Raw genomic sequence first — 72,089 nt, forward strand, 5'->3', positions numbered from 1 at the left:
CTTATTATGTGGTTACTCTTGTCTTACATACTCAGTACACCGTTCGTACTGACGTCCTTTCTGTGGACTCTACGTTCATGCCCGCAGGTAGACAGATAGACGGGTCTGATCCCTAGGATCTCCATCAGTAGCATCTCAGAAGTGCTCCAGTTGTTCCGGAGCTGTAGTCTTTTGGTACTACTCCTTTGTACATATAAACTTGGGCATGGCGAAATCCTGCCCCGTCTTATAGATTCATGTATTCTACTTAGAGGCTCGTAGACATATGTATGTTGTTAGATGTTCAATAGCTTCTTCAGTTCTTATTGTTGTATAATATCTTGGTAGTCTCGTTGGCTTATGCTTATGAACATGGTTGTTGATGGTTGTACTAAGCATGATATTCATGAGCTGTCTATATGGCCCACTTAGAAATGGTTATGGAATGTTAGACTAGAGGTGCTCGGTAGGCTAGTACCGGGTACCCGTTATGGCCCTCCGGCTGGGTCGTGACATTTATAAACATGCTGAGCTACTGAAAGTCTGACTGAATCTTATAAATAAGGATAGTTGATATCTGAATATTGTCTTTAGATAGAAATACTGAATAGTCTGAGAATATAAAATGTAGCCACCATAGATATCACAATATCTAAACAACGCTGACTATACTGCTAATCTAGTCTATGAAGCCTCTAACAAGAATAGCAAAACTAAGTGTATACCAGGACAAGGCCCCGGCATACCTCAATTGTTTAATACTGACTAGAAGTAAAGATAATGCCCCATATGAAGTAGGGCTCACCAACTAGCTGATACGAGCAATCCTAACGAGAAGTCATGTCGCCTTGAGTCTCTACACCTGCATTGTGAAATACAGTGCCCCCGACAAAAAGGATGTAAGTACTGTGGAATAGCACTCGCATGTAAAACTAACTGAAAGAGAGAATAGTTGTAGAGTGCTCGGGCGAAAGGGCATCCCAAATCACAAACATAAGATATATCTGAATACTGAAAGATGAATAGAAACAGAAACATAAGGATAACTAAAACTGAACATGAGGATCATACACACAATCACCCCTTACAACATATGAGGGAAGTCACTTGTTTATCTGAATTCATTACTGTGGCCTCTGGCCCAATTATAAACACATAACTTTGTGTCCTCGGTCCCAAATACATGAGTTCAACAATTCATATTCCAAACATGGGAATCATATTGTTATCACGACCCAATTCGTGAATCGTGATGGCACCTACACTGTCCCCATTGGTAGGCAAACCATTCCCAAATCATTTTAGTCATTTATAAGAATTATGCGGAAATAAACAATGATTTAGCTAACAGATTCAAATCATAAGAATAATAAGTGCGGAAGTAATAATAACCCAAAAATCTAGTCTGTACTAGTACAAAATCCACTATTACACAGATACAAGTGTGACAGGAAATACAAATCTCAAAAATCAATACTGTCTCAAGAATACAGAGTAGACAGTTAAATACAAAAGAAGAGTCTCAAGGTTGCGGATCTAGCCCAAATGCTCACCCTGGAATCTCTGTCAAGTAGACTCGGATCACTTTCGAAGACGGAAACGGGAACTAGTAAAAAAATCTGCACTCAAAGAAGGGCACAACAAGAGTAGCATAGTACAAACAACAAGTACTGGTAGGTATCATAGGCCGACAACAATTAGTTGGCATATATGAGGAAAGAAATCATCAAGTAGGCAGATAAGCAATCAAGCATAATCATGAATCACATTATCCCAATACATCAAGAACTTCCACCCGCACTTACGTCATACAGGAACTCGCCTTTCAAGTCATAAGCCTAGGTGAAGCTTCTAAACCACAAGTCTGCCAGGTCTCAAAAATCTCAAATCAATAATCACAAATCTAAGTCTTGAACCTGGGTGGAGTCACTAATCCACAATCAAGTCCAGTCTATAATCAGATCTATACCACAACAATAGTCCAAACAAACCACGCCAGATCAGAAATACGGAACCATATGATGATGTAGGATGAAATGTAATAATGTGCAATGCAATACAATGCACTGGCCAAATACCATGTACACACATGCTAAAGGCAATGTTCGCACAACTATTCCCGAGTCCTCAATATCTCAAAAGTACTTTCCCAAGATATCCAGTTACTATTACTTGCAGTATAATACACTACCACTAATATAGTCTCATCTCGAAAATATAACTCTAGCCCTCACATAATAGTGATTTCCACAATTTCTTTCTCTTAAACCACACTAGCTCATCCACTAAAGAGTGTTACGAAGATACCCAACTGTGTACCACACAAGCCACTTCCATAAACCTTAACATATCGGTTACTTGAAATTTGCTTCTCACTAGTCGCTGATCACGAAACCCCACGAATTTTCATCATATCACTTAGTCCATTTCTGTAGACCTCCTTCCTTAAGCTTACTCAACAATCATACCTTATCTGAATTATGCAAGACAACAACACCACAATCAATATAGACCCAAGTAATCCCAAAGATGTACCTCTTTCTTATCGATTCTCAATCAACTAAACCTTTTCTTTACTCTTTAATTGCCCAATTCCAATCAAATCACTGTCATCGTCAAACCATTTCTCGAACTCACTCCATAGAATACCGCAAAATCATAAGTTTCGCAAACTAGCCAAGTCAATCCTGGAGATAGTAGTATACCACACACTCTACACATTAGAGTTCCCTTAACTCACCCAACTCTAAAACTGAAAACTTTCTAAATCCAGCATATCACATACACGGTCCCACTAATACTATGACGTAAATCCGCTAAAGTGCCTTTGCTCAAATTCCCGTAACTCAAGTTCTAAAATGTCCTCTATAACTCGAATTAATTCGAACCTCATCATTGAATTACCACTGCAATGTCTTTAAATGCTACTCGCCCGCGAAGAATCACCCCTTGCCTTACTTGTCGAACTGGAACACCCTTAACAATTTGTCTAAGCACGAAGACCCGATGAACACGCCCTTTACTGAAAGACCAGGACCACAACTGCCCAATATCTTAAGTCTCCACTCGTCACAAGTAACCTTGTTTTCCGATCTAGAACCAATAACCCCTTGCTTTCCGATCTAGAACCAATAACCACTCTCCTGGAAGAACCCACAAACCACTACCATATAGTCACGTCGAAGCCCAGCTCAACTTTTCACGACTGAATACGAAATCCATTTTCATACCAAATGCAACCTTATTCTAACGAGCACGCCAGATACCAATTTTTCCCTTCCTAATAGCGGAGATTGACCTATCCAAATCCCCTTTCTTGCACCTCCGTCCCATAATGCAAAAGTACTCATACCAATATACCCTAAGAAATCTTACCTTTGCTACACATTTTCCACAAAAGTAGTCATTCATGTCCTTATCCTCAACTTCTCTTCTTTATTACACACGGTCACTATTCTTTTGCCCAAATCCGATGATCCTTACCAAACTTACACTCGTCCCTGCATATCGACATCTACTACCCTGCCTCTGATGAATCGTTGACCTGCCATTGATACACCCGTGCCACGCACACCATTATAATGCCTTGACTAAGTTGAAACCTTTCCCAAAACCAATTATATCATTGAACAAATCACTTTTGTTTAGCCATTAGTGCACTTTTGCCTCTTCCGAGCAACCAAACACTGAAAACAAAGAGGCCAGGTGACCCCTTATACCATCTCTCCCATTTCTCAAGAAAGCCCCTACAATGAACGAGGCTTAACCCCTATACCACACAACTGAAACCTCAAGTCATAGCTGGAAACTGAACTTGGATCACGCACCCACATCATAATAAACACTACTCACTTTACCGCGCCACGTCATATCGAAGCGCTCGCTTAAGAAATTAGGGACGAGTTCTCACCATCCGTGGGAGAATAAGACAAGGAAATTCAGATACCAATTGGAATCGACTAGATACCAATTTGAATGAAGTAGCACAAAAGAATGAAACAATTGGAAGTTTCCTAAATGTCCTATAGAATCTCGTAGATAAGTACGGACCTCATCGTACCGATCTGCAAAAGACTCTATGGACATGCTCTTGTACTTGTAAGGCTGGTAACCTAGGTCTCTGATACCAACTTATCACGACCTAATTCGTGAATCGTGATGGCACGTACACTCTCCCCCCAGGTAGGCGAACCATTCCCAAATCATTTTAGTCATTTATTAGAATTATGCGGAAATAAATAATGATTTAGCTAACAGATTCAAATCATAAGAATAATAAGTGCGGAAGTAATAATACCCCAAAAATCTAGTCTGGACTAGTACAAAAGCCACTATTACGTAGATACAAGTGTGACAGGAAGTAAAAATCTCAAAAATCAATAATGTCTCAAGAATACAGAGTAGACAGTTAAATACAAAGGAAGAGTCTCCGGGTTGCGGATCTAGCCCAAATGCTCACCCTGGAATCTCTGGCAAGTAGACTCGGATCACTTTCGAAGACGGAAACGGGAACTAGTAAAAAAATCTGCACTCAAAGAAGGGCACAACAAGAGTAGCATTAGTACAAACAACAAGTACTGGTAGGTATCATAGACCGACAACAATTAGTTGGCATATATGAAGAAAGAAATCAACAAGTAGGCAGATAAGCAATCAAGCATAATCATGAATCACATTATCCCAATACATAAAGAACTTCCACCCGCACATACGTCACACAGGAACTCGCCTTTCAAGTCATAAGCCTAGGTGAAGCTTCTAAACCACAAGTCTGCCAGGTCTCAAAAATGTCAAATCAATAATCACAAATCTAAGTCCTGAGCCTAGGTGGAGTCACTAATCCATAATCAAGTCCAGTCTATAATCAGATCTATACCACAATATTAGTACAAACAAACCACACTAGATCAGAAATACGGAACCATATGATGATGTAGGATGCAATGTAATGATGTGCAATGCAATGCAAGGCACTAGCCAAATACCATGTACACATATGCTAAGGCATTGATCGCACAATAGTCATGACCAATGGGTTGCCCGCGAAGTCCATGTACCCCTCGCTCCAGAATATACCTTGGATCACGAGTTCACAAATAGGCCACATCCTCACCTCCTGTCAAATATGCCTTATATATATATATATATCACAAGATAGGCCATATCCTCACCCCCAGTCAGATGTGCCTTACAAACATATATTGTATGCAAGATGAGTATTCGAAATATGGTTCAAGTCTAGAACCCAATCAGAAGCACCACTCAAATATAAGCATGATCAATCAATGAATTCAAATGCCAATGAAGTACAAGTCACAATACCATAAGCCATAACAAGACTTCGAAAAATCAGCTTAACCATGGAATGAATCATACAAACCATCTCAATCAACATAAAGAGTATATAACAACCCCTTCCTTTCAATTATGACAAATACACCTTGTGACTAGATCTTGTGTCACCAATATAGTGCATTTTCTCATTTATCATCTTCAGTATCAAGTTATAATTCAATATCAATATACAGGTGAAATGAGAATGTATGCCATGCATGATATCATCATCAACAGTAAATCATAATTAGGATTTCAACCGAGTATCATCATAAGTATATATCACGACTCATGCCTAATCTCATCATCCTTTCTTTCTCCGATGATAAATGACACAACAAGAGAGAAATGAATGCAAACACATATCACAACACAACAAATAAGGCACCAAGCCTAAACACAATAATAGGGCGACAAGCCACAATCAACAGCAACCAACCTAGTAGAGTTCCATCCCAACTCCATCGCCGAAGGCCTAGTATGCTTTCCCGTTAATATCTAACTCCCACATATGTTTCACTAATTGGAGTCTAACCGAAGGTTAAGTCGTAACCTATCTGGAATGCCGAACAAGAGCCTCGAACAATCAAACCTTTACCTTGCCTTTTTGGTGCGCCTCCAAATACTAAAAGTTTATTCATATTCGAATTCTATATTAGAAATCAAGAAGAACAACACCCATATTGCTATACTTATCGGTTAGGTCAAATCCAACTATAGAGAAAGGGGGAAAAGAGCCAACAAGGGTAGAACAGTCATTTTGAAAGTGAAATATGCAACTCACGCTCTAGATGATCAAAATGCATTATTCAATTGCTAAATTATCTCAAGATTAGGCCAAATTCAGAATTAAAGGGAAACCCATAATTTTAGGTATGAACCCTAACTTTCCAATCCTCAAATTAATCACTAACAATGAAAGATTTAAGCCTATTGACAATGAATCCATCATATTCTATGATTAAACTAGTCAATTTCACAATCAATTTCCATTTAGGAAGTCTAGAAGTCATGTCAAGAATTTATCATAAAAACTCACCTTCCCTCTTTGATTCTAATGGTTTCTAGCATGATTTAGAGATTAAGGAAGATAAATGGAAGATAATTAATGAAGTCTAATGGTTAGAAAAACTTACCACAAAAGGATTTAGTTCAAGAGCTATTCAGTTCGCCAAAGTATGCTTAGAGAGTGATGAGAGAAATGATAGGGTTTGAGGGTTTTTAACTTAACAAAAAATATAACAATATGCCCGGCACTTGTTGCAGCGGTCATATTTCCGCTACAGCGCATCCGCCACAGCGGGACTCTGTACGCTCTGGCCCATCTCAAGACCCACTCATCCGCTACGACGCTCACCTTCCGCTATCGCGAGTCTGCCGCATCGGATGGTCGTCCGTTGTGGTGACTCGCCGCGAACTCATCACACACGCTATGGCGGGTGATTCATAGCGGGACTGCGGCCACCAGACAGCAGAAAATTTTGGTTTTTCACAAGTTTCAACTCGAAATACGACTATCACCCGAGGCCTCACAGATACAAAAAATATATGCATACACACATAAAAACGTGCTATGAACTCACCCGCGGCCTCGAAATTTCCAACGGAGATCTATTTGACTAAGTCAACCCCCAATAGCCTAGAGCCAACTTTCCAACCCAATACCCAAAATGCTCCTAAGTGCCTTGGGAACGGAAGCGAACATCCCACCAAGTTACAAACGACCATCCAGACCTCTTGGAATCGACGAAATTCCAAAAAAGATCCGTTTACCCAAAAGTAAACTTTGGGTCAAACATCCTTTATGTAAAAGCTCAATTTCTCAAAAGTCACACTAAACTCGCCCAATGACCTCGGGAATCGTGCCCCCCCATCCCCGCGGGTTAAAATCGTACTAGTAGGGTTCGGGAAAGGGTTAACGGCGGCAAAAAGGGTCAAAAACACAATAACGACCGAACGGGTCGTTACAACTGTAGTTCTAACATGGATTCTGAACATTACTATCATGAGACATGAAATCATAGACTGTTCATGGAATTTAGAGTATTAACTGTTCGTAGACATTTCGTGGTTCATAACTGAAACTCAAGAATTATTATACATGAGCATACATAGATTACGTACTGAGTTCATGATGTTCGGAGTGACATGCATGTTCGAACTGCGAAGCTATATCATTTAAATTATGGAAGTTCTAAAGCTTTTCATGAAATTAGGGCATAACTTTATTTCTGACGTGACTTAGTAATAATCATGAAAGAACGTGGCGTGGGGAATAACAATGATGTTCGCACACGTAGGGAGTTAGGTTTACATACCTTATTAGCTTCAAAATCCAAAAAAAAAAGTCCAAACTTTTGATGAAGAACTCCAATTCCTTCACTTGAAACCCCTAGGTTTGTAGCATAGGATTTCGCTTAGAATTCATGCATAATTGTTAGAATAGCTTAGAAATACATGGAAAAACCTTACCTTGATGTGGGAGGATGAGGAGAGGAAATTCGTGCTAGAGTTTGAAGAAGTGAAGAATAGAATGAAAAATCAGAAAAAACACACTTAAAAAGGTTGCAGGGGACGCACGCCATGGAGGACGCGTCGCGTGCCCAGCTGCGTGTGTTGACTTGCCTATGTGTGTGGGCGCTCACAATAGGCCTCACTTAACTGGCCGTCCGCGCTCGAGATGGGGCTGGGACGCCAGTCTATTCGTGTCGCGAGCCCGAGGATGAGCACCACTAACAACTTTTCAGTAAAATGTACATAACCTTTTGTATAGAGATCTGTTTGACCTGATCCATATACGGATGGAAATAGTTCAAATGGCTACAACTTTTATTCAATAAGTTTTCCATATTCCCAACTAATAAGTGGGTTATATACTCGCTTGAAGTGAGGCCTTATGCAAACTCACTTGAAAATATGGCTCGTAGTGTAGCTTCCAACTATATTTTGTCCTAAGTCTCTTCTTATACCTTTTATAGGTTTCAAAACACTTCCAACTGTATGAGTCATAAGCAATGTCTAGCAGAACCTTGTGGATTCATATGAAAATATCTGTACTTATCTTTGAGGGGCTATGTGACATCTTAGGACATCAATAGCACGTTCGCCGAGGACACCCACACAAATTCTTGGATTTAATGAATTACTAAAGTGATAACGGTAAAAAACACACTGAACTATCACTTTTTCGCGAGTTGACACCCCAACTATCAACTATTTCCTTTTTCTACGTGAACTATCACCATCTATGTATTAAAATACACCTTAACTATCAGCTCTTTTCTTTTTCTACCTGAACGATGTTGATAGTTCATGTAAGAAAAAGGAGCTACTAATAATTAAGACGTGAAGCTCGCGAAAAAAGGATTAAAAAAAAAAAATTTAGTAAATGAAGAGAGGACCAGTCTTTGATGGAAAAAGCAGAAGAGAGGGCCAGTCGCGTAAATAAAAAATACGGTAATGTGTTTTTTCACACTTTAGTTGTTTAAAACAGATCCGGAGGTGGTGGAAGGGACCTTCCCAGTTGTGTTTCTTCCATATTTTAGATCTCTCTGCGACAACATCCATCTCAACATTTCTTCTTTCTTCCGATCGAATTGGATTGCATTGATGCTTTCAAATCGACACCGTTGATTTAAAGATCTCAAGAAAGAAGTCGAAATTCAATGGCTGGGGGTGCTGCGGGAGGTTTCATAACTCGAGCATTGGAATCAATGCTCAAAGAGTCTTCCTCTAATAAGAAGTTTTCTTCTCTCCAAACAGCTATCCAATCCTATATTGGTATGTATCCTATCTTCCCTTTGATTTCATCTCACATCATGTTTTTATTCATCTTTGATTTATTGCATTTGAATCTGGTAGTAGCTTGGGTCCTTTTCTGTTTTACTGATCTCCCTATGAGTGATTAAGGGCGTGTTTGGTACAAGGAAAATATTTTCCCAAGAACATATGTCTGTAATGTAGCAAAACACTACGGAGAAAATGAACTTGGAATTTCACTTATGGAACTTGTTTTCCCTACTTTCATCAGGGAAGTCATTTTCCTCATTTTTTATGGATCTTAATTTTCCTAGAGGAAATGTATTCCACTACAATTTGACCAACCAAACATGGAAAAATTGGAAAACATATATTTTCCTCCATACCAAACACACCGTAAATGGAAAATGGAGGACAAGTTAAGGAACTATGGCTAGCCTGCAATTGCCACTAAAAGAATACCAATTCATAAAAACTGTACACTAAGTTAATGGAGCATAATACTTAAGGGTTTATTTTACCAAGTGGGTTACAGGAATCTTGAGTTGTATATTGGGTTTTTGGTTGAATTTTTGGTTCTGGGCTTCTCGCTAACTTCGCCAAGTTGTGATACTTTTTTGTGGGAAAAGTCAGGGGTTTAATAATTTATATTTACTTGTACTTTGGGCAATTGGAGTTGTACTTTTACTCCTTAATGCAGCCTAAATACCTAGGGTCCACATGAATTGCAACGTGGGTGTAGGGATCTTGAACTGCATATTGAGTATCTTGAGAATTCGGATGTGCAATTTTGAGTTGTGGAATTTTTTATAATGTTACCAAGCTGTGAACTTTGAGCTGAGTGACGAGGTTTTTGAGTAAAAGAAGCACTATATTTTTTAGGAATTTGAATATGACTGTTGGACCCCTTTGAAATGGAATGATAACTGTACACCAATAAATTGAGTTCTCCTCTCCGTGGATATGGAATCACTACTAATAACATATAAAAACTAAGTAACATAGTTGAAAACCTATTGATAGGAAATGATAAATTAGCTGAACGTCTTTAGTTTGAATACTTTGTTAGGACTGTTCTGTAGGACTTACCTTTCACTTCGGTAGACATCCTTCTATAACATAGCACCCTGGCAACACTTTTTCATTTCAACCATCGGGTTCTAATTCTATGAGTAACATCTTCATCTATTATTCCATTCTCTCGAAACGAGCCTAGGTATCTAAATTTTTTGTACATGCTGACTAAACTTGAAACACATGTATCTAGTCTTACTTCTGCTTATCCTAAAACCCTTACTGTCTAAAGTGCTTTCCCATAGTTCAAGTTTTGGTTGACACAATTGAGGGGTTCGTCAATTAACACAACATCCTCAACAAATAGCGTACACTCGGGGGACTCTATCAGGTATTGTGTTGGTTACCTCATCCATAAGTACTTAACTAGGGTAAACAAGTAGGGGCTCAATGTCGATCCCTGGTGTAGACTTATTGTTATGGGGAACTCTTTTGTATCTCCTGCTACTGATCTCACGTTAGTGACAACTCCTTCATACATGTCCTTTATAACATTTATATATTTAATATGAGTTTCCTTCTTCTCCATTACCCACCTAAGGACCTTTATCATATGCTTTCTCTAGGTGAATGAACACCATGTGTAGATCTTTCTCCTGTTCGCAATAAATCTTCATCAATCTTCTTAGCAAGAATATAGTAGATCTACTGAGCATAAAACCAAACTGGTGTCTGCCCATATTAGTCCTGCACTTTTTGTAAAGATGACATAGAAAAGGTGCAAAAAATCTCTGTACTACATCTGAAATACAATTCCGGCTTTAGTCTAGTGGTTTATTTGGAAAGAAAGGAGTGATAGGTTGTTCGAGGACAAAAAAAGATCACAATTATTAGTGTCCAACATAGATGTATTCTTTTGCTTTGTTTTTGGTGTAGCATGGTATATGTAAATGTTGCTGACTATAATGCCTTGATTGATTTCATTAGCTCATTGCACGACTTGTAATGGTCAACTTTTGAATGTTGCTTATGCTTGCCCAACATCACCTTATTGCCGGTATTATTAAAAGTAAAAGTTACTGTTCACCAATCAAAAAAATTCTCTACTTCAAGTTGAAGTTGAAATAATGAAAAAAATTGTAAAACAAAAATTGGTTAGCAAATAATATTTCATTATTTGCAAATAGGAACTATATCCAAACGCCTACTAAATCATTTATGTCCAGTGATTTTGTATTTTCTTTTATTACATTCACTCTGAACAAACATGCTCTTGCCTTTTTCCCCCCTTTGCTTAAAGTTCCATATGCCTTGTCACTTTTTGGTATTTTTACTTTTAAATCATTGTGAATGAGTAATAGTGAAAGGCTCTATGGAAGAGATACTTTGTAGCAAGTGATGCAAGCAGTTTAGGGTAGGATCTGGTGAGATGCTTGCAGCAATAATAAGTCAAGAGTGGTGTGCAAAAAGATGTAGCAGAGGTTAATTTAATGAATACAAGAAGTTATTTTATCTTTCATAGGATTAAGTTTTAGAAGCATCTTTTCCAAAGAAAGAGTAGAAAGGAAATATAGAGGTAGATGCATAAATTAAAATGGTTTGTGGAACCTAATTCGAAGGCATGTGATTATTCAAATAATATAATAAAATAACTGCAATGCACCAAACACAAGACTGTATAGATAGGGTGGGGCAATTTCAACTTGGCATCTGTGTTTCTTCTCAGCCAACAGTAGGAATTGTACCCAGCCTAATATTTAGATGTAGAACAACAATAAAAGAAGGATATAGTTTAATCATGATGCATGTTGACTTGAACTGACTTGGATTTGAAGTGTGTTCGGAAAATTTAGGATCACATGAGTCATATGAGAAATGTGGGATATTTTTTGCGATACTAACAACATATACAAAGCAAATAGTTTATATTAGATTTGTCAGCTGATGTTACCAAAGTTCCGATCGAATTTGTCTACTGTTATAGAGGAATTGATGGTTTGGTTATGTGTCTGGATGCTGGAAGTGTTTGTTACAAATAATATATTATTTCGAGCAGCTTGTGTATTGACGTCAGGCTAAATGTCTCAAAAGCTAGTGTATTGACTCAAACAGACTCCGAAGGGAATTCTTGTGGCATGGGAATAGAGAAGGCAAAGGGTACAATTTGGTGAAATGGCAGATAGGAATGCAGGGAGGTGGGCTGGGCAGCAGAAACTTGAGATCACAGAATAACAACTTATTGATGAAATGGCTGTGGGGGTACAATAGTGAGGAAAATGCATTGTGGAAGGAGGTTATTAAATGCAAGTTTGGTGAACTCAACCCATGGTGTACTAATGTGAGCACTGGTACTTAGTGTATGGGAGTTTAGAAAACCATAAGAGCTCTATGGCCCAAGCTGGAAACAGTGTTGTCAAAGGCTTAAGCGCGCTTAAGCCCTTAAGCGAGGCTCAAAACATGTTGAGCGCTTCGCCTCGCTTTAAGTGCACTTCAGTGTCATCATCAAGGCTCTAAGACATACTTTTCCTTGCCAATGAGCCTCTCTTGAAGAGGTGACACGCGATAATTGATATTTCACTTTAGCGTAATGATTTTACATTTTCTTTGTCCATATATTTATCACTCATGCTTGTTATTATTAGTCTTGGTCTAAACATATATATATATATATATATATATATATATTTGTATTTTTGCACCATTGCGCCTTTTTCATTAAAGCCCGCGCATCATTTGCACTTTCCGCTTAAAGCCCCAGTTGACCTTAGAGCTTTTTTGCTCTTTTCTCTTTTGATAACACTGGCTGGAAAGGAACGTGAAGTTGAAAGTAGGAGATGGGAGAAAAGCAAAGTTTTGGAAAGATGTTAGGATTGAACGAACTCCGCTGATGGAGGTATATCCAGATTTGATTATCTTATGTAACAACCAAGAGGTCACTACTATAAATGAAATATAGAGTGCACGGGGATGGGACCTATCTTTTAGAAGATTTTTAAATGATTGGGAAGTTGAAAGGGTGGTTAATCCATTGAATATGATTGGTTATTTCTAGGGCACTAACACTGATCCAGATACTTTGATATGGAGGCACAATGGTGATGGGTCACTGTAAATAGGGCTTATAGTAAGGAGATTATGGCGCAGAATGGGGAGCAGCCAAAGTTTTGGATAAAAATATGGAAGTGCCCAGCCCCAACAAAGGTGAAATGCTTCACTTGGTTGGTGGCAAAGAGATCTTGTTTGACACATGGAGTTTTGAAGAGAAAGGGAGCCATTAGTATCCAGATGCTATCTGTGCAATGAAACAGATGAAACCAATAACCATCTTTTTCTTCGTTGCAAATTCACAGCACAATTCTGGTCTTTATTCCTCAACCTGACAGATTAAATGGACTATACCTGAGCATACTGCAGATCTACTGAGCTGTTGGATGAGGAGAGGAGGCAGCAAGAGCCAGAAAAAGTGGTGGAGGATGATCCCACATTGTATTTGGTGGACTAGTTGGAAAGAAAGGAATGGGAGGTGTTTTGAAGATAGATCCAATTCCATTCAGAAAGTCAAATGGAATTGTATAGTATTTTTATATTTTTGGTGTAAAGAAGTAGGACTAGAAGATATAGATCAATTTGTAGATTTCTTTAGATCCCTGTAAGTACTTCTTTTACTCTTTCTGTCTTTAGCTTATCTCTTTTTGAAGGTAGCCAGCATATCCTTAATGCTGAGGAGTACATATTTACCAGTTTCAAAAAAATAAAAAAAAACAAAAAAATCTAAATCTGTACTCCAGAGGGATGGCGTGGAATCACCCTAGGGTCTTATAAGATCATAAATAGACCATATATTAAAAATCAATATTTTTTTTGTGTCATTTGTCTACCGTATCTCTATGCTTGTCTGGATCTGATTCTGCTGCATGTTGTAGTGTTAAATTTGTTAGTAAACTTTCCTCTGCAAATTTTGGCTATGTTATTTGGACTCTCCTAAAATATCGTCGGCTGCGTGTCGGATCCTTCAAAAGTACTGTATTTTAGGAGGATCCGACATGGGTGCGGCAACACTTTTGAAGAGTCCGAGTAACTTAGAATTTCGGAGAACTGCTTCTGGATTTTGTTAGCTCCCTGCACATAGACTAGTTATTTGTGTTTACAGCTAACAGTTTTACTTCTGAGGGTCTTCGAAACAACTTCTCCACCTTCACAAGGTAGGGGTAAGGTCTGAGTACAAACTACCCTCCCCAGACCCCACTTGTGGGACTACACTGGGTTTGTTGTTGGAGCTAACAATTTCACTATGTTAGCGTAGTCTCACAATATTTTTCTCATCCAGTGTCCCTTATGGACTTCGTTAGTTCCTTGTTCTAGCATAGACAAATGTGTTTTAGCTAACAACACTTCTTTTGTACCATTGCATCTTCTTGATGCCAATAATGAAACAACTTACTGCATAAAAAAAGTATAGGTTATTGAACTGCTTCTTGTGTTGGAACCTTTTTCTGCTTCTGCGCCTTGATAAAATGAAGTGATTCTTCTGCTTTTACTGAATATTGCGATTCAATCTGCTTTCCAGACAATTCAAAAGCATCTACTCAGCAAAGCTTATCCACGGAGAGTGATGCGGCAACATCTTCAGCTGTAGATCAGAGGTAGGCACTGTCACATCGTTTGCTCTTATATACTTTATCTCCAACTTTCAACTCCAATGTTTCTTTAGTTTCATTCTATTATTAGCCCAGCTCATATGGTTTTTTTCCTTCAAATTTCATGCCATTGAAAATGACTTTAGCTTCTATCATATTCTATTGGCTAGGCTCTGAGCAATGGGTACTCTACTGTTCAGAATGCTATATGATTTTTGGTAGAAGTGGGATTACAGTCAAGTATTTCGACTTTGGTTACTGTTTCTATTCCATTAGTTGACTGGGCTGAGCCTCTAGTTCTATTATTCTTTTCTTCGTTTTCCTACTCTATATGTCTTATAAATTAATGGTTCACGGAATCACCTCTCATGCAGTTCTACCGACACTCGAGCCTCGGAAAACGAAGCAGCGCCAGTTAACTCAACTACTGCTTCACCTAGTGGTGAGGGTACGGAACAGATAAGCGGGCCAGCAAGCCAAAGTGGAACTATAGTGACCGCTTTATCTCAGGCAGGCAATACGTTAAGCGAAGCACAGGCAGAACTCGTGCTAAATCCACTAAGGCTTGCTTTTGAGACGAAGAATGGAAAAATCATGGAGCTTGCTTTAGATTGTCTTCATGTAGGCTGTTGCTGCTATCATTTAGCGTTCTTTTGGGCCTTGACACTTAAAAATTTATTTATCTTATTATCTATATTAGGCGTCTGTAGTTTCTTCCTTCTTTTGAAATTTCTTGCCATCATCCAGGTTATAAACTTGGGTAAGTGCATTGGAGCTTAAAGAGGGGGAGGAGACTGATTACTATTGAAGTACAGCTATTTAATTTCATTTATACATGCATCATGTACCTCAACTCTATTTGTTTGTTGCTATCCTCATAGTTGAGTCATTTGTACCAGTCTTTCTGGTACCTGTTTTACATAATATGCGTGAATGAGCATGAATAACTTAAGTGAATATGCCAACTGTTGCATATTGAAAAAAAGATAGCTTTGTGTTGAATGTGTAAGAACATTCTTGCTGATGCTCAGAGATTCTCATAAAGTGTGTCTAAAAATCAGTGATAACTCTCTCTTGATATCTGCAGAAACTCATTGCATACGACCATCTAGAGGGAGATCTTGGCTTAGATGGCGGGAAAAATGTGACGCTGTTTACAGACATCCTGAACAGGGTCTGCGGTTGTGTTGATAATTTGTCGCCCGATAGGTAGAAACCTCTCTTATTTTGATTTTATCTTAAGTATATTCCCTTTATATTAAGTTACGAGGAAATTGTATGCACCTGTTAGCTATGTGCCTCTTTTATTTGATATAATTTTAACTCAATATTTCTGAGTGATAAATTTTTGAGGAATTCTATGCAGTACGACTCTTCAGGTTTTGAAGGTACTTCTTACCGCTGTAGCATCCACCAAGTTTAGAGGTATGCAACTTTTGAAAGGGAGATTCCTTTCTCCTCTTTTTTGGTTACTCTTGAGTCTTGTCCCAACTTACTCGACCCTCCTTCCATCTTGAGTTCGTCCCAGATTCCTTGACTGGTTTCCTAAATGGGAAATTTGTATCTGTAGAAGTCCAATTTTATATAAACTAAGACTCCCTTTGTCCCAATTATCTTTCAATTTTGCAGTGTCCCAAGATTTTTTTACGACACCATTCACTATTGATAGTATTTCTCTTTAATTTTCATTACTTTTGATAATTTAGATTTATTTAGTGAATAAAATCTAACTTTGATGTGATGTTATTATTCAATTTTTATTTGTAAAATTTTCTCCACTATTACTTATAAAATATATATTGGTTAAATTAAGATCTTAAACTCCTTGTTGTCAAAATTCTTCATATAAAATGAGATGGAGGACTATATAGTACACTCCTTTTGTCTCCTTTTTACATCATATTACGCATCAAAAATTGGTAGGAATAGAATTTTCTGCAAGTGGCAAGCAGGAGTCCTTAGACATTTTTCTGTATGCTTTGTCCAAAATGCAGTTCACGGGGAATCATTGCTTGGAGTTATCAGGGTCTGTTACAATATTGCTCTTAACAGGTATCAGTGTAATGCTTATTTGAGCATGATTACTCTTTAATATCAAATGAAGCTAATACCTACTTGTTTGTATGTTTAGCAAAAGTCCAATAAACCAAGCAACATCAAAGGCCATGTTAACACAAATGCTTAGTATTGTATTCAGACGGATGGAAAATGATCTGGTATGTGAAGTGGACGAACCAAGTTTTTTGTTTCTTCTTTGAGACGCTAGAGGGGGAATAGTGGATTCTACTTTATAGACCCTTAATAGCTTCTTGCAATTCAGGGTTCTAGTTCACGTGGAACTGTTGCACACCAAGAAACTACTGATACTAACGGGCCAAACGTAAAGGTTGAGGAAGTGTCACATAATGAGCCAGAAGATAAAGAAATAACAGAAGGGGGCGATGCACCTAATGTTAATCAGGCTAAAGATACATCTGTTGCATCAGTTGAGGAACTTCAGAGTTTTGTTGGTGGTGGTGATATCAAGGTGTACATATTACCTGAAACTTTACTATTACTAACACGATTACGGTATTGTCAAAAGCTTATGATATGTACCTACAATGGGCTTTCCTTGGAATACAGGGTTTAGAAGCTGCTCTTGAGAAAGCTGTGCATCTTGCAGATGGTGAAAAGGTCACAAGGTATGGATTTACGGTTGAGGAAATGATTCTCGTAAATCAAACATGTTTTGTTGTGATGTTTAACTACATTTTACAAATCTCTTGACAATTTGTAACTTTAACCAGAGGAATCGAGCTTGAAAGCATGAGTCCTGGAGAGCATGATGCCTTACTTCTTTTCCGAACCCTTTGCAAGGTTTGCATGACTGTTCATTGATGTAAGGTTTAGGATGAACTTTGTACTGATAGGAGCGAGTTTGCAGATGGGCATAAAGGAAGACAATGATGAAGTTACTGTTAAGACGCGTATTTTGTCCTTGGAGCTACTTCAGGTGAGCTTTCTTTTACAGCCTGTTTGAGTTGTTGTTCCCTATGGTTTCTTAATGTATCATTTTATATTGCATTTTATTATACTCATTGTAATATGTTGTTAAAATAAAGTTCGGATAGGTTGTATTTGTTCTCATTTAGTATCGTTTTCTTGTTTGGTTTGACTATATTGTTCTGTACAATAGCTGATAAGTTTACTAAAATGCCCTTAATTACTTTAGATACAGTATTTATGAACAATTCAAAACTAAAAAGGAAAAGATGATCACTAACAAGAAAGTGGCAAGAAAGAGTACCTGTATCGTAGCAAGGAGGAGGAGTGCTGATTGAAAAGGTCGGGCATAAATATGATGAAGACAGAATATGGTAAAGGATATAGTTATAAAGTCCAGATTCCTATGGATCAAGCATGGAGATAAGAACACCCGATTTTTCCACAAAGTTGCAAACTCATATAGAAGATACAATTGCATTCATAAGCTGGAAATAGATGGAGATATCACAGAGGAGAAGAACTTGAGCAGAAATCACATTCTAGAGTTTTATGAAGATCTCTTCTCTGAAAAGGAGAATCAGAGACCTTCTTGGGAGTGTCCAGATTTGTCAAGCATCAGTGAGGAGGAGAAACAATGGTTGGAAAGGCCTTTTGAAGAAGCAGAGGTCACCAGGGTGTTGAAGATGATGGAAGGGGACAAGGCACCAGGTCCTGATGGCTTTAACATGTGTTTTTTCAAGAAATGTTGGCACATAATAAAAGAAGATGTGTTGAAAATATTTCAGATCTTCTACAATGAAGGAGAATTCATTAGAAGTTTTAATTCTACATTCATTGCTTTGATTCCAAAGAAGAAGGGGCTGATTGCATCAAAGACTTCAGACCTATTAGTCTATTGGGCAGTGTCTACAAGTTGATAACTAAAGTGTTGACTGAAAGATTGAAGTTAGTGATCAGTAAACTTGTTTCTGTAAATCAGAATGCTTTTTTGAAGGGCAGGCAGATTTCAGATGCCGCTCTTTTGGCAAATGAATGCATAGACTATTATTTGAGAAAGAAACTGCCTGGTGTGGTTTTCAAATTGGATATAGAGAAGGCCTATGACCATGTTAGTTGGCCTTGCCCGTTGAAGTTACTGGAAAAAATGAATTTTTGAGGGAAGTGGATTCAATGGATAATTCTCTGTATTTCTTCTGCCAAATTCTCAATCCTTATCAATGGAAATCCAACTGGTTATTTTAATTCTCAAAGGTGCCTAAGGCAAGGAGATCCACTATCCCCTTACCTATTTCTTCTGGTAATGGAGGTGTTGAGTCTCATGATTAAAACTTCTGTCACGAATGGCTGGATGAAAGGCTTTAAATTGGAGGGCCAGTCTGGTAATGGTGTTGAAATCTCCCATATCCTATATGCTGACGATACTTTATTAATGTGTGAGGCTAATCGGGAACAAGTACTGCATCTGAGGGTGGTTCTTCTGGCTTTCGAAGCAGTGACTGGGCTGAGAATTAATCTGATGAAGAGCTCAATTTTTTTCCCTGAATGCTGACAATAACATTAGTGGGTTGGCTGAAATTTTAAGCTGCAAGATTGAAAAATTCCCACCCAGCTATTTGGGATTACCCTTAGGTGCAAAATTTAAAGACATCTCTGTTTGGAATGGAGTTATTGAGAAATGCAAAAAAAAAAAAAAGCTGGCTCCCTAGAAGCAACAATATTTATCTTTTGGGGGTAGGTTACATTAATTAATAGTGTTCTGGATGGTATCCCAACTTACCTTATGTCCATGGTTCCTATACCAGTTAGTGTGGAGAAGAAACTAGATAGTCTTAGAAGAAAGTTCTTATGGGAAGGTAATGCAGAAAAGAGGAAATACCATTTGGTAAAGTGGAGCACTGTGATTAAACATAAGGAGGGGGTTTGGGAGTTAGAAATCTTAAAGCTCATAATCAGAGTCTTTTATGTAAGTGGCTATGGAGATTAAATGATGGGAGAGAAGCTCCATGGAAATCTTTAATTGAGGTTAAATATGGAAGAGGGGGTTTCTGGGCACCTAAATTAGTTACAACCCCTTATGGAGTAGCTATATGGGGCAGATTGTCAACCTCTGGGAGGAATTCAAGAAGTATGTTGGATTGAAGGTGGGGAATGGGAGAAGAATCAGGCTCTGGAAAGATAATTGAGAGGGCTCTGGTTTGTTGACAGAGCAATTTCCTAAATGGTATAGATTGTCTCTAAATGCTAAAGTGGTGTTAGCAGATATTTTCACTGATTCAGGTTGGAATTTTTAGTTTCAGAAGGAATCTTTTTGATTGGGAGATGCAGGGAGTAGATGACTTTATCCAAAAGATGCAATTAGTAGTGTTACTGTCGGAAAAGGATGATTATCAATATTGGAAAGCAAATAAAAATGGTTCTTTTTCAGTCAAGTCTTTCTATAAAATTCTCAATGCTGACCAGACCATGCAGGCTCATAATTCGCCCTGAAATTGATTTGGAAAACTTCTGTACCGATTAAAGTTGCTTGTTTTGGTAGGCAAGTGGCACATGGAGCATGCCTGACTCCAGAAAACTCGATGAAAAGGAGATGGTTTCTATGTAGTAGATGCTTCTTGTGTGAAAGAGTATGCGAATCTGTCGACCACATTTTTTTGCATTGTGAATTTTCTTGGCAGTTGTGGTCTATGTTTCTCACTATGTATAGCACACACTGGGTAAACCCTCGGAAGTTCCGAGAGGTGCTTGAAGGTTGGGAGTTTGTTTGCCCAGATTCAGCCTTAAAGAATATCTGGGTTTACATTCCTCTATGCATAATTTGGACGTTATGGAAGGAGAGAAATATGAGATGCTTCGAAGAAAAGAGGAGTCAATTGCAGTCAGTGAAATATAATTGTTTGCATTTCTTGTACTTTTGGAGAGAAGGGAATGTAGTGTTGGATTTGCATAATTTGCTAGACTTGCTAGACAACTTAGCTATTTAATGCAACCAAGTCCAGTGTTTTCTTGTGTACTTTTAACAGTATCACCTTGATACTGTTTCGTTTTAAAAAAAATGACTGATAAAAAAAAAAAAGTAAAGTAAAGGGGCAAAATGAATTATTAAATAATAGTAAGTGCAAAATGTGAAATAGAACTAATGTAGCAATCTAGCCACACCAAATTGGTTGGTATGTAAGATGAGTCTTTTCGTTGTTAAATAACAGTGGATTTAACAATACAATACAATACAATATGAACTCAACCCAAGCAAGCATCTAATGCTTCAAGCTTAAGGGCCCGTTTGGACAATATTTGGTCGAAGATGAGAAACGAATATTTGAATTTGAAGTTACGTTATATTTATGTATGAATTTTACTTGGAAAAAAAAGTTAAACTTTTGTAAGTGAAAACCATTATATACTAGCATCTCTCTCATGTTTTGCTGGCATAGGATTTTCTTGGGACGTTAATCCGCCCCTTTTTACGGGCACTGCGTCATCGCTGAGGCTTGCCCCACCATGTTCTCAATGATGTAGGGTTTTCCTAGGCTCGATTGGAATTGGTTTGCCCCACAATTCCATTGCCCAAGATTGCAAACAAAGTGACTCTGTGATACCATATGCAATAACCCAACTCACTGATGATATAGGTTGCTGCTTCTGGCCTAGGCTTGCACTGTTTTAAACGCGTCATTGGGTCTGAGGCATTTTTCCTTATATATGCAATATTTCTCCTCTGTTTTGCCGATGTGGTATCTGCATAGGGTGTTAGTGAGGCATATACTCAGATTTAATCACCAAATATGCTTCTTTAGCTTTTTTTTTTTAAAACTTTTCCCCATATTATTGGTAGTCATTTCTATAGCTCACTTCAGTCTCGATGATGGGCTATTATTATTTCTGAGCACATTTCACGTTGGGTTTACTAGTTTTAAGTTAACGTGCTATTTTGTATTGAAGAATTGAAAAACTGAGTTGCAAACACAGTTTTTCAATTTTTCAGAACAAGCACTACCTAAAAAACTTGTAGAAACAGCATTTGCAATCTGAAGCTCACTGGAGACAGACCAGAGATAACTAGTCAACTTACTGAGTTATGCGACTAGGAACACTAAAATCTTTAAGAAAATATTACTCCCTTTGGTTCAAAAAGAGTGTCCACTTAGCCTTTATTTTTTGGTTCAAAAAGAGTGTCCACTTACCAAATCAAGAAAGAATTAGCCTTATTTTTTCAGACTTGCCCTTATTAAGTGTTAAGTGACCAAGTCCCAATACCTATTTAATTAGGGGTAGTTTAGTCAAATTACCTATTTTTGCCTAGGAGTTAGTATTTTCTGAAGGGGCGTGCAAATGGCTAAGTGGACACTCTTTTTGAACCGGAGGGAGTATTTATCTAACACAATCGGTTGTTGGAACTTGGAATATTAATGTCGGTTCAACTTCTCTTTTTTGTTTTCTTTTTTAGCTAATATGAAACCAAAGCCAGACTGATAGATTGATTCTGCCATTCCCCATAACCAATCCAAGGCTAGTAAATCCTACCCTAAAAGAAAATCACAGAAAGTTGAAGTTGTCTGGTTCTGAAGCTGAACCAGAGCAGCAAGGAGGTGAACTTCAAACTTAACAAGTGTGAAGTGAAGGTTTGAAGTTGTAAAATGAAAGAGGCTTAACATTATTTCTGAGGTTGTTTTCTTGTTTGAAGAATGGGAGTTTTCTTTATATTATATTCCCTGCCTTTCAATTTATGTGAACCTATTTCCTTATTAGTCCGTGCCAAAAAGAATGACCCCTTTGTATATTTGGAAACAATATACCTTTATGCAATGAGCCAATGATTTATAGCCACACAAAATATATGTGACTCATTTAACACCACAAATTTAAAAGTCTTCTCTTCTTTCTTAAACTCCGTGCCCAGTCAAATGGGTTCACATAAATTGAAACGGAGGGAGTATTAGTTTGTAGTCCAAAAAAGTGAAAAAAAAAACTCATATATTCAGTTCTTTGATCTACATAGGTAACCTGGAGATGCTGGCTGACTTATCTTAAAAAATTATGCGTGAATAGAACTAGGAATTGCTGTAAATTCGTCAAGACTATTTGGTTTTTAGTTTTTGAAATCAAGTATGATTGGAAAGGCTTTCGGATTGGTTTCATTTGGTTCAGATGGTATGAGCGAGCTTCAAAATGCTTTTCTAGCCCTAAATATTTTTGCTGGATATCTTTTAAGCATTTTCTTGTATACCAGTTGGCATATTCTCTTTTTGCTTGTCTTTTTCCTCATCATCAGGATTCTTTTGAGTGTAAATCTCTGACCTCTTAGGTGCAATTGACAGGAATCCTCGTCTTCTACTAAATTATTTTGGCATAGTCTTAGCTTATGGCATTTGTAAAATGAAGTTGACGCTATACTTGATTTTATCAGCACACTGCAATCATGTAAAACCTTAGCTGTATGTTGCACTAGCATTTTCTTAATGCTGGTTTCGACCAATGAAACTTTGCTTATTTATCAAAAAACTTTTTTTTTGCATAATTGAACCACAGGGTCTTTTGGAGGGACTTAGCGACTCATTCACGAAAAACTTTCAGTTTATGGACTCCGTCAAGGCTTATCTTTCATATGTTTTACTAAGAGCATCAGTTTCACAGTCACCTACCATATTTCAGGTTATCAATTTTGCTTTCTGAAGCTATACACTCATGTGATTGATATTCTTCTGAAACTCTTGTGATGTTTAACTCGCTAATAATTGTCCACATAATTTGGCAGTATGCTACAGGAATTTTCTCGGTCCTAGCATTACGATTCAGGGAATGTCTCAAGGTACACAGTGTTTACACTTCCTATTGAGATTGAGGGATCTATTTCAAAATTTGAGAGGTTGCAAATTATAAAATTGATTTCAGGGTGAAATTGGTATCTTCTTTCCCTTAATTGTCCTACGTCCACTGGATGGCACAGACCTGAATGCAAAAACGAGTGTTCCGAGGTATGATTTTTGCTTAAATGAGAATAGTTTCTCTATATAGCTTTTGCACTTGATTTATCAACCTCACCATGCCTTTTACTTTTTCCAAGAGATAGAGTGCCACCGAACTGCACCCAGAATACTCAGTATTCTCAATCTTTATGTAGTCCTTGACTTTGATACATTTGAAGGATGCGTATATTTCATCCTACGAACTATCAGGATGATGTTGCCAAAGTTAACTGCCAATACTAAATTAAAAGAAAAAGAAAGAAAAATATTCGGGGATGTAATAGTTCAACTTACCAACTAATCTGCCATAGCAGCTTAGATGTACTAAGGTTCTTGTTCCGAAAGTAGCTTGACATTAGGGTCCGTAGGTGAGTCAATTGACATACTCAGTCATTCTGGTTTCATTAACGATATCGGGAGCATATTTCCTAGATGAGATGATCACACCTGATTTATATTGATCAAGTAAATGTATTTTCATTCATATACATGATGAAAAAGCTGTCCGTATACAAGGGTATACCAAAAAGTAAAGAACCTACAAAAAGATATGATTCTCGACTAACTCCACCCAATCTTCTATACAACAAGGAACTCTATGCATGCACCAAAAGTAAATAAGGATCATAGACTACTCCTCAACTCCTCAAGAAAAACTCGACTCTACCCCCTCAAAAGCTCTCCTATTTTTCTCTCTCCGGACAACCCACATTCAGGGGCTGACCCATGTTGACACCCCTTCGTCCGGAAATTTTACGAAATATATATTTATAATATGCGGAAACCCATATAACCTGTATAAGTGACTCACATGACATAATTAGCAACCTAGCTTGCTGGTATAGCGCCTTGCTTTTCTGCATCGAAATGCTGAGTTCAATTCCAGATGCAGAGTTATTTGATTTTTAATTTTTATTTAAGTTCCTCCCTATTTTCTCTGTTAAAAATACAGGTCGTGACTTGTGAGAGAGGATTGATCCCTCCTTACTTCGAAAAACCAAACTTACCAGCCACCTAGGATCAATTTCCATGACAATTTAGACAATAATTTGCTTAAAACCAATGTGGAACAGGTTTTACTTAAATTCTAACTTTGGGAAAAATTTATCCATTCTCTTTTGCAACTCTAGGAAGGCGTGCTATTTGCTGCTATTTTTTTGAAGTTCTTTTCTTATTTTTTAGGTCTTTTTTAATTTCTAAATAGAATTTTTTCGATGACATCCACTGTTTTTCTTTGTGAATTTAGTTCCATGAATGTGTTTGAGGTTTATTTAAATTAATATTTTAACTTAATGTGTGTGATCATGATTAAAGGTTTTCTAATTTTAAGGGATTTGGTGATCTTTCTATAAAAACTAATAGGGACAAGAAGCATAAACTCATCTTCTTGTGTTCCCGCTTGTAAAATTTACTTTACTTTTGCCAATTTCTACTCTACATTTAAGAGATCTTTCTTGGATATGAAGTTGATTAAAACGGATTTATCTAATCGAACGGATGATGGACTTTGGAGTGGTTATTTGGTGTATTATATAAAAAGAAATGTATTTGGTATGGAGTACTATTTCTTATGGTCAACCTATTTGAATAAAACATTTCAAATATGAAACCTTGTCAAAGAGAGTAATAACAATTTATGTGAGTTATATTTTATTAATACGATTTAGATATATTTTAACATGATGTTATAGTGGTTTGTTCATTTGTTCACCTCTTTAGATGTCGACACTACTTACAAAAGATCCTACGTATGCCACTGCCCACATTAACGCGAGAGGAACCACATTCCATGCCTTGAGTCTTTTCCTCCTCCTCCCGCTCTTCCACAATAAGTTTGAATGCTCGATAAAGTGCTCTTAATAAGCACTTTCTTCCCGTCTTTGGACAAATATTTTTTCTACCACCTTGCTAATCTGTTCTCAACCCTCCGTTGATGGTTATACAAGATAGGTAGTCGGGAGAGCTCCAGCCTGAGCTAGCGAGCTAATGTCATTCACCTCCCAAACGGGAATAATCTCACACTTGCTCAAATTAATTTGAAGTCCTAACACCACCTGGAACCAAGTAAGAACTTGGCCCAAAATAATCCAGTTGGGCTATCTCACAGGAGCGGGGTTTACCCTGTGGGCACTCGAAGGGTAGCGGCTGCTGGTTCCCTTGTCATCAAAAAAAATAATCCGGTTGTGTCTCATCTGTAGCACAAAAAATCAAGGTATCATCTGCAAACAACAAGCCTGAAACTGAGACTGTCCCTACACCCCTAACCGCAACATTGAAACCCTTTACCTATCCTCCCAAGACAGCCTGTCCATCATCCTGCTGAAAGCTTCCATTACTAAAATGAGCAACATTGGTGATAGAGGGTCCTCTTGTCTCAGACCCCTCGAAATCTCAAAAAAGCTATTCGGGTTGCCATTCACCAAAACAGAATATCTCACTGAAAAGATGCAAAACTTGACCCATTTTCTCCATATTTCCCAAATCCCATCTGTAAGATAATGGTGTCTAGGAATTTTTAATTCACATGATCATAGGCCTTTGCAAGATCAAGTTTGTACAACACACCTGATTTATGAACAGCCTATATGTCCAAAAAGTACGTAAGTTGTTCCTATGTCCTTATCTGGAAGTGAGTGAAGTGCCTTAGTGTCACAATTCTTTCTTGGTCATCTCCTGTGATTAACTCTCATCGACACAAATAATTTATAGAGACCAACCTTGTGTAGAGCATTGATATAAAACAGAATGTTCTGACTTACTATTGACTGATCCAAACTGCTGAACTACAGAATTGAAACGTCCAATCTAAATTAGTAGAGACTGTTTCAAATCATAATACCATCTGCATTGACATGCTAGAACATACTCTCTGAAAAGTAGATGGTTGCTCTAAATTGACCTCCTCCTTAATGTTATTTTGGAGAAAGACAATCTTGACTTCATACGAATAGAGAGGCCTAATCTGGTAGCTGCCTTCGCATGCTCCCTTGTGGATAGTTTGGGGGGAGCAGGACAGGAGCCTTTGACAGAGTGGAGAATTCTTTCACCTTCATGATCTCTGTTTTATGTATATTGGTGCTCACAGATATATCTAGCAGTGTAGATGAGCTGATCTGTGAATATGAATAAACTGAATTCTGGTTGTCTGGCAATAATTCATACATCTTTATTCGGAAATCTATTCCTTTTTTTTTTCCTCTCTATAAATTAAGCTTATAAAAATCAACAAGCTGCCAAGCATTATGTCTAATAAGAAACATCAGATGGGCTTTGTGCAATTGAGCAATTAGCCTCTTATCCCTATTTCTTTTTGGCACCCCCTTTATGCATAGATGATTGGGTTTCGTTCGTAGAAAATCATATCTTTTTGTTGGTTTTGTACTTTTTGGTATACAGTTTCAGCTCATCGAGGACATGACCTTAGATAGGAGGTTGTGGAGGACTCAGATTAGGATAGAAGGCTAGGTGGCTTATCCTTTCACCATAGTAGTTGCAGTTTTGCTAATTTGTTTATTACAATTTGATTTCTGCATTTGATTGCTGCTTATATTTGTTGGGCCGTTGCACTTTGGTTATCTTATTTATCTATAGTAGTTAATGCTCCTTTCTTTCCGGACTGTTCTACCATGACTTTCTTGCTTTTGTTATTCCTTGTTTTCATATTGTTTTCGATATGCTTGGTCCTATCTGACCTTTTGTCTTGTTTTCCTCTCTTGTTCTCCTCTCTTGAGCCGAGGGTCTTTCGGAAACAGCCGCCCTACCTTTCAAGGTGGGGGTTAGGTCTGCGTACACTCTACCCTCCCCAGTCCCCACATGGTGGGATTATACTGGGCTTGTTGTTGTAGTATACTTCTTGTATATGGACATCTCTTTAAAGACCCATGCTTAATAATTTAGTTGAACTTCCTAAAATATTTTGAGTTGAAAAGATTGCTAAGTTAACACACTAACTTACAAAATTTTTGTGGAAAAGAAACTTAAGCCCTATATCCATACATTATAAAAGGCCTATAAATGCTTAATTCCTAATAACCACTCCAACTTATCAAAAACGAATAAAACCTAACCCCCCAACTTGGAACTATATAATACAACATATGAACGTGTAAAAACCGATATAATATCCTGAAAAACTAACCTAAATATAAAAATTGAATCGGATCTCTACAACAACAACAAACCCAGTATAATCCCACAAGTGGGAAATTGAAACAGATCTCTAAATTTCTATTTCTATATAACCTGCAAGGGTGGCTCAGTTGGTTGAGCATGGGACTTCCACAATGGAGGTCTCAGGTTCGAAACCCCCTGCCTACTACAACTTTCGTAGATTCCATATTCTATGCCAATAGATTCGTGACATCCATGTACTGTGTCGTCAAATCAGCCACGTTAAGAAAGCCCAAGCTTATACGCATTGGCCCACAACAGGGGATTCACCTTTTGGGTCGAGCTCGTCGCACGGGGCTTGCCTAGTGCGGGTTATCTCTCCTTTGTGGTTTGCAGGCTATTGCACAGGAGCAGGGTTTACCCTGTGCGCACCCGAAGGGTAGCGGCTGCGGGTTCCCTTGTCATAAAAAAAAATTAATGTAAACCCTAACATAGCGTGCTTTTATGATATGTCCTTTTTGTTTTACTTATTAGAATGGAAAGTTTACCTTGGATATGATATCTGTCACAAACCAGCTTTTCTCAATTCAATGGGACTGTATTACCTTTTTGTACAAGTTTGTCTTTTGGGGTGTAATCATGATTATGAAAGTTGAAAACATGATGGCATCAACAACTAAGGATGTGGTCTAATGGTCAATGAAGTGGGAGAATAACCGTGAGGTCTCAGGTTCGAATCCCAATGGAGGCAAAAAACAATAGGCAATTTCTTTGCATCTGCCTAAGCTTTGGTGGGAAGAGTTATCCGGTACTTGCACTGGTAGGAGATAGCAGGTACCCGGTGGAATAGTCGAGATGCGTGCAAGCTTAACTGTACACCACTGTCCTAAAAGAAATGATGGAACCACACTAACATTAAATGTATTAGAGCTATCCAAGTTAAGGTCTTTTTTTTAAGAACGGAAAAATAAAAAGAAAATCTCATGCTATTATCAAACAAAGTTGCATCGATGGATTACCTTGTTCTTGTGTCAATAACCGAATTCATGCAAACTAGTACAAAAACATTACAATCATTGTCATCACTGTCTTTGCAGGATGCTAGAGAAAGTCTGCAAGAATTCCCAGATGCTTGTTGACCTTTATGTGAACTATGATTGTGATCTTCAAGCACCTAACTTGTTTGAACGAATGGTCTCTCTCTCTCGCTCTCTCTCTCTCTCTCTCTGCAAGAGGTTGGCTTTGCAATTTCTTGGTTATGTATGACCAAATGTCCTACCTCTATTTGTTCTCTCTTATAGGTGACCACATTATCCAAAATTGCACAAGGGACGCAAAATGCTGAGCCAAACTCAGTTGCCACGTCCCAGATAGCGTCAATCAAAGCATCTTCTCTTCAGGCATCTCTTTAGAATACCTTTTTCTTGAGCTTTTGTTGGAATTTTAATATTATACTTCACCCTAACACTTTCTTTTGTGCTTATCTGGCCTTTATAGTGTCTTGTAAATGTGCTAAAATCTCTTGTCGAATGGGAGAAGCGTTGGACAGAGTCAGAAAGGCTGAGCAAGAGGAATCAGTCCTCTGAAGAAGAAACTTTAAAGGGAGACCCTGATAAGATGGATGATTTACCCAGTAATTTTGAGAAATTGAAGGCCCACAAATCTACTATTGAAGCAGCTATTTCTGAAGTATGTCTTCTTGGCCCATTCTCATTGAAAATTAGGAAATTATCAGCTTTTGATGCTTCTGTTTTACTATCTATTTGGATAAAGTATCTGCCTGCTGCTGCCTTTTATATACTGGTATGTGCTTGGGCTGGATTACTAATGTTCGGTTTACTCGAAATAATGCAGTTCAATCGAAAACCCACGAAGGGAATTGAACATCTAATATCAAATGGGCTGGTTGAAAACTCACCAACTTCAGTTGCTCAATTTCTCAAAAGTTCTCCTAGCTTGGACAAGGTAAAGTATCATTTATGCCCTTATTATTCTTCTTTTGCCTCTCTAAATTGACTTGTAGAGAAATTCTAACTGTACTGGAATTTCAGGCTATGATTGGTGACTACTTGGGTCAGCATGAGGAGTTTCCTGTGGCCGTCATGCATGCTTATGTTGACTCTATGAATTTTTCTGGAATGAAATTTGATTTGGCAATTCGTGAATTTCTTAAAGGGTTCAGACTTCCTGGGGAAGCTCAGAAGATAGATCGCATAATGGAAAAGTTTGCAGAGCGGTAGGCATTCATTTAAAGTTCCCAATATCATTGAGATGTCGTCCTTCTGTCAATGCATTATGTACACATTTGCTGAGCAGTGGGAATTTGTCCCTGCTTGTGGGTTAGGGTATGCGAAAAATACATACAGATAAGATTGGTTTTAACCCTCAGGCAAATAACCATTGTGAATGTAATAATATGTTTGGAAAAGAGTGTACATTAACTTTAGAAGTGGAAATCTGCTCCTTTTCACTTAAAAGGTTACTCGAATTGCGTTTGTGCTTAATTGAACCTTTTTCTACTTGTGGGATCCCGTTTGCCATTAATAACAAAGCTTGTTTCTTATATCAAAAAAAAAAAAAACAGAGAGCTTGTTGTTACTAGAAATAGTTCATGTTGAGGTTGTCTTTTGCGGCATAAGGGCCAACGATTAGAACTATTTTTATTATATATCTTAATTTATGACATATTGAATAGCCAAAAGTCTGAGAAAACTAAGTGCCAATGATCAAAGCTATTCAATCTAGATGAGGACTAGAAATTGGTATATCCTTAGCCACTTGGTTTTCTGTAGTAGGTGTTTCTGAAACACGTGGTGGATAGGTTACTTGCATTGGTAATCCAAATCCATCATTCATAACAATATCTATTGCTCGGGCTGAGCGCTATTTCTTTTAACAGTTACTGTGCAGACAATCCTGGTCTATTCAAGAATGCAGACACAGCATATGTTCTAGCATATGCAGTTATAATGCTGAATACGGATGCTCACAACCCAATGGTCTGGCCAAAAATGTCAAAGGATGATTTTGTACGTATGAATTCCACTGATGAAGCAGAAGATTGTGCTCCAAAGGAACTGCTGGAGGAGATCTATGATTCAATTGTTAAAGAGGAGATAAAGATGAAAGATGATCCTGTTGGCCTCGCAAAAAGTAGCAAGCAGAAACCTGAAGCTGAGGAGAGAGGACGCCTTGTCAATATTCTCAATCTTGCACTGCCTAGAACGAGATCTTCAATTGACCCAAAATCGGAGAGCGAGGCTATCATCAAGCAGACACAGGCTATTTTCCGAAATCAAGGAGGAAAAAGAGGAGTCTTTTATACTTCACACAATATCAAACTTGTGCGTCCAATGATTGAAGCTCTAGGATGGCCACTGCTTGCCACTTTAGCAGTTCTTATGGAGGAAGGAGATAACAAAGCACGGGTCAGTGTTTGCATGGAAGGATTTAAAGCTGGAATACACATCACACATGTTCTCGGAATGGACACCATGCGATATGCATTTTTGACAACTCTTCTTAGGTAATCTCTTGGATGTTTCCGTTAATTTCTCTTATTCAGTGTGATAAACTATTTTGATAATTAAAGCAGCTTGGACCAAGTTAGCAGTTAATTCTGGAAAAGTTAGCTCTTTTCTCTTTGGATTCTGGGGCAGGGGTCAGGTGGAGTGGGTTTGGTTATGTATGAGGATAAATTATGCTTTCCTGATTAGAGATTGAAACAACTTTCACAATTTCTCTGCAGACTTAATCTTTTACATGTACCAAGGGATATGAAAAGTAAAAATGTGGAAGCACTACGAACTCTGCTGGCTATATGTGATTCAGATGCTGAAGCTCTGCAGGATACATGGATTGCGGTGCTTGAGTGCATTTCCCGGCTTGAGTTTATAGTAACTAATCCTTCAATGGCTGCAACAGTTATGCAAGGATCGAATCAAATTTCCAGAGATGCTCTGCTTCAATCTCTTAGAGAGTTGACTGGAAAACCTACTGAGCAAGTGTTTGTGAATAGTGTTAAACTGCCCAGTGAATCAGTCGTTGAATTTTTCAGTGGTTTGTGTAAAGTCTCAGCTGAGGAATTAAGACAATATCCTGCACGTGTTTTCAGCTTGCAAAAACTTGTTGAGATCAGCTATTACAACATGGCTCGCATACGAATGGTAATTGCTCCACTCATTAATTTGATACTAGTGTTGGGTAAATTTTTGACATTGACCTGATAGATGATTTGGTTGTATTATTTAGTTATCCATCTCTTTACCTCTTGTTGCCTAGTGCTACACAACACAACACTTATGACAAATAATTCTTGTGAAATTCAAATTGTGGCTCAAGGGATAATCATACTAACTACAAACTTAATGTATTACAAATATTTAATTCATTGTGCATGTGGAATTATTTTCTCTTTGCACTTGATTTACTAAGAGGGAAAACTAACAAAGTTAACGATTTTATAAACTCATCAATGAAGAGTTCTCTTCTATTCTTTGAATGTCGTTTTACTCTTTTTAGTCTTAGAAGGTTTAAGTCAATAGGTGTCCCAAGGCATTTGTTTTCATGTCTAGTGCTTTTTTTGAAGTGTAGATCTACTCCGGTGCCTACTGGAGATTTTATTTCAAAATGAATATATATTTGAATTGTATGATGTTTGCATGTGTCTTCGGGTTTTTTATCCTGCAGGTTTGCAGGACATTTATGTTTGTGCCAAAGTGGAGCTCACTCGAATATAGGCCATCAATAATTTCAATCCATATTTCTTATTTGGTTTAATTTATTGTTTTATTTAGAAATTTAAAATGGCGCCAAATTTACTCTTATGCTATGCACTTCTTAAGATGTTTTGTAGAGGCAACGGGAACTTGAAACAATTAGCTAGGAATTTACTTGAAATTGAAGCAAGTCCTTTGATTAAAGGATCAAGTTATTATTGAATCTTGAATGAGGCATTATGCTCTTTCAATTTATTAGTGTTTTCTTTTGGCTATTATTGATATCACTGGGTATATCATCAATTTTCGTTTCTAAACAATTGGTACATTAGTAGAACATATTTTGAGAAAGATTTTTAGTAGAACAATTTGTTCTGTGTATTCTGACGAATGTTTCTAGGGATTTCTCTGATGCTTGCTTTTCTCAATATTGTTGATTTATTTGATCACATAAAGAACGTTATCACCTAAGTGGGTGTCTCCACCTCCAATATTGGATGAATAGTATTTATATTAATTTATTCTGTGTATTGTGACAAATTTTCTATGGATTTCTCTGATACTTCCTTTTCTCCATATTAGTGAATTGTTTGATCACATAAAGAACCTTATCACCTAAGTGGGTGCGTTTCCACCTCCAATAGCTAATTGGGTGACTAGTATTACCAATTCTTTGAAGTTCATTTAGCTATGGGGCTGCATCTCTTCTGGCACAATAGGAATCAGCTTATCATTGATAACTAGTATGAGGTGGTGCATATTTTTGTTAGTCCCAGTGAATTAATTCATTGATGATAACTGCCTTTCATTTCCCTAATATGCTGTCTGTAATGACATTCCAGGTTTGGGCAAGAATATGGTCTGTTCTGGCTACTCATTTTATTTTTGCTGGGAGCCATCCTGAAGAGAAAGTTGCTATGTATGCCATAGATTCTCTTCGGCAACTTGGTATGAAGTATTTGGAGCGTGCCGAGCTCGCCAATTTTACCTTCCAGAATGATATTTTAAAACCGTTTGTCGTTCTTATGCGAAGCAGTCGAAGTGAAACTATAAGGAGACTTATTGTGGATTGCATTGTGCAAGTACGTATGCATCTTATCTTTTTCTTGAGTTACATTTTTTTGGGGGAAATATACTGATTCCTGCACGGTAGCAGATGATAAAGTCGAAGGTGGGAAGTATTAAGTCTGGTTGGCGAAGTGTGTTCATGATATTTACAGCTGCTGCAGATGATGACCTAGAGCCGATTGTTGAAAGTGCTTTTGAGAATGTTGAACAGGGTACGGATCGCTTTGTTGCTTCTGTATGCTTCTCACTTTTCAGATTCCATTGTGGAAGACTTAGTTGTAGTGTTAACATTGAAATAATCTTGTAGTTATCTTGGAGCACTTTGATCAAGTAGTTGGAGATTGCTTCATGGACTGTGTCAATTGCTTAATCAGATTTGCCAATAACAAGACTTCTCACAGAATCAGCTTGAAGGCAATTGCACTACTTCGTATATGCGAGGATCGTCTTGCAGAGGTTTGTTGCCTGGGATCTCACTTAGTTGAGGAGGCTTCCCCTCCTTGTCATTTTCATTCATTATTTCATCTTCAATTTGTCCTCCTATGAATTCATTTATGGTTATGACAGTTGATTTTCCATGTATTGGGACCCAAGAAATTGTGAAAATTAACCTTGAATTTGAAAATAAGTTGTAAGAATCACTATAATGGAGTGCCTCAGATAATCTAGCAATTTTATATGAACAAGGTATATCTAATTCTGACAAATGGGATATATGCGATACTTAGGTGACTATTTTCAGGTGTCATATGTAGATATCTTCTCTTACTTTCGATAACCATCCGCATGCTGGCTATTTGGTGCTCAGTTGCATATCTAAGGATCTGTTATTCTCTAAAGAAATTGCATAAGTTTCTGCTGATCTTATTCAGTGTGAAATGAATTTCAGGGCCTTATACCTGGTGGTGCTTTGAAGCCAGTTGACACCGCTGAAGATGTGACTTGTGATGTCACGGAGCATTTTTGGTTCCCAATGCTGGCTGGTCTATCTGATCTGACCTCTGATCCTAGACCAGAGGTTAGAAACTGTGCACTTGAGGTTTTATTCGATTTGCTGAACGAGAGAGGTGGCAAATTTTCATCCACGTTTTGGGAGAACATTTTTCACCGCGTCCTATTTCCCATTTTTGATCATGTCAGACATGCTGGGAAAGAGAATCTGACCTCTCCTGATGAATGGCCACGTGAAAGTAGCATTCATTCACTCCAATTGCTGTGCAACCTGTTCAACACATTTTACAAGGTATAAGAAGTGGTTGATAAGGACTGTGTTTACTAGCTGCTACTTCTGAAGGCTAAATTTTCCTGATTTGATCCATACAAATTGTTCAAGTCCAAATAATTGAAAAAACAAAGTGTTTAAGTTCAATTCCTAACCTTCTGTATGAGTAATTATTTGCTTAATGACTTGCATATGTGTGATTAACGGGTATGATTGTTCTTTTCGTGTGATCTTCTGACTTGTTTCTCATCTCCCCAGATCTTACTATGTGGGGGTATTTCCCCTATTCTGTCTGCATTGTTTCATCTCTTCCCAGTATGCTTTAGTATTTGTACAATATCTAATACCTTTTGACTATCATAACCGTGTACTTGCATTGTATCTTTTGTCCAGCTTTCTCCAATTTTAATGTTTGCTTTATGGTGTAATCAATTATTTGAATTGCTTGATAAGCTTGTCGCCTGATTCACCAGCATTGGGAGTAGTTACATTTGCAACTGCACTAGGCTACCCAGTGTGCTAATGGTCTATAAAATAAAGCTAGTTTGTCAATCAAAGTACTTTGTTACTCCTTTCCAAAGTTTCGTCGTGTAGCTCACAAGTTTAAATGCCACAATAGTTCCTTTGGATATCTCCTTTGTTTTTATATGTTGAATCAGAGTACTCTTTCTCTACTCATCGGGCATTCTACCACTTCTTATTATGGTATTGAAGCTTGGTAACTCATACTACTCTTAACCTTTCCAAGACACATCCGGCCTGTATGAGGATGCCGTCTGGACCACAGACTTTTATGATCCTCATACTTTTCAGGGCATATATTGCTTCGACCAACCTAATTCTATGAGTGTAGCTAAATTTTTTATTTGTATGGAGATTTTTTAAAGTTATTCTCGTTATTCGAGTGTTGATCAAAATAGCCTCTCCATCTCTCTTTGAGCTCATTATCTTTTGTCAATACTTGTTAAGAATCATCTTTAACACACTTCATCTAGTTTAAGCCCTTATTTCTCTTTTCTTTGGCGTGCTAGTTTTTGCATTTTTTCTCCACTTCTCATGTCCCTAGCTTTTGCTAATAGCTTTTTTACTTCCCTCATCCTTATGCTTTTAGATGACAATAGTCTAGTGGAGCTCGCTAACCGATAGATGACTAATTTTTTGGGGGTAGCATGTACTGACCAAATTTAGACTGCTTTAGTCGTACTCAAGCTCCCTCTTGTAGTCTTCAAAGGCCTTTGTATCTACTGCTTTTGGTATCTCCCTATAGCACAACTCATATCCAAAATCTAGAAATTTTAATGTCTATGTAGAACCTTTATGAGAAAATAACTCCAGCAGAAGCATAGTGTTGTGGTCTTGGCCCATACTTCATGATTGCAAGAGCAACAGTCCTGTATCTCCAGCAGAAGCATAGTGTTGCGGTCTTGGCCTATACATCATGGTTGCAAGATGAACAGTCCTGGGCTGAAGTATGGTGCCTAGTCAACACATTTTACTTCCCAACTCATTTATCTATCCTGGTTAGTTTTGCAGGCCTTGGTCTCTCCCGTGGCCCATCACGGTTTTCTCATGGTAACCCTAGATCACTTTGAGCACATGGTCCACTTGTAGTATGTTATGTCACCTAAAATGCCAGTTTGTTGAACTTCTGAATTGGAACTCACAATTGTTGCCCCTGACTCTGCTCTATTTTGCAGTTCATTCCCAATATTGGAATTTGATTAGGAGTGTCTTGTTGAAAGTATAGTGCTACATGTATTGTGCATACAAATCATGTAGTTCATTTCCAATAGTGAACGGTCATCTGTAATTTATTACAATCTGTGGTCTTATTAAGATTTATAGAAGTTTAACTAACAATTTCATTTACTGGAAGCCTTCCACAGCAGGTTATGTTTTATATTTGGTTCTTCCACAATAGAGAATGTATGATATAAAATTATCATGCCCTTTTTCTTCTTATGAGGAAGAATTGTGGAATTGATCATGTGATTTTTATGCTATCTCTATTTTCTGAGATCTGAAAATTTCTAATTCCTGAGCATTTTGGTTGTAGAATGTGTGTTTCATGCTGCCCCCACTGCTGGGTTTGCTTTTAGATTGTGCCCAAAAATCTGATCAGTCTGTAGTTGCAATTTCTCTTGGTGCATTGGTGCATCTTATTGAAGTTGGTGGGCACCAATTTAGCTACAATGATTGGGACACCTTGCTGGAAAGCATAAGGTACGTTTCTAATTTTATTAAGTCGTCTGTTCTTTCGTTGTTCTTTCTGGTTGACTATTTGTTCTCATGATATAGTTGATATGTTGTATGTCTCAGAAATGCTTCATACGCAACTCAACCCCTTGAGCTTCTCAATGATTTGGGTTTTGAGAACTCAAAGCATCACACTGCACTGGTAAGAAATAAGATCATTACTGCTTGTAATGAATCCCAAATTTTCGCTAATAATGAGTTGTCGGATATAATCAGCATAATGTTGCTGAAAATGGAAATGCTGGTGGCTTGTCATCTCTAACTGTTGGTGGCCATTCATCAGACGTGCTGGACGATAATCATGGATCGGAGCGCCCTGCTGATTTGGAGGAAACTGGAGGTTGCCGTTGAGGAAATTCAACCATTTTATTCTTTTCTATTGAGTTTTTCTTGCAAATAATTATAGAGAAATGTCTTTATAGGTATGCCCTCACCATCTAGGAGATTTGACAAACCTACTGTTCCGGAAGGTCTTGACCGTAGTCAAACAATAGGTCAGAAAATTATGGGAAATATGATGGACAACCGCTTCATCAGAAGTTTCACCTCTAAACCAAAGATTCAGGCTTCTGATAATTTACCAACTTCACCGTCAAAGGTATTACCTCATTTTTGGTTGATGTGCTGTCCTCACTGTGGTATGTAAATTGGAAATGTCCCAGAAAAAATGTATTTGTCAAAATTTGGTGAACAATGGAGCCTACAACATAATATAATTCTCAAATAAGAAATCCTTTTTTATACATTAAAGAACGTATTAGGTACACAGTTCATTTTTTGTTTGGTTGTTATGTTAATGGACATGCAAACATGTCTCTGTTAATGCGAAGCTCACATGCGATACCAAGATGACGTATCATCTGATGGTTAATAGTGCAATTTTATGTAATTCGGCAAATAAGTCATCATTTCCTCATTAATATCTCTTATAATACAAAAGGGCTTTTGTCCATTTACTGCGTTGATCAAAATTAGTTTTCTAGTCAAACTACAATATTCGTTTGAAACAGAGAATTCTTACATTGATATCCTTTCGTATCAAAAAGAGGATGATGCTGACGTTTCAAAAACTATCCAGCAAAAGGTGATTTCTTTTTCTTTTCGCAAATTTTTAAAAGAGAATACTTCCAATAATGGATGTCTTATTGATATACTTTCTTGTATCATCGATGTTTCAATAAAGTAATGGGTGAATATCTTGTTACCTTTGTTATTGAGCTGCAAAGTTAACTGGCTGCGTTGCCTATTTTAGTACTTCCACTGAGTACCGTTTTCTATTATTTTGATTTATTTCTTCTGTTTGCTCTTCTATCTAATGTATAGTTATTAGCTGATGATGCGGAGCCTGAGGCAAAAGATGAGGATGAAAGTTCAATATTGGCCACTATTAGGAGCAAATGCATCACACAGTTGCTACTTCTCAGTGCAATTGATAGCATTCAGGTATTGCTCGTGCTTTTTAACTGCAGTGCTAAGTTTCTCTGTCCAGTGCTCCAATAGAAATCATTGGAGCTGTTGCAATAGCTTCTGGTATTGATAAGGCATATGTTTTGATGCTTAGTTGACAATAATCTGGTAAAGTATCCTACTCTTTACCAGTCGTCTACTGCCCTTATTTTTTTTCCCTGAACAATTATATGGCTCAGAGAACGTTAGGTGTCATTTCTGTATTATGGCCTTATAGATGACAAAGGGGGCTTATGTGATTCAAAATTGTAGTTTCCATGTTCGAATTTTCCCTCAATATATAATAGTACCTCATTTGTAACAGTTAGCTCTTTTAGGTATTTTGATAAGCACAGACATATTGATTTTCTGTTTTACTATATTTTTGTTGGAAATCTGACCACTTGTGAATAGCTAAGGATAAAATTTTCAAATTTCACAGGGGAAGTCAAAATGCACAGGGATGGAAAAATTCTTGTGAAGTATAATGATACAGTGTTTTCTAATTCTCCAAAAAATGAGAAAATGTGATAAAAGTGATTTTTCTTCTTTGTCGAATATATGGAACCATAGAGGGTTGTGTTCAATTGGAACTATTGAAGAAATTAGAGAATAAATCATCTCTGAATCGAACAGATCCTTAATCTTGAGGAGTCTGAAAAATGGCAATACCTAAATGGAAATGATCTTATACTAATTAACATGGCTCCTTCACTTGACTTGAAGTGCCTGTATCAAATGGGTGTGGCATCTTCTGCAGATTCTTCAAATTATGCTAAAAGTTAGCAAAAAGGTGCCTGGACCTATAGATATATAATACATCAAGAGTACTTTTTCCATTTTTTTCTTTCAGATATAACCAAATGCATATGGGATCTAAGTTGCTCGGACTCGGGTGTGGGTGTACGACATGGGTGAGGATCTAGAGGTCGGATCCTTCATGATCTAAATTTTAAGATTCGGGGATACGAATCCAGTTAGGGATACGGGTGCAGGGATTCAGCTAAAAAAAAATTCAAATATCTAAAAATAGAGTTGTAAAACCTAAATTATGAGATATTATGTGGAAAACTTGAGGAAAAAATATTGATCAAGGAGAGAATCCAGGAAGGAGATAAAAGGAAAAGGAGTGACATAGAAATTTCTAGATACAAGGTATCCATTTTCTTCAATTTCACCTTAGCTTGCTGATTAAAGAAATCATTGAATCTGTCCCCAATTTTTCCTTCGATTTTGGTCAAAGTATCCAAACTCGGTTGACCAGATCGGGTACGGATCCCACACCCACACCCATGTCGTGTTGACACGGTCCGGCACCGGAAGTGAAGAGTCCGAGTAACATAGTATGGGATAACCAAATTTTGATCATGTATTATTTTTGGGATTGACATTGGAATGATGTAAGAGTGTTAACCCATTTCTTCTTGTGATAAGTGTTAACCGTGGTGTCCGGGCTAGCTAGCTTGCGCACATACTATTACCCTGTTTTACATGGCAAAAGTTGATTGTATATGGAATTGTAAAGGTTTTCTAGTTAGATTAGTTTTCAGATTTTGTCCTTTTTTTCCCGAGGAATGATGAAAGCACAATTTCCTAGTTTTAGGGTGAAATTGAGATTAGTTGTCTGGATGTGGAAAAAAGTTTAGTTTATTGATCACTCGTTAGGACCTTGATTAATCTTCTGATAGCAATGTATTATTTATTTCATTAACTACGTAAACTGATTCAGATAAGACATTTTACATTCAAACAATCTGGTAAATCATTAAATTTGATATTGTCATCCCAAATTCTGCTAGTAGCAATCGAAATAGTGGAAGGAACAAGAAACTTAAAAGCATGCAACTTAGAAGAGCTTTGAACAGAGTGACTACCTAAGAGTTTTGACAAAACATGAATAGGAAGAGCAACTGTAAGCCTTCTCTTATCTTGCAATTATATGATGTGAAAACTGGAATCCTACTATGCAACTGGAAAGAAATTGGAAGAAAGGCAAAGGAGTCCATTCCAGCTTTTATTTGGTGGTCAATTTGGAAGGAAAGAAGCTCAAGACAATTTGAAGATAAAGCTAACACCATACAGATAGTTAAAATGAAATGTCGTAGTCTCTTTTATTTTTGGTGTAAAGATATAATGGGGGAAGTAGGTGATTTGGTAGATTTTCTAGGCAATGTGTAAATTGTAACTAGCGTCATTACCTCCTGGCCACTGTTTTTGGTGGCTTTACCTGTAAAGTTTCACATCAGCATAAAAGTGCTCATACCTTTGGATGGAATACGAATGTTACCTTATTCAAAATAAAATAAAATTAGATAATGTGCAAACTACACTCTGAGCTTGTTGGAGTGTCCTATGGGAAGCTGTAGCTATTACCTATGTCTCTGGATTTAAGATTTTGAGCTTCACTTGCAAGTCTAACCATCATACAAACTTTAAAGTGATATTTTGAAAATATTTTTCTGCTCTTCCTATATCTCCTTTTTGATGTGTTTCAAACATGCAGAAGAAATACTGGACCAAGTTGAAGCCAACACACAAGATAACTATCATGGACATCTTGTTCTCTGTGTTAGAGTTTGCTGCATCATATAATTCTTATTCCAATCTCAGATTGCGGATGCGCCAAATACCTGCTGAAAGGTTGGGATCGTTTCCTCTATTATTTCAACAGATTCATTTTTCTCCTCCTTTTAAACCTATATTTTTCAAATTGCTACCAGCTTGTGTTTGATTTAGCTTATTGTTGGACAGGCCACCATTTAATCTTCTCCGCCAGGAATTAGCAGGGACTTCCATCTATCTTGATATCTTACAGAAGACGACAACTGGGATCAATTCTATAAAGGAAGAATCAACTGAAGAAGATAAGTTTCAACAAATTGCAGAAGAGAAACTGGTGTCGTTTTGTGGACAGGTCCTGAAGGAGGCATCTGAGTTCCAATCCTGCACGGCGGAGAGTGCTAATATGGATGTTCATCGAGTTTTGGAGCTGCGTTCTCCAATCATTGTTAAGGTAGGGACTGCATGATTTCTTGAAGTTTCCATCTTTTTATTTATAGTCTTTTAACTGCTTTTAACTAGTGTGCCCTCAGGGCTTTGGTTCAATTGATGTGTGAGCCAGGTGCACGTCACTGGTTCAAACCCTGTCACAGACAAAAGCATATTCGGACTGTGCACCCACTAGTTCTCAGAGATTTCTTGGTTATAAAAGAAGCTGCTTTTAATTAATCATCGAAATAATTTTTAGTAGCTCACTTCTAGTAAACCTCTTTTTCTTCCCCTTAAAATTTGTAGAGGATACATACTGTTAAGATATAATTGAGTAATTAGAAGAGTGTCCTCCATAATAGTTTAAACTTTTAGATGAGGTGGTCACATAAATCAATGTGGTATCAGTTCAGATATCGGTTTTAGTTTTAGGTTCCAAGTCTTACGCCACCATTAACAAAAGCATTTCTGCACGCTTGATCAAATAAAAAATTGATAAGTTGTTTCGAGAAATATTAAATAGATAAAGTGTCCCCCGTCGAACAGTTTAAGCGTTTGGATGAGGAGGTCACACTATTTAACAAGAAAATGTGTGCTATGATGGCAGCATATGGCTGCACTGCTTTTGGCATTATTTTTAAGCCAACAAGGTTTAGTTTATGATGTACAACTTTGTGCTTGTTGCTAAGGGATCGAGTCACCAATCAACACAAACTTGGAAGATGCTGGTTCTCATACCAAAGTTGAATGATTTGCTCACATTACTAATTATGTTATACCCAATTGACCATCAGTCTTTGTTAGCATAATTTCTTTTGATGTTGGGATATTTTAACCTTCAAATCCCGCGGTCTCTCATGGTACCTGTATCCTTTTGGACGAATTTCTCATTTTTGACTAACAGAAAAGTGTTTATTGTTAAAACAGAGATCACTTTTGGTTGAATCACCCTGTTCCTGACTTCCTAATCAAAAATAATACTGAAGTTTCAGTATGCTACTTGAAACTCTTTTAGTTTCATTCTGATTTCTTTTCTCCTTATGACCCTTTGCAACAACTGCTCTACTACATCATTATTGTTTTAAACTCACGAGGTACTGATGCATTGATGGCACTTTTTGCTTTGTGTTGGGTTGTGTCACTTTTCTGTGTTCTATACATTCATTTTCTGGTCATTTATATGAGATTTAGGAACTGCAGTGGGGGTTCTCATGCATCATTTTGTCCGAATTGTCGTTCAGGTGCTGAGGGGTATGTGCTCTATGAACAGCCAAATATTCAGGAGTCACCTTAGAGAGTTCTATCCTCTGATTACTAAACTTGTATGCTGTGACCAGGTAATCTCTTCCCTAAAATGTTAATATATAGAAGAGGTGAATCAATTTTCTCTTCCATATAATTGCTATTTCTTTCTAAGTGTGACTGGTTTACCCTCCCTCCCTCCCACTCCCCACTTTTAACTAAGTGTCATGTTCATGCCAGTGATTACTCAGTTTCCTTTTTCCGCACATGCCGTAAAAGGTATGGTTTGACTTGGATGGTTTAGAGATCCAAAAATGCTTCCCCTTCTCTTTCTTTCACTATTCCCACCTAGGTTCCCCACTTTAGTTGCTTGGCCGGGATAGAACCAGCCCTTAGTAAGCGGTGGGTGGAGCTACCTTATTATTAGAGAAGGATAAAGTTTTTCAGCTTAGGGTTGGCAGCTAATTCAGTATTTGAGACCCCATAATATAATAGAGTCGTGAAGTGCTACCACAAGTATAAGTTTCAAATTTTGATTATAACTGTCTCCTTTTTTCCTTCCAATTGCTAACGGTCTTGTTCTACTTCAGATGGATGTACGTGGATCCCTTGCAGATCTTTTTAATATGCAGTTGAGTCCGTTGTTGGCTTAAGATGTATTGAGAGCCAAGTGAGGAAGGATTTTCTATGAAGAGCTCGGGAGCTTTTGATAATTGACGTACTTCAACTCTACTACTATGCTGTTCCGCAGCATCTCGATATTTGAATAGTTTCTTCAAGTTAGATTTAAAGGCTTATAGAACACTCTCTCTCTTGCAATAGATGGAGAGTGATACGATGCGCACATTATGGATGCACACTATAATGATAATGACGATTTTGTCGGACTTGTAGAATATAATTGCCTTAATTGTGCAAATTAGGCATGGATTTTGTCAGGCTCTGTTCCTAGTTTTTTCTGAACTAGTTGCAGTCTTATGTATGTAACATGCCTAAGCATAAATATACTGATATTCTGTGAGTCTTTGTAATGTACTATTTGAGTTAGTTTACTCAAATAAACGAGGTCTTGCCCCTACTCTTTCTTCAACAGGTTATATTGATGTAGTGATTTTGTAGTGTTGTCTATCATTTAACTATTGTTCTCTTGAAATATCGAAAGGATGAGGTTAATATTACCCTTTCTTGTATTTAAAGACTGCTACATTTTGTTGCTCCCAAATGCACACGGAAGCGTACGTGGTCGCACAAATAATATAGTGATTTCAGAAATCGGATGTCGAATCCACATGGACTTATGATTAACCGTCAACTAAATTAAATTAATGTTAATTATCCAAACAAGAGTGAAATCCGAAGGTTGTAATTATAACTAACTAAAATAAATAGAAAATAAATAATGAACTTCAAACAAGGAAGAGCGGGTTTTTATGTTATTAATGAGATGAATGTTCCAGGGTGGTTGTTGGTTCACCAATCCTATTGAGTCATCCAATTATTTCATCCTAACAGTTTTATTCATGATTGTTATTAATCGAATTGTTCTCTTGTAGTATTCTCTCGAACTACTACTTGCTTATTCGAAACAATTCGCCACTTATATTTCTATGGAATTGACCTGTTAAGAATGGACTTTGTTTATGGTATTTAATTGAACACGGAGCCTATGTATATGTCTTTTCTAGCCACAAATCCTAGCCCTAGTCTAGGGATAATTAGATCACACTCTCTTCACTTCTTCTCTAATCTAACATCTCTTTCAAGCATGTATATTAAATAGCATATAGAACTTAACTATTGCCCAAACAATCAAGCAATCAAGAATAGAAGTAAAGAAACAATCGGAATTGAATAAATTACTACTAATATAGAAATACTAATCAAACGTCAATAATCATGGTTATACCACAACCCTAGTACATGAAGTTTACCTCCATTAGACATGAAAGAAATACAAAAAATCATCCAAGGAAATATAAAAAGGAGTAGTAAGGAGAAGAAAAGGTAAAACCCAATAACTCCGGCTTCCACGATGACTCCTAGCTCTCTCTAGATCCAAAGTTATCAAAAAATCATGCAGAGGGTCTACTTATAGTGTTGAAAATAATCCTCCAAGACCCATCCAAACCCGTTTAGGACTTTAGTAAATATTTCCTGCGATAGAGAGAGCTCGCCGAGCGAGCTCCACGACGAGCACATTGCTTGGCATGGGTTTCGCTGGGCATGGCCTTGATGATTTTTAGACTTAGTGAAATTTTTCCCTTTCTTGAACACTACTCGCCGAGCGAGCTCTATGGCGAGGGACTTCCCTGCTTTGGACCTCGCCTGGCGAGGTCCACTCTATATCAACACTTAGCAAATTTTTGGCCTCAATTTTCCTTGCTCCTTCCTCTTGCTCTCTAAGAAAGCTTCATAGCACATAGTTTGCTTGCTTTGGACCTCGCTGAGCGGACCTTGTACTCTTCGTCCACACTTTGAGGTTTTTAAGCTCTTCTTATCCGAAATGACGTATTTCCTACGTAAAGTACCTAAATCCCACAATAACACACAAATTTGCTCCAAATCGAAAAGTAAATAATAGTTAGGTGTATTTAGTTCTCAAACAAGGTACTAAATGTGGGTAAAGCACGACTGTTAAGCATATAAATACACCTAACATCAAATTTCATACAATGCTTCCATCACTTTTGAAAGGTTTGAAACTTTTTTTCAACATATGGTCAGAAAACCGAACATCTACTTTCTCAAAAGTATATCTTGGGAAAAGAACTCTTGCATCATTAGCCGTTTTTCAGCATTTTCTGCTTGGGTGTTTTGATCATTACTTGAGGAGAGAGAAGTGTATGGATAGCTAGTTTTGGGACTCCCATTTAAGACATAACCATAGTTAGAGCTGTTAATATAGGTTGCTCCAGTTCACCCCGCTCGGGCTTGTAATTTGACGGATTGTACGGGACTAACCGCCATTTGGATGGGCCTCAAAGTGATTGTCACGACCCAGCTAGGGGCCGTGACGGGTACCCGGGGCTAACCACCGAGCACCGCTCGTTCTACTACTCATCATACTCATTAAGCCTCCTTTTTCGTTCATAATCTCATAATCATAAGAAAATCATTTTCATTAAAGAACATAAACACTTTTATATACATAAGCCCTTTGGCTATCAAAAGATAATGTACACATATCTACATATATACAGTAGTGACCTTGTGAGACCATATAACCCACACATACGTATCTACGAGCCTCTACTAGAGTACTAGACATATGGACGGGACAAGACCCCGTCGTGCCCAAAATACTTATACATATATATATATATATATACACACACAAAAGTATAAACCCGATTAGCACCTCCGGAATAATGGAGTGCTTCTGCAAATCTGTTGATAGCTCCTAAAGGTCTGCGCCGTCTCCCTGTCTACCTGTGGGCATGAACACAGCGTCCAAAGAAAACGGACGTCAGTACGAATATTGTACTGAGTATGTAAGGCATGAATGAAACAAACATAATAGAGAAATCATAAGTCATGAGGTGAAGGCAAAACCTGCGTGACCTTTAAGGATGAATACATTTCATACATATATCACATATACATAATCGTCGTACATGAACCATCATAGCATACACATCATCATGTCATATAATTCATCATCGTAGTGTCGTAGCTTCTCATACACATAAAACATTATCCGTATTCGGCCACTAGGGCTCGACAATATCCGTATTCAGCCGCGGGGTGGCTAGACAGTACCCGTATTCGGCCACGTAGTGGCTCGACAATATCACATACATATCTTCCATATTCGGCCACATAGTGGCTCGACCATATCACATGCATCATACAAGGATCAATATATCTCATCATTATCGTAGCCATCACATACATCTTATAAGCTTATCGTAACCTTTCATTAATGCACACATTTAAATTTAAAGACAATCTATGAAAATCACATCATATTCGTAGCATGAATTTCGTATAAATATCGTATGATAGTCTTTATAATCTTTGGGCTTAAGCTCATCATTTCCATTATCATTTCTATAGCGTATCTCTTACCTTTATCTCATATGAAATCCTTTATGAACATAGACTCGTAGTTTCTCGAAACATTGGTCATAGGACATGCATTGAGGCTTATGAACAATCTATAACAATTTCGGGGTGACGTAGGGTCGAGAACCCCCGAGTATATTATGGAGCATTCATAGGTATTCCGCCTCACCTTGAAGGAATTAGTATATAAGGTGAGTGTATACGTCAAGCATTACCAATAGATCGTAGTTAATGTCTTTAGCTTTGTTTAAACATTATACCATGGACTCTAGAATCTTTAGTCTTAAGCTTATCATCTCCGTATCGTGCTCGTAACACGTCTCTTATCCTTATCTGACGTGGCTATCCATGAACATAGGCTCTTGGTTCCCGAATATAAGGAAGCCATGGAAATGTAGGGGAAATAATATCATATCATAGGATTCATGCCTTGGAAAGAAAGGACTAGCCTTACATACCTTTTCCTTTAGCTATTCTACCGCTTGATCGTTCTTCTTCAATATTCGCGTCTTTACCTTCAAGAGAATTCGCATCAACGTCAGTTAATCGACTATAAGAACGCGTGACTATTTTCTAGGGAAAATTGGGCAGAATTTCCTTTGTTTCTACTACTTTTCCCATGTTTCATTTCAACTACCTAACATTCACAACAACACTCATAATATCGTATCAACAATCGTCATTTATAACATATTTATACTCCCAACTCATCAACATTCATAATTCAATCCAACTATCATTCAACTATGGCACTATTCACATTTTATGACCCATTTACTACACTCTTCTATAATCCAAGTGTTTCAACGTATAAATACTTCAATTATCATGAGAAGGTCATAAAACTTACCTTAGATGTGGTAGGAATGAGCCTTGAGTAGCAATACTCTTCTATGCCAAAAACCCTACTTCACTTCCTTTGCAATTTCTTGGTGTAGATGAACTTTGATGAGTTTCACACTCTTGATTTCATGGTTTTGATGTTATTGACCTTGATTTTCCTTTGGTTCTCTTGAATTCTTGTGAATGAAGTGTTTAGAGTGTTCTAGAGACTTCTTGAGTCGTGTAGATGAGAAATGCATAAAAATGCTTAGGATCCCTTTTAATAACTCAAAACCTGATTTTTAATGAACAATAGTCGGGTGCACAGTGGCCGTAAACTCAGTTTACGGGTCGTATTCTGGTTTACGGTCCGTCCTCCACGACCGTATTTAAGCATATCAGAAACAGAAAGGTTTGCTGGAGTCATGGTGGTTTACAGTCGCAGTTTACGGGGCGTATTTCGATTTACGGTCCGTATTCTGAGTCGTATTTAACCATTTCGTCATTTGGCAGAAAGTTGAAGTTTTTTGGAATGTTGAAGGACGATGGCAGTTTACGGTCCGTAAACCACTTTACGGGCCGTATTCTATTTTACGACCAACTGGGCCGAAGTGCAAATCTGCAACTTTCGCATTTTCAAAACTCATAAGTAGTCATCCCCTTCTTAGTAAAACATCGTACACTCATACTCTTCGTTGGTCTACTCGTCGTACGTTCACGGAGAAATTTCCGAGGTGTAACAGTGATGCCCAACCTAACCCTCCATTCTTTAAAAATATTTTATTATTATTATTTATTATTTCAATCTAAATTCTAGTCTTACTTTTACAAGACAATATTACTTTATTCGCTAACCAAGTCTCAAGTTCACAAATATTTCAATATTACTTATTAAGTTCTAATAGCAACAACAACAACAACAACCCAGTGAAATCCCACATCGTAGGGTCTGGGGAGGGTAGAGTGTACGTAGATAGATTATAAGAAAATACATAAAAGGACAACACTCCTTTTACTAAAAGTCAAAATAAACTAACTCTTCACAAATACTTCCATGATACTTATAGCATATCCAACACCTACAAATCATCTTCATCGAGCAGAGGCTCGATTTGAGCCTGCTTGTATTAAGGTTGCGTTAACATCTTCATTTTCATCTCCATCTACAATCCCTTGCTTCCTTTCCATTTTCATATTTTTGAATTAAATTATCTTTTTTCTAATTGGCCCATGGGCCTGCCAAGCCAACCTCAATCAAGTCTCAAGGGAGTCATTCACACAAATGCCCTATTCTAGGGTGGTCTATAATTTTTTCTCCTAAAATCTGTGGCCTTTAATTTTTTCCCATCAGCAATATTCGTGTGGCATAAATTTATACTTTTGTATCATAATATCCCACAAGTTATACCAGACAAGGCAAAAATTTCAAAAACTCAACATAAAAATGACCAAAAATACATCAAACTCCACAAAAACACGCCCATTATTCAACGAAAAAAGGATAAATAATATGTGCCCCAAAAAGCATAACTTCAAAGGATAAATAATATATGCCCCAAAAAGCATAACTTCAATTTCTGAATACTACAACAAGTTTTAAAAATATTACATAACTTATGTTGCATAACTTAATTATAGTACTACAGAACTTATGCCGAGTGAAGAAAAGTTCAATTTTTGAAGATAAATGTTATATAAGTTATGACGAGCAAAACAAGTCTAGATATTTCAGTAAATGAGTAGCGAGGGAGAAAATTAAAGATCACATATACAAGGGGAAAAAACTAAAGATCCCAGATGAGGGGCAAAACTTAAAGATCAAGGCGTTTAAAGGGAAATATGTACAAAAACTTCGCTTCAAGGGTCGGCAAGCTTACGCTGGACTAAAATGCCTCGGTCTTAAATGAGCTCAAAAGATCAGCCCAGTCCTATCAAATAAAGGGCTAGGGGGTCGCGCCAATTTTTTTTTTTTTGAAAAGGGCTAGGTTGGGCTGGCCTAGTGGGTTAAACCCGTATGACATTTCTATCCGCAGTGTGTACATATTTGCAAGTTTAGAATTAACTGTTGATATAGACGATCAAAGTTACAAAAAATCGCATATGAAGCTGCAAATTTTACTTCAAGGTTGCAGGTCATGTTGAGGTGTGACCATCACATCTAAAAGCTTAAGGTGTTAGAGGGAGCACACTTTTAATAATTAATTATATTCTCAACACGCCCCATCACGTGCGGGCTTTATGGACCAAGCACGTGAAAATTATTTTTTGATAATGGGTGGCGGTGAGGTTCGATACCAGAACCTTGGCGGTGAGGTTCGATACCAACCTTTGGCCTGCTCTAATACCATCTTGAAAAATAGAGAAAAGGAATAACCTTTGTTTTCACTTGATAACTAATAAGTTACAGTTGTTGCCTTTTATACTCATAAGGCACGGCTAAGGCTATCTAAAACAAAACAAGAGATAGATACAAAGAGATAGGCCTACACTTATCAGGATACATAATTTTCTCAAAATACAAACTAACCTAATATAATACAACTAAAATATCCTACAATTTTTTTTCCTATGCTTATCCATTCTATCCAACACTTCCCCTCAAGCTAGTGAGAGGTGGTTTCACCACTCTTAGCTGTAAGAAACTGCAAACTGATCCCTTGTGAGTGCTTTAGTATGAATATCTGCTAGTTAATCTCTTGATCGCACACATTGAGTAACAACATTTCCTTGTGCAACTTTCTCCCTTACAAAATGATAAGCATGCATAACTGGATTTGTGGTCATATAAAGTGCACTAAGGTCGTCGCAGAACAATGCATGAGCTGTTATGAGACAAACTCCAATGTCACGGAGCACATAAGTTATTCAAGTAAGTTCAGTAGTTGAGGATGCTAAGCTCTATACTCAGCCTCTACACTTGATCTTGCAACCGTCTGTTCTTTCCTTGAAGACTTAAGTAAATGCTATACCATGTGGTTAATCTTCTTGTTGAAGGACATCCTGCCCAATCCGCATCTGAAAAACCGTATAGCCTGAAAGAAGACTGAGATAATATTGCGTAATCCATAATCTAGAGTACCCTTGACATATCTTAAAATTCTCTTAACAACTTGTAAGTGAACCCTGTTGGGTCTTTGCATAAAGTGACTTACAAGAATTACCACATGTGTTATATCTGGTCCAGTGAGTGTTAAGTACTGTAAACTTCCCACAATACTCTGATACAATGATGGATCAACCAAGTCACCACAAGCTTCCTGAAATCCATGTTTTTTAGCTAGTGTTGTCCCAACTGCCTTTGTCTGACTCGTATTAGCTTTCTTGAGTAAATCAGTACCATATCTATGCTGGATCAAATGTATTCCTCCTAGAAATAAGACACATAAATGCCCAAAAGAAGCTTAAGGGTCCAAGATCTTTCATGGTAAATTCAACTCCAAGTTTCTCAACAGTTTCTGAAATGTGCTCATGATTGCTTCCTGTTACAATTATGTCATCCACGTAGAGAAGAAGCAAAATTGTCTACTTTTACAATGAGGTATAAAAAGAGAAGAATCTGAACTACTACACTTCTGTCACGACCCAACTCCGTGGGCCGTGACTGGTATCCTAACTGGATACCCGTACGTAATTACCTACCAGAGTTGGCGTGCCCAAAAAAACTAATTCACATTAGCTGTACACGGATCCATAATAAAATAAAATACAGCGCACGAGAACATATACATACATAAGCATACTTAGACTTACACTTAAGCCGTTAAGGCTATCATAGCAGACAGAATAGCAAACTCGTACATACCTACCTGAACAGTGACAACCCATAACCCACATACATATCTACAGGCCTCTAATCGGACATACAGAATCAGATGACGGGACAGGGCCCCGCCGTACCCCAAGTTACCATACATACAGAATATATAGATGTCAGAAGATATATACCAAAAGTACACGCTCCGGATCAAAGGAGCTCTCCCAAAACAGCAGAATCAGTGTCCTAGACTGGCGGAGTAACACCGGGTGCGTCTGTACCTGCGGGCATGAAACGCAGCCCCCGAAGAACCGGGGGTCAGTACGAAAAATGTACCGAGTATGTAAAGCGAAAATATAACAAATATAATCATAGTCTGAACCAGAAGCACAGAAATATAGCGGACAGAATCATAATCCAAACGGACGGGCAGAAATGTACCGGACAGAATCATAATCCAGCCGGACAGACAGAATCATAATCCAGACGGACGGACGGAATCATAATCTAGACGGACGGACGGAATCATAATCCAGACGGACGGACGGAATCATAATCCAGACGGACGGACGGAATCATAATCCAGACGGACAGACGGAATCATAATCCAGACGGACAGACAGAATCATAATCCAGACGGACGGACGAAATCATAATCCAGACGGACGGACAGAATCATAATCCAGACGGACGGACGGAATCATAATCCAGACGGACAGACAGAATCATGCATGCAGAGTCATACAGAGTCATATGCTTATACAGATGCAGATAGCATATACATACATACATACATACAGATCCCGACCCTCTCATGAGGGACGCGGTAACAGAACCCGACCCTCTTAGTACGGGACGCGGTGGACAGACAGAATCAGATCATATGCCATCCTGGCCGCCATCCCCATACACAAATCATAATATCATTTAGATATAAACAGATCCCGGCCCACACAACGAGGGACGCGGTGAACAATGCAGAGGAATATGCACGATAACAGAACCTGGCCTGGGCGCAGTGAAGGAAGCATTGAGGCATCCACGAACAGATTAATGAGAAACCACATACATACAGATCATCATACAGACTCAATGGAACTGAAATAGGCCAAACGGCAAGTCAAATCAAAGTATTCAGACAGTATTCAAAATACGCGCCTATATATCACTTGGGATGGCACGACAGATTATTACCAGGATCAGATTTCCAGATGTCAACAATATTTTGTCAGATTTATGAAAATAGTCATAACGCTTGCTATATAACGGATAGAATATTAGTCCAGATGTTGTCTGAGAAAATCGGACAGAAACAAGGTAGTTAAAGTTATACAGAAAGTATCGGGCTTTGTGGGCCCACCTCGGACCAACTCGAGGCGGCGTACGTAAATTACAGATAATAGACCTTATGAGGTCGTCCATAATCATTTAGAAGCATACCGACTCCGTTTAGGAAAGTTGCATACATAATGTTTACTTTAAGGGCAAGTTATAAGAAAACTGATTCAATCTTACTGAAGGAAATGAAGCGGATTTCAATCTCGAATTCCGAAGAACAGAGTCGTATCTAAGGCTCGCAGCCGAGCCTATTACGTCTAGAACATGCCTGAGAATGAAGGGGTAGGCTTTACATACCTTATTCGCTCCTTACGCCTTTCCAAATTCAAATCCCGTTTCGTCCGAAATCTGCATTTGGTCATGTTTACCAAATATTAATCATAGGGCCTAAAGGTTCAATTTTTGCCAATACTTGTCTACGGAAATTTGGGCAGCATCTCCCCTATACATACAACATCCCCGAGATTCAACTCGGCTCAAATAGCAACAACCAACCCAATCAACAATGCCAACAATATCAACAATCCATTAGAAATGCATTCTAACATAAATTGTCTTCTTTTTCAAATAATGCAACAACTTCCAAACCAACTTTACACTTTCAAGTCAATATCAACCTTCTCATATTCATTTACTAATCAAGATCATTACAATACAATTTGGAAATATTTCATATCATTTCCACAAAATATTCACAAGGTATACAAAATATACAAACTTTCTACCAAAGTCATAATTCATCCAAAACTTCTAATATTCAACCTACCTATCCATAACATATTTCCATCTTCCAATTTCATCAACCATAATCATAATTCACATCTTAACAACTTCATTTCCATAATATCACAAAATCATTCTAAAGTGACATAATCTTCTACATTCCAACTTCAACCAAAATTCATTCAACTTTCATTCCTAATATAATTTTCACCATAACCACAACTAAAATACAACATAAAATTAACTCATTTTGGCTATACAATATTCACATGCACACGGCTACTTACACACATATAAACACCATACAAACTTCCATACTTTCATGAATTCTAACCATTTCTACATACTACAACATAAATAAACCCTTCATACCACATAAAAAGGGATTAATTCTTACCTTTTTCTCCTTACTTCTTCACTTGACCAAGGTGTGCATTTGATGAACCAAGGGTTCTATCTTCCAAAATAATTACACCAAGTTGTAGAGGACCCTTGAATTAGTGGGTATACAACAAGAAAATAATTTTTAGAACAATATTTCATGGGGGGAAAATTCCCCCATCTTGGCCGAAATGGCCATGGAGTTTTCACCTTGTTCTTTCTTTTCTTTCTCTCAAGTTTTCTTGAAACTTCTATGCTTTATGACTCATCCAAGGCTCTTATATTAATTAGCACATGCAAATTTAATTAAACTATGGGTTGGGCCTCACTTGGCCGGCCACCCCTTAAACATTGGGCCTAATATTTTTTTTTTCATTTTTTTTTTGGGCCAACTCGGTTGGTCACGAGTTGGGCCTAGCCCACTGACCTTTCAACCTTAAAACGTCCATATCTCCTTGTACCGATGTCACCTATAGGCCCACGACCTACCGTTGGAAAGCTATTTCAATTATCTACAACTTTTATTTTTGGGCGTTTTCCAAAATTCCAAACTTATAATGCCGATTTTTCCCCTCCAGGTCAGGTCATCCGAAAACGTTTTCTTAAAAATATCCGTTTGGAGGGCTTCCACTTTGATTTGGCCCCAGGGCCCTTCACGAGTTGTGTTTAACTTTACATATGCGATTCATATAACTTGTCACATGTCCCAAAAAATATCTTGATGTGTGGGCCCCACCTCGACTTACAAATAATCCGACGTTCGAAAATATAGGATATAACATCCTCCCCCCTTTAAAACATTCGTCCTCGAATGTTCGACTGTCCTTATGAAGTTTCATCATATTTCGGGGAGGTTCCTTTCTCTCCTTCAAAATTATTTTCAATGTTACAATTACCATCAACATCTTTCACCCCTTGTCACACTTCTCGGTTACTTACAACGTTATCATAATCCCATGTCATATCGAACAGATTCATAACTAGGGTCAGACGCACAGAAGCATACCGGACAGATCCATAATCAGAGTCAGATGTACTGAACTATGGCGGACAGATTCGTAGTCAAAGTCAGACGTATGGAAGTATGTCAGACGTTCCGTGATCAAAATTAGATGTACAGAGATGTATCAGACAAATTCGTAATCAGAGTCGAACGTACAGAGGCATATCAGACAGAAACGTAATCAGATCCAGAAGTACAGAGGCATCATAGATAGAGCCTCATCAAAGTCAAAGGTGCAGAAGTACAGTCAGAGGCGCAGAAGTATAGCAGACAGAATCTTGATTAGAATTAGACCACTTCCACTAAGGCTTCAGTGATTTACGAAAATTTCCCTTGTCGATGTTTCATTACTCACCCTGATCGTTGTACCACGAGTTATTTCATCAAAGTATCCAATCAAATATAACAAATAAGTTTGTATCCTTATGGAACTCTACTGACCCTGTACAATAGCCCTTAGGCCCTTTCTTACTTTCTTATGCATACCACTTCCTTATCGTTGTTGCGCTGTTACAGAGGTACACTTACAATATTTTCCTTCACCATATTTCTTAGATTTTTATTTGGATCCCCTTCTTATGCCTTTGATACATAACATTCCCTTATTGTGTCTCACCGCAAAAGTGCAATCACAATATATCTATTCGCAATGTTTCCAGATCCTCATTCGGACTCTTTTCCAATTTCTTCTTACTCGATCTGCGTGACTCCTATAAGGGTACTGGCTACTCCACACATTCTCTTTTTCTTTAGGTTACCCCAAATTTTCATTCATAGCTTATACTTACATTTGTGAAAATTTGTATCCTTCCCAGGGGGTCACCCATCCCAGATTTGCTCTGGCTCCAGCACGCTTAACCTCAAAACTTTCATGTGTTTTGATGCGTTAATGCTAATATAATTGCGTCGACTGCCCCACACGACCTTTGTCACGTAATTTAGGGCCGATCGGGGTCTTAGTAAATTTTCGGAAAGTTTTCATAACGGGTCCCACTCCGGTCTAAACCATACAATTACCATGTTGCCCTTCTGAATCCTCAATTTTCACTTTCATCTGGGTTTTCTAGATTCACACTGGTGGCGGGGACATCTCAGTCGCCCTTGTTTTTAACCACTGGGTCTTTAATCCCTTTTTTTTTTTTCCGTTGTCGTCATTGAATAATATTCTACAGAAATCATACACACATAGGAAGCTCTAGGAAACGCATATACTTCTAAATGATCAATCTCGGGTCTGACCTGGGGAGCTGCCGTGGGAAATGTGTCCATCATCATCATCGTCTGTCTGCCCCCCACTCGTCTGGCTCCCGCTATTACCTGCATCCGAATCGGAGGAGTATAGGTAGCCCGACAATTCCTGGTTCACTGATGGCCAGGACAAAGGACTGGAGTAGGGCGTAACACTCTCCGGGGAGGCCTGTCTGACATAGTGCTCCACCACGGGAGCTGCTGGCATGTCCCCGGAAACCTCCTCCTCCGGCGTCCCAGAGGAATGCTCTAGTGGATCTGTATCGTGGATATCCTATTCTCTGGGGGTAAGGAACTCTGGAGGTATCGTCGCCGGATCCTCCGAAGGGTCTGTCTCAATCGAGTAGCTGGGGCTCTGCTTACTCGGTCCTGGTGATATCCTGGGGGCCTTCTTAGCACCCCCATCCACATCGTCAGAAGCTGCCCTTTGCATTCTTTATCAATCCACAATCACCTGCAGGAAGAGGGTCAGAAACAATTTCCCAAATGCTGACACTGTTGCTCGTTGGAGCCTCGCCGTAGATACAACAATTCGTAGGAAAAGAAACATCCTAACTATACGGCTCTATCGCACGATCTAAGATTCAAAGAAAGGGTAACATCCTAAATGTCCTGTAGCCTCCTGTTTATAGATGTGGTGCACAACACACCGATAAACAAGACTCTACTAGACACGGCCTTTAGACATTCCGAGGACAAACCGCTCTGATACCACTTCTGTCACGACCCAACCCCGTGGGCCGTGACTGGTATCCTAAATGGATACCCGTACGTAATTACCTACCAGAGTTGGCGTGCCCAAAAATATTAATTCACATTAGCTGTACACGGATCCATAATAAAATAAAATACAGCGCACGAGAACATATACATACATAAGCATACTTAGACTTACACTTAAGCCGTTAAGGCTATCATAGCAGACAGAATAGCAAACTCGTACATACCTACCTGAACAGTGACAACCCATAACCCACATACATATCTACAGGCCTCTAATCGGACATACAGAATCAGATGACGGGACAGGGCCCCGCCGTACCCCAAGTTACCATACATACAGAATATATAGATGTCAGAAGATATATACCAAAAGTACACGCTCCGGATCAAAGGAGCTATCCCAAAACAGCAGAATCAGTGTCCTAGACTGGCGGCGTAACACCGGGTGCGTCTGTACCTGCGGGCATGTAACGCAGCCCCCGAAGAACAGGGGGTCAGTACGAAAAATGTACCGAGTATGTAAAGCGAAAATATAACAAATATAATCATAGTCTGAACCAGAAGCACAGAAATATAGCGGACAGAATCATAATCCAAACGGACGGCAGAAATGTACCGGACAGAATCATAATCCAGCCGGACAGACAGAATCATAATCCAGACGGACGGACGGAATCATAATCTAGACGGACGGACGGAATCATAATCTAGACGGACGGACGGAATCATAATCCAGACGGACGGACGGAATCATAATCCAGACGGACGGACGAAATCATAATCCAGACGGACGGACAGAATCATAATCCAGACGGACAGACAGAATCATGCATGCAGAGTCATACAGAGTCATACGGAGTCATATGCTTATACAGATGCAGATAGCATATACATACATACAGATCCCGACCCTCTCATGAGGGACGCGGTAACAGAACCCGGCCCTCTTAGTACGGGACGCGGTGGACAGACAGAATCAGATCATATGCCATCTTGGCCGCCATCCCCATACACAAATCATAATATCATTCAGATATAAACAGATCCCGGCCCACACACCGAGGGACGCGGTGAACAATGCAGAGGAATATGCACGATAACAGAACCTGGGCTGGGCGCAGTGAAAGAAGCGTTGAGGCATCCACGAACAAATTAATGAGAAACCACATACATACAGATCATCATACAGACTCAATGGAACTGAAATAGGCCAAACGGCAGGTCAAATCAAAGTATTCAGACAGTATTCAAAATACGCGCCTATATATCACTTGGGATGGCACGACAGATTATTACCAGGATCAGATTTCCAGATGTCAACAATATTTTGTCAGATTTATGAAAATAGTCATAACGCTTGCTATATAACGGATAGAATATTAGTCCAGATGTTGTCTGAGAAAATCGGACAGAAACAAGGTAGTTAAAGTTATACAGAAAGTATCGGGCTTTGTGGGCCCACCTCGGACCAACTCGAGGCGGCGTACGTAAATTACAGATAATATACCTTATGAGGTCGTCCATAATCATTTAGAAGCATACAGTCTCTGTTTAGGAAAGTTGCATACATAAAGTTTACTTTAAGGGCAAGTTATAAGAAAACTGATTCAATCTTACTGAAGGAAATGGAGCGGATTTCAATCTCGAATTCCGAAGAACAGAGTCGTATCTAAGGCTCGCAGCCGAGCCTATTACGTCTAGAACATGCCTGAGAATGAAGGGGTAGGCTTTACATACCTTATTCGCTCCTTACGCCTTTCCAAATTCAAATCCCGTTTCGTCCGAAATCTGCATTTGGTCATGTTTACCAAATATTATCATAGGGCCTAAAGGTTCAATTTTTGCCAATACTTGTCTACGGAAATTTGGGCAGCATCTCCCCTATACATACAACATCCCCGAGATTCAACTCGGCTCAAATAGCAACAACCAACCCAATCAACAATGCCAACAATATCAACAATCCATTAGAAATGCATTCTAACATAAATTGTCTTCTTTTTCAAATAATGCAACAACTTCCAAACCAACTTTACACTTTCAAGTCAATATCAACCTTCTCATATTCATTTACTAATCAAGATCATTACAATACAATTTGGAAATATTTCATATCATTTCCACAAAATATTCACAAGGTATACAAAATATACAAACTTCCTACCAAAGTCATAATTCATCCAAAACTTCTAATATTCAACCTACCTATCCATAACATATTTCCATCTTCCAATTTCATCAACCATAATCATAATTCACATCTTAACAACTTCATTTCCATAATATCACAAAATCATTCTAAAGTGACATAATCTTCTACATTCCAACTTCAACCAAAATTCATTCAACTTTCATTCCCAATATAATTTTCACCATAACCACAACTAAAATACAACATAAAATTAACTCATTTTGGCTATACAATATTCATATGCACACGGCTACTTACTGTCACGACCCAACCCCGTGGGCCGCGACCAGTGCCCGAGCTGGGCACCTATACGTACCCGATACCCCAAATTAGCATATTAACAGAATAATAATATAATAATAATATTAGTGGTCGCTACAGAATTTAGCAGAAAAGCAGACTTGGCACACATAGGCCGATAAGGCCATCACAGAACAGAATATCCCAAACATATGTACAGAACCCACACAGATGTATCCACAGACCTCTACAGAACATATCATAATCATAAGACGGGACAGGGCCCCGTCATACCCTGAACAAAGTACATATCCAGATAGTAGTGACAGACTTTACCAAAAGATGGGCTCTGTAGAAGAGAGCGCCCCAAAATAGCAGAAATGGGATCCTAAACGTGCGGATCAGCAAACCTGTCGTCCGTACCTGCGCGGCATGAAAACGCAGCCCCCGAAGAAAGGGGGTCAGTACGAAATATGTACTGAATATGTAAAGCGGAATCACAGAAGTCAAATCATAATGATTACAGAAAATGGGTACAAAATCCAGAGTGTCAAATGCATATTTCCAAATCAGACAGAATGTGTACAGAAACATATGTCATATCATATCCGATCCCTGCCACGGGACTCGGCAGACAGAACTTGGTCACCTTCCCGACACTGGTGCCACAATACAGAGGAATCAGAAAAGGGGGCGTGGCCCCGTATCATAAAATGTCATATCAGAATGGCCATAACAGATCAGATCAGAATAGGCGGACATGGCACATCATACTCCACAGACCCATGTACGCGTATACCTGCCCCCTCATATCGGGGCGCGGCGAACAATGCAGAGAATTACGCTTGACAACATATCCTTGCCCGGGCTCAGTGTGGGAAACATTGGGACATCCACAAATGGAGTAGTGAGAGACTAATGCAATTTAAAAATATAATAAATGTTTTCAAAGACTCGATGAAGCGTATCAAAGACAAACAAATCCAATGGGGTCGGACGGAATCATAATAAATGTATTTCGGATATCATAATAAATTACAGAAGTATAACTTTCCCGAAGTCATTCCGAGTGTCAAAATAATTTATAATATTTAACAGAATATTTAAAATAATATTCGTTAAGCGATTAGTAGGGTAATTAAAACATTTCTTTCAAAAATCGCTTAAAAAGGAAGCTTTAACACATTAGGGGCAAAACCGTAAATAGCGGGCCCGCCTTGGGACAAACAGGCGGCGGGCTCAAATTGTGCCCTCTAAGCATATAGTATCACCTAAAATGGTTATACAAACATTCTATGACTTTCTGAATAATTTAGAGCAAAATTGCATAATTTCAGAAAAAGCGTATCAAAATGGTTCAATTCTACTGAAGGAAAAACTGAAATTTTGTCTTGCGGATTCCGAGGGCCAAGAGGTCCTTCGAGGCCCGGATCCGACCCTAACACACTAGGGGCATGCCAAGGGAAGAATTGGGGTTGCTTTACATACCTTTCGCGCTCCTTAAGCCTTTCCAAACTCACTTCCCGTTTCGTCGAAAAACTGCAATTGGTTAAGTTTACCAATTGTGAATTATTAATGCCATTATTTCAACTTTAAGCATATTTGGCTACCGAAATTTCGGCAGCACTTCCCCTATACATATGACACCCCGAGAATTCAACTCGGCTATAAATCATCAACAACAACCCAAACGACAACAACAATATCAACAATGAACATTAAAAACACAAATATCCTTCAACTAGTCATTTTTCTCACAAGTTGACATAATCTTCAATTCAACCCAACTTTCAACTAAGATCAATAATTTCATATTCAACAACCATCATGATCATCACCATATAGTTCTAGAAACATTTCATATCGTTTTCCTTAAGATATACACTCGATATACATGATATACAATCTTCCGCCAAAATCATAACTTATGCAAAACATCAAATCTTTGGCATACAACTTCATAACAAATTTCCAACTTCCAAATTCATCAACCATAATCATAATTCACATCTTAACAACTTCATTTCCATAATATCACAAAATTATTCTAAAGTGACATAATCATCTATATTCCAACTTCAACCAAAATTCATTCAACTTTCATTCCCAATATAATTTCCATCATAACCACAACTAGAATGCAACATAAAATTCAACTCATATATGTATACAACATATATACACCCGTGGCTACATATATATATACATACCCACTTTGCAAACTTCCTTATTTCCATAATTTCTACTCATTTCCACATACCACAACATAAACAAACCTTCATAACATAAGAAAAAGGAATTGATTCTTACCTTTTTCTACAAACTTCTTCACTTGAACAAGTTGTCAACTTGAAGAAATAAGTGCTCCTTCTTCCAAAACAATTACACCAAGTTGTAGAGGACACTTAATTTAGTAGGAATTCAACAAGAAAATAATTTTAGAGGCAAGATTTTGAGGGGTGATTTTTCTATGGCCAAACCCGAAATGCCCTCTTTTTGTTCTTGTTTTTCTCTTGTTTTTCCTTCTATTCTTTCTCTTGAAAGTTCTATGGAATTTGGATGATTAAGTGGTCTTTTATTCATTGACCACATGACTTAATTCCATGGGCTTGGATCCTTTTTATGGACCATGGCCGAATGGCTCCTCACTTGGGCCTGAATTTGTTTTTTCATTTTTTTGGGCCAACTCGGTTGGTCCCGAGTTGGGCCTAGCCCACTGACCTTTCGACCTTAAAACGTTCATATCTCCTTGTACCGACGTCACCTGGGAACCCACGACCTATGGATGGAAAGCTAATTCAATTATCTACAACTTCTATGTCAAGGTATTTTCGAAATTCCAAACTTACAATACAGTTTTTGCCCCCCAAAGTCAGGTCACCCGAAAACGTTTTCTTAAAAATATTCGTTTGGAGGGTTTCCACTTTGATTTGGTCCAAAGGTACTTCATGAGTTGTGTTTAACTTTACATATGTGATTCATATGACTTTTCAGATGTTCCAAAAAAAATCTCGGTATGTGGGCCCCACCCCAGCAGATGCTTCGAGGTTCAAAAATACGGGATATAACATCCTCCCCCCCTTTAGAACATTCGTCCTCGAATGTTAAATTAATCTCATAGGGTTTGAAAATACTTTGGGGGAGTTCATGTTTACAGACATCACATATGACACACGATTGATATTGGAATAAATTAAAGCAGGGATTTAAGGTTACCTGTGGGTATAGAGAACAAATGAGGATATTTCTTCTTCATTTCCTCTTCGGCCTCCCATGTCATTTCCTCCCTATTATCGTTCCGCCACAGTACCTTAACAGAGGCTACATCTTTATTCCGAAGCCTCCTTACCTGACGATCCAAAATAGATACGGGCTGCTCCTCGTACGATAGTTGCTCCGTCACCTGAATATCATCAGCAGGAAATATTCTAGAAGAGTCACCGACGCATTTACGAAGCATAGAGACATGAAATACCGGATGTACCGCTTCCAAATCAAATGGCAAATCTAGCTCATAGGCGACATTTCCAGTTTTTCGAACAATCTGATAAGGCCCAATATAACGCGGACTGAGCTTACCCTTTCTGCCGAACCGCATCACGCCTTTCATAGGCGATACCTTCAGGAATACCCAATCGCCTACCTGAAACTCCAACGGTCGACGCCGTTTATCCGCGTATGACTTCTGTCGACTCTGGGCTGCCAACAGTCGCTCCCGAATAAGTTTTACCTTGTCCACGGCCTGCTGGACCATATCTGGGCCAATCAACTCTGACTCGCCAATATCAAACCAGCCAATCGGTGATCTGCATTTCCTGCCATATAGAGCCTCGTACGGAGCCATCTGGATGCTGGAATGGTAGCTGTTATTATATGCAAACTCAATCAATGGCAAGTGATCATCCCAGCTGCCTCTGAAATCAATAACGCAGGCCCGCAACATATCCCCCAGCGTCTGTATAGTGCGCTCGGCCTGTCCGTCGCTCTGAGGATGAAAGGCTGTGCTCAGACTCACCTGAGTCCCTAGACCCTCCTGAAACGACCTCCAGAAACGCGCCGTAAAATGGGCGCCTCTGTCAGAAATAATAGATATAGGAACTCCGTGAAGCTTCACAATCTCTCTAATATAGAGCCTGGCATAATCCTCGGCGGAATAAGTAGTCCTGACGGGAAGAAAATGGGCTGATTTCGTCAGCCTATCAACAACGACCCAGATGGAATCATACTTCCGTGGAGTGCGAGGCAAACCTGTAATGAAGTCCATATTAATAACCTCCCACTTCCAAGTCGGGATTTCCATCTCCTGCAACAGTCCACCCGGCTTCTGATGCTCAATCTTGACCTGCTGACAATTAGGGCACTGGGCGACGAACTCTGCAATATCCCGCTTCATGCCGTCCCACCAGTATAAGCATCGGAGATCATGGTACATCTTCGTAGACCCAGGATGGACCGAATAGCGAGCATAATGTGCCTCGCTCATAACCTGTTGCCGAAGGCCTGCAATATCAGGTACACACAACCTGCCTCTGTATAACATAGTGTCGTCCGGTGCAAACTCGAACGGAGTCCTCTCCTTATCATAGGCTGTGTCCCTGTACCAAGCTAAGACAGGATTCTCAAACTGATGCCGCTTAATATCGTCCCTGATAGATGACTCAGAAACCCCTCGAACAGAAATCCGTGTATCTCCAGAATCGGCCAGACGAACCCCGAGACTAGCCAACTGCTGAATATCACGGGCTATCTCTCTCCTGTCTGGCTGTAAATCGGCCAAACTGCCCATAGACTTCCGACTGAGCGCATCGGCAACAACATTAGCCTTACCCGGATGATACAGAATATCCACGTCATAATCTTTCAGAAGCTCCAGCCACCTCCGCTGTCGCAAATTAAGCTCTCTCTGCCTGAAAATATACTGGAGACTCTTATGATCAGTATAGATATCCACATGAACGCCATATAAATAGTGTCTCCATATCTTCAGAGCATGAATCACCGCTGCGAGCTCCAGATCGTGGGTAGGATAATTCTTCTCATGCTTTTTGAGCTGCCGGGAAGCATACGCTATAACTCTGCCGTGCTGCATCAATACACAGCCTAACCCCATGCCAGAAGCGTCACAATAAATAACATACCCGTCCGGTCCCTCTAGAAGAGTCAGAACTGGGGCTGTAGTCAGCTTCTCCTTCAGCAACTGGAAGCTCCGTTCACAAGCGTCAGACCACTGGAACTTAGCTCCCTTCTGAGTCAGCCTTGTCAAAGGCGCTGAAATCGAAGCAAACTTCTCCACAAACCTCCTGTAATAACCTGCTAACCCCAGGAAACTGCGTACCTCTGTGGGCGTCGTAGGTCTGGGCCAATTCTTCACGGCCTCAATCTTCTGTGTGTCCACCCGGACACCATCAGCTGCAATAATATGCCCCAAGAAGGCCACTGAAGACAGCCAGAATTCGCACTTAGAAAATTTCGCATATAACTTCTGATGCCGGAGTACCCCTAATACCGATCTCAGATGATCTGCGTGCTCCGCCTCAGACCGAGAATAAACCAGGATATCATCAATGAATACAATTACAAACATATCCAAGAATGGCCTGAATACCCGGTTCATCAAATCCATGAATACTGCGGGAGCATTTGTCAGCCCAAAAGACATAACCCTGAACTCGTAATGCCCATATCGGGTCCGGAAAGCTGTCTTAGGGATATCGGCCTCTCGTACTCGCACCTGGTGGTAACCGGATCGAAGATCTATCTTCGAAAAACACTTAGCGCCCTGCAGCTGATCAAACAAATCATCAATCCTGGGGAGAGGGTATTTATTCTTTATAGTTACCTTATTCAGCTGCCGATAATCAATACACATACGCAGCGACCCGTCTTTCTTACGCACAAATAATACCGGGGCTCCCCAAGGCGAAGTACTGGGTCTGATGAAGCCCTTATCCAACAAATCTTTCAGCTGCTCCTTCAACTCCTTTAATTCTGCAGGCGCCATTCTATACGGAGGAATAGAGATAGGCTGAGTGTCTGGGAGTAAATCAATAGAGAAATCTATCTCCCGCTCTGGAGGAAGACCTGGAAGCTCGTCGGGGAAAACATCTGGAAACTCATTAACCACGGGGACTGACTGAAGTGTCGGCGTCTCTGCGTCCAAGTCTTGCACCCGTACCAGATGATAGATATAACCCTTTCTAATCATTTTCTTTGCCTTAAGGTATGAAATAAACTTGCCTTTCGGCGATGCTGTATTTCCAGCCTAATCTAAAACTGGCTCCCCGGGAAACTGGAAGCGAACCACCTTATTCTGGCAGTCAACATTAGCATAACAGGAAGCTAGCCAGTCCATACCCATAATAACATCAAATTCAGTCATATCTAACTCTACCAGATCTGCCTTAGTATCACGGCCACATACAATCACGGAACAGTCTTTATAAACCTGTTTCGCTATAATAAAGTCCCCTATCGGTGTGGCTACCTCAGATGGCTCTATAGGTTCAGACATAATACCAATTTTACCGGCAACAAGAGGTGAAATATATGATAAAGTTGAACCTGGATCAATTAATGCATACACAGACCGAGAGAAGACCAATAAAGTACCTGTAACGACATTAGGAGATGCCTCCTGATCCTGGCGGCTGGCCAAAGCATAAATACGGTTCGAAGGACCGCTAATACCAGAAGCTCCACCACGGCCTCTGCCGCGACCCGCTGGTGCCGAAATACCCTGCCCCGTAGGGCGCATAGCCCCTGACGAATATGAAGACCCAGCGGCTGATCCGGTAGGCTGCGCTGCACCACCCAAACTACCCTTATACGGGCAATCTCTCACAGAATGGCCCTGACGGCCACAAGAAAAGCATGCACCGGTGGCTCTGTAGCACTCTCCCGTATGGTATCTGCCGCAAAAAGAACACTGAACCCTGGGTGGCCTCATCTGACCAGAACCCCTATCTGTCCGCGAACCTGAAGCCCCGGAGCTCTGGCCTGCTCCTGAATACCCTGGGCTATCGAATCTGCGACCTGCAGGCTGGGGAGGCGCGCTCTGCGCCGGCTGAGATGAAAATCTGCTAGGCTGCTGCGGCTGTTGGGGCTGTCTGCCCCGAAAGTCTCCAGATGACCTGGCCCTCTTGGGCTGTCTCCGATCCTGGCCCCTGTCAGGCTGGTGTCCTCCTCTGCCCCGATCCTCCATGCCCTGGGCATGGGCCTGGATACGGGCAATGTCCATACCGGGCTGAGCAGCCAATACTAAGCAGCTATCAACAAAATACCGATCCAGCCCCATAATATATCTATGCATCCGGTCCGCCATAGTAGCCACCACAGTAGGTGCATATCGGGCCAAGGAATCAAACTCCAAACTATAGTCCCGAATACTGCGGCCCTTCTGCCTCAATAATAAGAATCTATCAGATCTGGCTCGTCGCAACTCTGGGGGCCGAAAGTGTCCAAGAAATGCCTGAGAAAAATCGCCCCAAACTACTGGAGGAGCGCCGTCCCCCCTGGATAGCCCCCATGACTCGTACCAGTTTGCCGCCACATCATATAACCGGTACGAAGCTAATGCGACTGACTCTGTCTCGGAAGCATTAATCAAATCTAGAGTGCGTCGCATCTTCCTAATAAACTCCTCAGGATCCTCCTCGGGCTTTGTCCCGAAGAACTCTGGAGGGTTACAAGTCAAAAACTCACGGGCTCTCGAACTATCACGCCTGACTGCCCGGTCACCTCCCAGTCCATGCCCCTGAACCTGCCCTGCCACAAGTCTAGTCAGCAACTGGACTGCCTCCCTCATAGACTGATCCTCAGTGCCTGGCCGTGGAGCTGGAGGCTCAGGTACTGGAACTGCGGGAGCTGGCAGTGGAGCCGTCCCCCGATCTGCAGCTACGGCTGCCCCAATCTTCTCCACGAGTGGCGGTGTAGAAGAACCCTCTGTCTGGGGCAAAGTCTCCGGAGCAATATATACCTAGGCCCTGGTAGTCCTCTGGACCCGGCTAGTCTCTCCTACGGCAACTGACTTGGCCTTTTGGGCCGCTGTCGCCTTTTTTGGAGGCATATCTGCAAATATAGCCACTCGTTAGGAAGGGGTCATCCTGATAACACAGCTCTATCGCACGATCTAAGACAGAAAGAAGGGTAGTATCCTAAATGCCCTGTAGCCTCCTGTTTATAGGTGTGGTGCACAACACACCGATAAACAAGACTCTACTAGACACGGTCTGTGGACATTCCGAGGACGAACCGCTATGATACCACTTTTGTCACGACCCAACCCCGTGGGCCGCGACCAGTGCCCGAGCTGGGCACCTATACGTACCCGATACCCCAAATTAACATATTAACAGAATAAAAATATAATAATAATATTAGTGGTCGCTACAGAATTTAGCAGAAAAGCAGACTTGGCACACATAGGCCGATAAGGCCATCACAGAACAGAATATCCCAAACATATGTACAGAACCCACACAGATGTATCCACAGACCTCTACAGAACATATCATAATCATAAGACGGGACAGGGCCCCGTCATACCCTGAACAAAGTACATATCCAGATAGTAGTGACAGACTGTACCAAAAGATGGGCTCTGTAGAAGAGAGCGCCCCAAAATAGCAGAAATGGGATCCTAAACGTGCGGATCAGCAAACCTGTCGTCCGTACCTGCGCGGCATGAAAACGCAGCCCCCGAAGAAAGGGGGTCAGTACGAAATATGTACTGAATATGTAAAGCGGAATCACAGAAGTCAAATCATAATGATTACAGAAAATGGGTACAAAATCCAGAGTGTCAAATGCATATTTCCAAATCAGACAGAATGTGTACAGAAACATATGTCATATCATATCCGATCCCTGCCACGGGACTCGGCAGACAGAACGTGGTCACCCTCCCGACACTGGTGCCACAATACAGAGGAATCAGAAAAGGGGGCGTGGCCCCGTATCATAAAATGTCATATCAGAATGGCCATAACAGATCAGATCAGAATAGGCGGACATGGCACATCATACTCCACAGACCCATGTACGCGTATACCTGCCCCCTCACATCGGGGCGCGGCGAACAATGCAGAGAATTACGCTTGACAACATATCCTGGCCCGGGCTCAGTGTGGGAAACATTGGGACATCCACAAATGGAGTAGTGAGAGACTAATGCAATTTAAAAATATAATAAATGTTTTCAAAGACTCGATGAAGCGTATCAAAGACAAACAAATCCAATGGGGTCGGACGGAATCATAATAAATGTATTTCGGATATCATAATAAATTACAGAAGTATAACTTTCCCGAAGTCATTCCGAGTGTCAAAATAATTTATAATATTTAACAGAATATTTAAAATAATATTCGTTAAGCGATTAGTAGGGTAATTAAAACATTTCTTTCAAAAATCGCTTAAAAAGGAAGCTTTAACACATTAGGGGCAAAACCGTAAATAGCGGGCCCGCCTTGGGACAAACAAGGCGGCGGGCTCAAATTGTGCCCTCTAAGCATATAGTATCACCTAAAAAGGTTATACAAACATTCTATGACTTTCTGAATAATTTAGAGCAAAATTGCATAATTTCAGAAAAAGCGTATCAAAATGGTTCAATTCTACTGAAGGAAAAACTGAAATTTTGTCTTGCGGATTCCGAGGGCCAAGAGGTCCTTCGAGGCCCGGATCCGACCCTAACACACTAGGGGCATGCCAAGGGAAGAATTGGGGTTGCTTTACATACCTTTCGCGCTCCTTAAGCCTTTCCAAACTCACTTCCCGTTTCGTCGAAAAACTGCAATTGGTCAAGTTTACCAATTGTGAATTATTAATGCCATTATTTCAACTTTAAGCATATTTGGCTACCGAAATTTCGGCAGCACTTCCCCTATACATATGACACCCCGAGAATTCAACTCGGCTATAAATCATCAACAACAACCCAAACGACAACAACAATATCAACAATGAACATTAAAAACACAAATATCCTTCAACTAGTCATTTTTCTCACAAGTTGACATAATCTTCAATTCAACCCAACTTTCAACTAAGATCAATAATTTCATATTCAACAACCATCATGATCATCACCATATAGTTCTAGAAACATTTCATATCGTTTTCCTTAAGATATACACTCGATATACATGATATACAATCTTCCGCCAAAATCATAACTTATGCAAAACATCAAATCTTTGGCATACAACTTCATAACAAATTTCCAACTTCCAAATTCATCAACCATAATCATAATTCACATCTTAACAACTTCATTTCCATAATATCACAAAATTATTCTAAAGTGACATAATCATCTATATTCCAACTTCAACCAAAATTCATTCAACTTTCATTCCCAATATAATTTCCATCATAACCACAACTAGAATGCAACATAAAATTCAACTCATATATGTATACAACATATATACACCCATGGCTACATATATATATACATACCCACTTTGTAAACTTCCTTATTTCCATAATTTCTACTCATTTCCACATACCACAACATAAACAAACCTTCATAACATAAGAAAAAGGAATTGATTCTTACCTTTTTCTACAAACTTCTTCACTTGAACAAGTTGTCAACTTGAAGAAATAAGTGCTCCTTCTTCCAAAACAATTACACCAAGTTGTAGAGGACACTTAATTTAGTAGGAATTCAACAAGAAAATAATTTTAGAGGCAAGATTTTGAGGGGTGATTTTTCTATGGCCAAACCCGAAATGCCCTCTTTTTGTTCTTGTTTTTCTCTTGTTTTTCCTCCTATTCTTTCTCTTGAAAGTTCTATGGAATTTGGATGATTAAGTGGTCTTTTATTCATTGACCACATGACTTAATTCCATGGGCTTGGATCCTTTTTATGGACCATGGCCGAATGGCTCCTCACTTGGGCCTGAATTTTTTTTTCATTTTTTTGGGCCAACTCGGTTGGTCCCGAGTTGGGCCTAGCCCACTGACCTTTCGACCTTAAAACGTTCATATCTCCTTGTACCGACGTCACCTGGGAACCCACGACCTATGGATGGAAAGCTAATTCAATTATCTACAACTTCTATTTCAAGGTATTTTCGAAATTCCAAACTTACAATACAGTTTTTGCCCCCCAAAGTCAGGTCACCCGAAAACGTTTTCTTAAAAATATTCGTTTGGAGGGTTTCCACTTTGATTTGGTCCAAAGGTACTTCATGAGTTGTGTTTAACTTTACATATGTGATTCATATGACTTTTCAGATGTTCCAAAAAAAATCTCGGTATGTGGGCCCCACCCCAGCAGATGCTCCGAGGTTCAAAAATACGGGATATAACACTTACACACATATAAACACCATACAAACTTCCATACTTTCATGAATTCTAACCATTTCTACATACTACAACATAAATAAACCCTTCATACCACATAAAAAGGGATTAATTCTTACCTTTTTCTCCTTACTTCTTCACTTGACCAAGGTGTGCATTTGATGAACCAAGGGTTCTATCTTCCAAAATAATTACACCAAGTTGTAGAGGACCCTTGAATTAGTGGGTATACAACAAGAAAATAATTTTTAGAACAATATTTCATGGGGGGAAAATTCCCCCATCTTGGCCGAAATGGCCATGGAGTTTTCTCCTTGTTCTTTCTTTTCTTTCTCTCAAGTTTTCTTGAAACTTCTATGCTTTATGACTCATCCAAGGCTCTTATATTAATTAGCACATGGAAATTTAATTAAACTATGGGTTGGGCCTCACTTGGCCGGCCACCCCTTAAACATTGGGCCTAATATTTTTTTTTCATTTTTTTTGGGCCAACTCGGTTGGTCACGAGTTGGGCCTAGCCCACTGACCTTTCAACCTTAAAACGTCCATATCTCCTTGTACCGATGTCACCTATAGGCCCACGACCTACCGTTGGAAAGCTATTTCAATTATCTACAACTTTTATTTCTGGGCGTTTTCCAAAATTCCAAACTTATAATGCCGAATTTTCCCCTCCAAGTCAGGTCATCCGAAAACGTTTTCTTAAAAATATCCGTTTGGAGGGCTTCCACTTTGATTTGGCCCCAGGGCCCTTCACGAGTTGTGTTTAACTTTACATATGCGATTCATATAACTTGTCACATGTCCCAAAAAATATCTTGACGTGTGGGCCCCACCTCGACTTACAAATAATCCGACGTTCGAAAATACAGGATATAACAATTTAAAACCAAGGTGAAGTAAGTAAAGACTAAACCTTTCAAACCAAGCTCTGGGGACTTGCTTTAAACCATATAATGCCTTTTTCAATAAACAAACATGATTTGGATACACAAAACTTACAAAACCTGGCGGTTGAGACATGTATACTTCTTCATGTAGTAATCCATGTAAGAATGCATTTTTAACGTCAAGTTGTCTTATAGGCCAATGCAAACTTATAGCTACTGATAAAACTATCCTTACTATTGCAGACTTGACAACTGGACTAAATGTTTCCTCAAAATCTATACCTTCAAGTTGTGAGTAGCCTTTAGCTATTAATTGTTCTTTATACCTTTCTATTGATCCATCAGATTTTCGTTTTGTTTTATGCACCTATTTCGAGCCGACTGCATTCATGCCTGCTTTCCTTGGAACAAGACTCCATGTCTCATTTCTTTTTAGTGTTTCCAGCTCCTCTTGCATTGTTATGCGCCAATGTGGGATATCTAATGCTTCATTCACTGTGTTTGGTTCAACATGTGGAACTTATGTTTGTTCTTTCACAACATTGCAAATAAAGTCATCAAGATAGCCTGGAGTTTCTGTTTCTCTTTGACTTGTTCTTCTTGGTTGCACCTGCATAGTATTCAAAGTTAGTGTGTCGTCAGTCAAATCACTTGGTACAACAGATTCAATC

At 39.0% G+C, this 72,089-nt stretch overlaps 1 protein-coding gene across 2 annotated transcripts; it reads left to right on the top strand.

Moving 5' to 3' along the window:
• The first annotated feature begins 8,739 nt into the window (after window positions 1–8,739).
• LOC132636237 (brefeldin A-inhibited guanine nucleotide-exchange protein 5) lies at window positions 8,740–43,842 on the top strand. Of its 2 annotated transcripts, XM_060352985.1 has the most exons (34): window positions 8,748–9,093; window positions 14,654–14,729; window positions 15,098–15,344; window positions 15,811–15,932; window positions 16,090–16,148; window positions 16,718–16,775; window positions 16,855–16,939; window positions 17,044–17,250; window positions 17,349–17,407; window positions 17,513–17,582; window positions 17,650–17,718; window positions 23,238–23,360; window positions 23,464–23,517; window positions 23,601–23,683; window positions 28,882–28,978; window positions 29,086–29,184; window positions 29,282–29,473; window positions 29,639–29,749; window positions 29,836–30,020; window positions 30,684–31,310; window positions 31,533–31,950; window positions 33,345–33,584; window positions 33,659–33,782; window positions 33,878–34,026; window positions 34,460–34,813; window positions 36,849–37,015; window positions 37,112–37,190; window positions 37,265–37,388; window positions 37,471–37,646; window positions 38,372–38,491; window positions 40,998–41,134; window positions 41,246–41,507; window positions 42,724–42,819; window positions 43,315–43,842. In XM_060352985.1, the coding sequence occupies exons 1-34, from the start codon at window positions 8,979–8,981 to the stop codon at window positions 43,375–43,377; spliced, it is 5,247 nt and encodes a 1,748-aa protein (XP_060208968.1). In that variant the 5' UTR covers window positions 8,748–8,978; the 3' UTR covers window positions 43,378–43,842. The 2 variants fall into 2 exon arrangements, 1 of the variants encoding a protein (XP_060208968.1); XR_009581110.1 differs by lacking the exons at window positions 40,998–41,134; window positions 41,246–41,507; window positions 42,724–42,819; window positions 43,315–43,842 and having other exon boundaries at window positions 8,740–9,093; window positions 37,332–37,388.
• Window positions 43,843–72,089: the final 28,247 nt, after the last annotated feature.

This window comes from Lycium barbarum, chromosome 4, assembly GCF_019175385.1.
Source record: "Lycium barbarum isolate Lr01 chromosome 4, ASM1917538v2, whole genome shotgun sequence".
NCBI classification, from domain to species: Eukaryota; Viridiplantae; Streptophyta; class Magnoliopsida; order Solanales; family Solanaceae; genus Lycium; species Lycium barbarum.

Bases quoted from the DNA above. Each gene is read 5' to 3' on its own strand.
- LOC132636237 (XM_060352985.1), top strand. From the start codon at position 8,979: ATGGCTGGGGGTGCTGCGGGAGGTTTCATAACTCGAGCATTGGAATCA. The intron at 15,345-15,810 runs GTAGGCTGTTGC...TGATATCTGCAG, and splicing joins TTGCTTTAGATTGTCTTCAT to AAACTCATTGCATACGACCA. The intron at 37,389-37,470 runs GTTGCCGTTGAG...ATGTCTTTATAG, and splicing joins TGATTTGGAGGAAACTGGAG to GTATGCCCTCACCATCTAGG.